At 35.0% G+C, this 72,089-nt stretch overlaps 1 protein-coding gene and 1 long non-coding RNA gene across 3 annotated transcripts; one reads left to right on the top strand and one right to left on the bottom strand.

The window, feature by feature from the left end:
- Nucleotides 1-23,732: 23,732 nt before the first annotated feature.
- Nucleotides 23,733-36,760, bottom strand: LOC116420504. The gene is made up of 3 exons (XR_004230841.1): nt 36,654-36,760; nt 26,808-26,851; nt 23,733-23,961 (listed from the first exon to the last, which is right to left on the bottom strand). It is a non-coding gene; the product is annotated as an uncharacterized LOC116420504 (long non-coding RNA).
- Nucleotides 36,761-36,918: 158 nt separating this feature from the next.
- On the top strand, nt 36,919-63,602 carry SEC11C (SEC11 homolog C, signal peptidase complex subunit). Of its 2 annotated transcripts, none has more exons than XM_012541478.3 (6): nt 36,919-37,143; nt 53,022-53,131; nt 57,889-58,038; nt 60,791-60,910; nt 62,917-62,974; nt 63,400-63,602. In XM_012541478.3, the coding sequence occupies exons 1-6, from the start codon at nt 37,102-37,104 to the stop codon at nt 63,451-63,453; spliced, it is 534 nt and encodes a 177-aa protein (XP_012396932.1). In that variant the 5' UTR covers nt 36,919-37,101; the 3' UTR covers nt 63,454-63,602. The 2 variants fall into 2 exon arrangements, with proteins under 2 accessions (XP_012396932.1, XP_031801763.1); XM_031945903.1 differs by lacking the exon at nt 36,919-37,143 and adding an exon at nt 55,114-55,257 and having other exon boundaries at nt 53,049-53,131.
- The last annotated feature ends 8,487 nt before the right edge of the window (nt 63,603-72,089 follow it).

The following is a 72,089-nucleotide window of genomic DNA, read 5'->3' as shown; positions in this document are numbered from 1 at the left end:
CTTCAAGTCCCTGGGGAATATCTAGGAAAAAATGCCCAGAGCCAAAACATGAAGTGTGTTGTTCAGAAAATAACAAAGAAGTCACTATCCAAGGATCACAGAGTATGTAGAAATGTAAAAATGTAGAGGCAGGGGTCTAGGTTATGAGAGATTTTGAATGCTAAACAGAAGATTTTGTATTTGATTCTAGAAGCATTAAGGAGCCATTGGAGTTTATTAGGGAGTGACATGATTTAAACTGGATTTTTGGAAAATCACTTTGGCTATCTAATAAAGAATAGAGTGAAAACAGAGAGAGACTTATTATAGGTCATTTTTATAGTCCAGTACAGGAAATGTGGCCTTGCACCAGAATAATGGCAATATCAGAAAAGAGAGGAATATTTAAGAGATGTTTGGAGGGTGAAATTATAGATTTTGGCAACAGATTGGATTTGGGAGGTGGAAATGGTGAAAAATCATGGAAACTGGAAAATGATACCAGGATTGTGAACCTGGGGCACAGGAAATATGGCAGTACCTTCCACAGTAATAAATTTGGAAGGAAATAGGTTAAAGGAGGTAAGATAGTAAGTGAAGTTTTGAACTTAACAGAACTATACAAACTGTTTAGAGTTTTGGGAAACAAAAATATTCCTTTTGCTTGAAGGAGGATAGTAGACTGTGAAGGAAATACTTCAGAGATTGGAAATACCAAAGTCATCTTTCATCAAAGATTAATACTAACCCTATTTCACCTTTGAAATCCACCTTCTAATGCCAGGGCTTCGTAAACTTTTTCCTCTAGTCACCCCTTTTCATCCAAGAAATTTTTACAGGATTCCAGGTTTATAGGTATGTAAAAGAAGTATACAAATCAAACATTTGTTGATATAAATCATAAAGATATTTATTTTTAAATAATTCTTTGAGATACATATAATTTTACCATTTGTTAAAGATAAAAGCTAATTTGGATGTTTGTTTATTTTTACATGAAGAATTAAATCTTGGTAGAATATTTGATATCTTTTATTATTGTCAAATTTTTTGTGACCTATACATTCAATTACATGACCCACAATTTAAGAAGCTTTTTTCTATGCAGTCTCCAGGTATCTAATAAGGAAAACCTGCTAGAATCCTAATGGGTTTTCCAGGTTTGTGGATAGACTTGGACACAGAGAAATAATGTTTTATAGAGAACAATAAAGATCTGGATTGGATTAGTGTTCATCTTGGTACTGGGTCTCTGGGTTAACAGCAGAATTCATGTTTAGTCATATTTTTTAAGCCTCTCCTGGCTTCTATGCAAATTTCTGCTTCTAGCCTATTGTTTGCATGGCCCTTTGCTGATGTCACTAAACAGCTCATTGAATACATGCTGACTGAAATAAAGGGTGGGAAGAGAAGAGGACAGCGTTTATACAGGCAAACAAAGGATGACAAAATGGGACTCAGCTTGGACTACCGAGTGAGTGGGAGGAATGTGTGCTGAGAACAAGCTGCCACCTCTTTGTGTTTTTAATTGGAGGGGCAGTTGTGCAATCTGAATCTTGAGAGAAATGACCTCTCCATTTGTTTGAACAGACCATTATACCAAAGGGATTGTGAACTTTCGGTTCTGGGCATCAAGCTGACAATAGCTTTGTGCATTCCACTTTCTGAATTGTACTGAAATAACTGAAGAAGAACTAATGAAAGAATATGTAGGCAGGAACTCAAGATCCTTGGACCGTGGAAGGTGTTTCATTCATATCGTGCATCATTTAGTACATGGTACCTCTATCCCTACATGATCTGGGCTTGGGGCAGTTAAGTTATAGAAGGGGCTTAAATGAAGATGGCTCCCTCAAACTGTCCTTATCCTGTTCCCTCTGTAACTCCCTTTCCAGCCTGAATCATTGGACGGATGTTGCCTCAGTCAAACTGAGACTTATTTGAAGACCTTAGGCATCTTGATCTGTATCTGGCCACTGGACCCAGATGGCTCTGGAGGGGAAACTGAGGCAGATGACCTTGCCCAGCCCTCCCTCACTGAAATCCAATTCACTTGCATATCATGGCATTATATCCTGATGTCATGATTCTTTTCGATATAATGGACAAGCAACAATGACCTTTTCCAGCCAGATACACACATATATCCCTTTCTGTCTCCATTCTCTAGGATTAGTCTCCTACCTCTAAATGAAGAAGGGAAAGGTTTTCTGACTGGGGTTTAAGGTAGTTTCAAAGTTTTCCTTTTGCTTGTTCTCCATTGTATGAGTTCCTGATCTTTTTCCTACTTAGACGCTGGTGTAGGCGTTTATTGCCTCTTGTCTGGACTATTGCAATAATCTCCCTCAAATCTCTGCCCATTATAAATCAATTTCTACTTACCTGTCAAAGTGATCTTCCTATCTAATCATGTCACTGCCTATTCAGAAAATTTCAGTGATTTCCTATTATCATCCAGATCAAATAGAAAATCTTCTGCCTAGTTTTTAAGCCCTTCATAACCTGGTCCCCTCCTACTTTTCAAATTTGCTTATACTTTACACTTCACCACAGTTCAGTAATATTGACCTTCTTGTTGTTACTGGCAATGACACTCCATTTCTTAACTATATCCTGCCTTTTTAATAACTGTTTCTTATTCCTGGAATCCTGCCATTTAGTTGTTTCAGTCTTGTCTGTTTCTTCGTAATCCCATTGGGGTTTCCTTGGCTAAGATACTCAAAAGGTTTGCCATTTTCTTCTCCAGATCATTTTACAGATGAGGAAATTAAGGCAAATAGGATTAAATGATTTGCCGAGGGTCACATAGCTAGTAGTTTCTAAGGTCATATTTGAAACTCAGGAAGTTTTCTCTGACTACAGTTTTCAAGGCTCTGTGCACCATAGTGTCATCTAGCTGCCCCTTCTGTCTTCCTTCAAAACTTAGCCCCAACCTTAATCTATGCAAGAGGACTTTTCCTGTCCCCCCACTGCTAGTGCTTTATCCCAGAAATTTCCCTTTATTTACACTGTATCTCTTATATATTTATATTACATTATATATTATAATATTCATTATGATAATGTTATGTTACATAATATATATTTACATGTTGCATATTAACATGTAATATATATATATACATATATATATATATATACACATAATTTTAGAAATACTATTTCCTTATATTCCTGAAAGGCAGGGATTGTATTTTTGCCTGATTAGTAATAGTAAGCAATTAATGCTTGTTGTCTTACTCAAGAATACCAACTCTATCTTGACCAATCAAGAGACTGTGCCCCTGGGTCTGGCTACCTCCTTCTCTGCCCATTTTTAAGTCCTTGGCTTGCCTCATGATCTGGTTTTTAGCTTCTTGTTCTGGCTCTCAAATCTACTGCTCCTTTCCAACAATTACAATTGTGCTCAGCTTTGAAAAGTAATACTTTTTGCTGAGGCTTAGAGATAATTTGGAAGGATACATTCATTGCATAATGTCTTGGGCCTGACATCTCAGACTGCCAAACTGATATTGGAAAATTAAGGTCAATTGATTTTTACCACAAATTCAACAAATATTTATTAAACACTAATTGCATACTACTACACACTGTGTTCAGTGCTATTAATGAGAAGTAAAAACTGAGTACTTGTCTTCAAGAAGCTAATATTTGTGAAGAAAAACTATATGACCACAAATAAGTGAATGTAAATATATATGAAAAGTATATTTAAGGTAATTTTGGGGAGTATATTAGCAATTATTAGAATTAGAAATGATTAGTAGGGAAAGAGAGAGAGAAGGAGAGAGGGAGAGGGGGTAGGTGGGAGGGAGAGAGCACAGATGATCTTGACCTGGATTTAATCAGAACTAATGTTAAATGATTTGAAAATTTGTGAAACGATTTTTAGTGAGGAGCATGATTATAATGCAAATCACTAGGGGAGAAGTTAATGTTGCTGATTCCAAAGTTGCAAGTCAAACTATTCAAAAGGTCCATGGCTGATACTGCTACATAAACACTTAATTTATAATTCACAGAAGATCAAGGAAACTTCAAAAAACCCAAAATTACCTTATATATATATATATATATATATACCTCCTGCTCAATTCAATTCAGTTCAACAAAAATTTGTTAATGCTTATTGTTTTCAGAGCATTGTTTTCAACTTTGAAGAGGGAGATACAAAGTAGACCAGATTTGGCTTCCTCCTGGATCATACAGTCTAGTACTTAGATATTCAAAAACAGGGAGGGGCTGGCTTTTCTATAGTCACTGACCTAAAAATAAAAACAAAACAAAACAAACAAACAAAACAAAACAAAAAACCAGTGGGTGATTCTCAATACTGAGGCTGTTTTAATACTGTAGCAGAACTGAAAAGTGAAAATTTGAAGCAGTAGTCTATTTGGTTTACATGGTACTAAAAGACTGAATTAAAAAAAAAGGAGGGGCTGAATCAACAGATTTCTTTGGCCAGCTTCAAGTAGTTAAGACTATCAATCCGTCTTATTTTCTCACTCTAATGCAGGCATACATTGGAGAAGTGATAATTGGGTTTCATATCATTGCAATAAAGCAAATATCACAGTAAATCTAGTCACACAAATTTTTTGGTTTCCCAGTGCATATAAAACTTGGTTATTTTATATTGTAGTCTATAAGTATACAATAATGTTATGTCTTTTAAAAAATCCAATATATATACCTTAATTTAAAAATACTTTATTACGAAAAATGATAATCATCACCTAAGCTTTCAATGAGTCATAAATTTTTTGCTGGTGGAGGGTCTCACCTTGATGTTGATAGCTGCTGAGTGATCCAGGTTGTTGGTATAGTTTGGGACTCATCTCAACCTGCCTTCCTCAAGAAGCTAGTATTTTTTAGCTTTTGTCTTAAAGTGAGAAAGTAACTACTCCTTTAATATGAACACCTAGAGGCCATTGTAGGATTATTAACTGGCCTAAAAACAATATTCTTGTGTCTCAGGAAATTGAGAAATCAGAGGAAAGGGAGAGAGACTGGAATGGCACGTAGGTGGAACACACACAACACTTATTGATCAAGTTCATCGTCTCATATGGGCACAGTTCCTGGTATCCCAAAACAATTAACAATAGTTGCATTAAAGATCACTGATCACAGATCACAACAACAAATATAATATTAATGAAAAAGCTTGAAAAATTGTGAGAATTATCAAAATGTGGTTAGAGATCCTATCTAAGCATTCACTTTTGGAAAAATGGCATTTAGAGATTTGCCCAACACAGATTGCCACAGACTTTCAACTTGTAAAAAATTGCAACCACTTCAAAGAATAATAAAGCAAAGTGCAATAAAATGAAGTATGCCTGTGCATAAACATCATAGTATAAAAGGGGACAAACTCATGAACCCAGACCCCAAACAAGTACAAACATCCTGATGGTCTGTAGCTGTTCTACTGACCTGGGGCAATGAAAAATCTATTGATTGAGTGTAAAGACAAAATTAGGACACATTCAGAAGTCCCTGGTCAATCTGGGTCTGTTCTTTTTGACTAACACCTTCTTACCTGACTGGATTTTGCTATAAGGGAAAGTCTTGGGTGTTCCCCATCTAAAGCCAATAAGTAACCCATGAATATGGTTTTGGTTCTTTCCTTGTGTTTGTTCTTTATTGTTATAGGTGAAGGAATTTAGAAACTACCACCTGGTCATCTTCAAAAGGTCAGGATAGTGAATCACCAGGTCTGGGAGAGGAATCTAGACTGGGTTTTTGCAGACAGCTGAGATATTAAGGGGGAAGAATAGTGATCTTTTAAGACCCAACCCAGGAGAGCAGAGACATGAACTCCTCCAGCAGCCATGCTGCATTTGGATGTGAACTTGTCATGCTGGATGCTTATAATAACTGCCATTCACTACACTAACCAAAGTGGTATAAGGGAGAATATGCCAGGCCCTCCAACTTGAAAAATAGAAATATTTTCACTTCTTTTCTTGCCTTATTTTCAAAGTAAAAATCCCTTTAAAACTAATTAATGTTATACAGTTAAATGGAAATAGAGAGCTAATTACTGGTAGTTATCAGTGGTGGTGGGGAAACAGACTAAAATGAGAGCTCAAACTAGAGAAGAAATACATTGAAACTCCTGAGGGGTGCCCCTAGAACCCTGACCTGGAGATGTAGCTGGCCTGACTCTGGAAGATTAAGTCCAGAGCCTGTTACTATGATATGCTTAAACAAATATCAGAGATCATCTCATCCATAAGGAGGGACAGAAAAGACCTTGTTTGAGTGAGTCTTGAAAGGAAGCAGGAATTCCAAGAAGCAAAGGGGAAATTATCACATGGGGACAATCAATGCAAAGACCTTTTCTGTAAAGAACAAAAAGAAGGCTAATTTGCCTGAACCAGAGTATATACCAGTGGGAGCAACATATAGTAAAGCTGGAAAAGTAGGATGGGATTAAGTTGTGAAAAGCTTTTTTTTTTTTTTAATTTTGATTAATTTTTTTTAAAGCACAGAAAATTAAAATTTTTCCCACTTCCAAATCGTCTTCCTTTTCTCCCCTGTGCCCCATATATTGAGAAGGTAAGAAAAACAAAACTCATTACAAATATCTATAATCACACATTAGTCATGTTTAAAAAAGAAAAAAAAAGGAGAAAAAAATATGCTTTAATCTGCACTCTAAAACCATTAGTTCTCTATCTCTTTATGGATTGCATTTTCATAATGAATCTTTTGAAATTAAAGTTGGTCATTGTATTAATTAGGGTTCCTAAATCTTTCACAATTGATTATCTTTATAATATTGGCACTACTGTATGGATTGGAATCTAGATCCTGTTCACTTTATTCTGTATCAGTTCATATAGGTCTTCTGAAGTGCTTCAAGTGTCAAAGAAAGGATTCTCTATGAGATCCTTGAGGCAATCAGGAACCATTAGAATTTACTGAGTAGAGAAATAATACAGCCAGAATTGGAGTTTAGGAAAATCACTTCAGTGACTATGTGGAAGATGGACTGTGGAAAGTAGGGATAGATACAGAGGATGGGGAAAGGGAAAAAAGAAATTTTACTTTTAAAAAGGTTAGAGGAAGAAATTTGAATCCAGGGACTCTGGTTTAGAGATACCATGCTCATAGCACTTTACCATATTACCTTCTTTCCTTAATTCAAATCCAAGTTTGAGTTACACAACAAATTTCTATTCAGGTGGGGAATAAACTAGATTGTAAACTTTGTGATGGCTGAGATTTAAAAAACAAGTTAGGAACTCTGATCTATGCAATGAACAACCACAATTCCGAAGGACTCATGATGAAACGCTACTTATTTCTGGATAGAGAGCTGATGGACTTGAAGAGCAAATTTGTGCACATTTTCTTTGCTTCTTTTTAGACATGACTAATATGGGAATTTGTTTTGCTTGACTATGGATATTTGTAAAAGTTTTTTTTTTTTTTTTGCCTTCTCAGTCAATGGGGTCTTCCCTGTTGACTTGTCTCTTGACAGGTGAATTGGAAAGAACTGAGAACTGCAAATAAAATAAAAAGTGAATTTTTAAAAAGTAGGCTAAGTTGCTTAGCCTCTCTGAACTTCAGTTTTCTCATCTATAATAATGGGATAATACTTTAGTTAACTTATACAGTTATCGTGAGGAAAGCACTTTGTAATTTATAAAACATTGTATAAATTTGAGCTGTCATAAATGTGAGCTTGGTTTATAGATGTGCAGTATACTCTGAAGATTTTTATATTTTCTGAAATGTTTATATTGATTTTGTTGCAATGTGAAATATAATGAATTATATAGCTATTTCAGCTTCTCCCTCCACAGTGTAAATCAGGGTCAGACAAAAGAGAATAAATGATAGTCATGATCAATAGACCATGCTAATAAAAATGCCATTAGAGCATTTGGCTGAGTATGGTAGAAACCCATCTTAACTTTCTGAACACTGTATATAAAACACTGCCTCCATGACAAAAGCCCCTCAATGAGTACTTTGAGTTGACTGGCCAAAGGTACAGATAAGCACAGAGAATCTAATATAGACACAGAAATGAAATGGGAAATCCAGAACTAAGGTGGCAATATAACAGTTGAAAGGGATAAGTGAGAAATGACTGAAATCAGGTTTAATATTACCTTCAATTTGTGTGAGTTTTGTGAGTTGAGGTAAATTGTTTCATATCCATGACACAGTGGAAAAAAACATTGTATTTGGAATTAAAGAACCTGGGTTCACCCCCAGCTCTAGCAATTATTTTCTGTGTGTCTTTGAGCAAAACATTTAAATTATCTGGGCACCAGATGCCTCATCTGTCAAAAAAGAGGATTAGACTTCAAGATCTGTAAGGTCCTTCCCATCTCTAATATTTGATTGTACATTCCAGATATTATAATTGTCAATCAGTCAACAAGCATTTTTGTTAAGCATCTTCAATCTGACAAATGAATAAGTGCATATTGTATATCATGGTAAATTTCCAGGTGCTAAAATGGATGCGAATTTAGTTAAGACACTGACTGACCTTGGATACTTATAGAATAATCTTGGCATAGGGCACATAAAAAAAAACCAACATAAAGCAATGCTTGGTGAGTATTGTCTTTAAGAAAGGGATAAGGACAGCTAGTTGGGGTAGTGGGTAGAGCTCTGGCCATGGAGTGGGGAAGACCTGAGTTCAAAAGTGATCTCAAATACTTACTAGCTGTGTGAAACTGCAAGTCAACCCTAAATGCATCCAAAATTTTTTTCTTTCTTAAAAAAGGGTAAAATAAGATGATTTGTAAGGTCCACGGACAAAATTGTTTATTAACAATCAGGGATTCCAGAGGGATGTTTGAATTGTTTTAAAAAATGCTTTGGGATTCAATAGGCAAAGACAGGATGAAAAAACAATTCAGGATTAAGGAAATGATAAACAAAGACATAAATTGGGGGGTAGCTGCCCTGTAATTAATTAATTCTTACTGCCAAACCCTCCATTATTCATGAGAAGGAAACATTCACACCATGATTGGGGGATCAGAGAGCAGTTTAGTTTGACTACAGCAGAGATCATGAAGAGAAGAAATAGATTAGATTGGAAAGTAGAGGGGTGTCAGATTGCTGTGGTGTTTGAATATCAGGGAGATAATTTTAACTTTACTTAGCAGGTAAGTTACCTCTTAGCAGGTAAGAGGGAACAAATGAAGATTTGGAAATAGAGAATTAACCTGATTAGATCTATGGATAAAAAGAAAAGAAGAGAATACATTTACAAACATTGCTTTTCTGAAGGGATTTCAAGACTGTAGATTTAGGGGAAGAGATCATGCTGGTCATCTAGTCTGACAATTTATTTCATAGATGATGAAAGTGAAGTTGAGAGAGATTAAATGGCTTGTTCAAAATCACAAAGGAAATAGTAACAGAGCCCTTATTTAAACCTCAGTCCTCTGCCTCAGATCCAATGCCCATTTTATAGTACATTTCTCATAGCTTCCTGCCCCATCTCTCTACCTATGTCTTTCTCTGTCTTTCTGTTTCTCTGTCTCTGTCTGTCACTCTGTTTCTGTTTCTGTCTCTTTCTTGCTCTGTCTGTTTCTCCTTGTGTGTCTCTCTATCTCTGTGTCTCTCTAGAACTGTTAAAATGGCAAAAAAAAAACCCATTTTCCAGGACCTGAAGCATAAAAAATAACTTATAGTAACCTAAGCTTCCTTGATTTTATGCTTTTTATTTTTATCATTTCATTAGATAGTGGCTCCTTTTAGAAAAATAAAAAATGAGATGAGGTGGGAGGTAGTGTAGCCTAGCTCTAGTAGACACTGTAAACAGCCAGACAAAAGGGATTTCATCCTAGGAACTAAACATATAAACGTAGCAGGGAGATCCTAAGGCCCTGGAAAAATTGCTGTCAATCCCAATTAGAAGTGGGGATGGAGACAGCAGCAGATGGGAGAATCCTAAATCAAGAAAATACTATAAAAGGGATTGGAGCTGGCTACCAAGATATAAAAAGAACTGAAAATTCCTCTTATGACTGAGGATCTTACAATATCCCAGTGTTGTCAATCCTGTTTGTTTAGATCTCAGGCAATGAGGCATAGTAGGAAAAACTTGGTTTCTATCCTTAGTTCTTCTCTCTTTACATAGTGACTCCAAATGTTTATCTCCAAATCTCCAAAGCTCTACATCTCTTTTTATTAAGGACATTGTGCCTTTCTACAAAGTCAAATTTATGATGAATGAGGATAATTTGAAGAAACTGATGAGGCTCAGCATGGAAAAGAGAAGATTGAAGGGAGAAATGATTGCTGTTTTCTAGTATTTCAAGAGAATCAGGTGAAAAAGATATTAAATTCATGTCCAAGGGGAAGAACTGAAATCAGTTAAAAAAATTTTTTTAATTAAATTTCATCTTATTTTTCAATTAACAAGCATTTCTCCCTGCCTACAAATATTCATGCTAGGAAAAAGAAAAAGGAAAAAAGACAAATTCTTAATTAAAAATATACATATACATATATACACTCATGGTCAAACAAAACAAATTTCTACATTGGCCATGTCCAAAAAATGCATCTCATTCTTTATATTTAATCCATCATCTTTCTACCAAAAAGTGAATACTATTCTTCATCATTCCACAATTTCTAGTTCTTTGGTACAATAAAAAGAACTGTTATAAATATTTTTGTACATATAGATACTTTTATCATGTTAAAAACCTTGTGGGGGAAAGTAGAGTGGACTCACTGAGTCAATGGGTATGCAAAGTTTAGTAATTTGGGATATGTTACCAAATTTCTTTTTAGAATGGATGAACCAATTCACAACTCTACCAACGGTGTACAAGTGCACTTGTCTTCCCATAGCTTCTCCAATAATTATTTCTTTTTTTGATCATTTTTGCCAATCTGATGAAGGTGAGATGAAATTTCAGATTTATTTTTATTTTTCACTTCTCTAATTGTTACTGATATAGAGTTCTTGATATGTAATGATAATAGAAGAAATCACTTGGAATTCTTCCTTTAAGAACTGCCTATCCATATTCTTTGATTATTACCTATAGGATCAATGAGAAGTTTAGCAAGTACTTCTGAGGATTTCAAAAGAAACAATATAATAAAGGAATTTGTTTTTATGCCACTGATACATTACTCATGTGGTCTTTAGGCACTAGCAGCAAAAGGAACATTTGAGAAAGATAAATGCATTGATTCTAGACACTGTTAGGTATACACTTATGAGTGTAGTAAAGATAATTTATATATGAAATCTAAGAATCTCTAAAATACACCCTGTTTAAAAGGTTCTGGAAAAAAATGATAGCAAAAATAGCTTCAAAAATGGGGCTTTTCTTAGTGTTTGCACAGTTATGTCACTATTAATCTCTTTGTCTCAGTTCCAGCATACAGTCTGCCCAATGGTGCTGAAAATGACTGGACTTCTCAGAGATAAGCAATGGCAGAACAGGTAGAGAGTAGTAATATGATACTTGTAGCAAGGTCTCTAAACAGCAACACAAACCTAGGGACAGAGATGATACTATTTTTTACATTAACACAAAAATCCAACCTATTAATTCTCTGTGGCAACAAGAAAGCTTTGCTCTTCAAATATTGAAAGAACATATAGATTTGTGTCTGTTCAGAGTACATATAACCTTTAATACTCTAAAAACAGAAGTCCCAAGATAGTCAAAATATACAGAATGAAGTCTGAGAGGTTGGTTACTCCATCAGAGCAGAACAAAGACTTTCCCCTCCCCCAGTGCAAAAGTTACATGAAACAGAGTAACTGTACTCAAGAAAATATTGCAGAATTATTCTTCTATGTAGTCCTTTTGTTTAAAAAATACTTCACATTATTCTTTAAAGCAACATAATATTTTTGGAGTATGAAAAAGAGTTATTTTTGAATATGAAAGTATTTATTAGGTGGTGGTGTTTTTTTTTAATTGGGGGAGGAGGTGGAGGAGAATCTGAATTGAATCCAAATTGTCCTCTTGCTTTTCATAACTGAGGACTGACATCCTCCACTTCACAGCTCCCATCTGCTTCTCCACCTGTTCCCTGGGTTTCTCTCCACCTGGTCTTTATGCTTTCACTCTCGAGTTTCCCACATAAAAATGTTTTGTTTTGTTTTTTTCATCTTCTCTGTTTTGTATCAACCACCCATCCCCACCCATTTCCTAAAATATTTTCTCTTTTCCTCCTTACCTTCCACTCATACTTTCCTATTAATGATCAGTCTTGGCTCAGACTATAAATCCCCTTCCCTAGCTGACCATTAAATCTATAAAAATGTACTGCAGTAGGTGCTTGGGCAGCTAGATGGCATAGTGAATAAAGTACTGGACTTGTAGTCAGGAACACCTGAGTTCAAATCTGGTCTCAGATTCTTCTTAGCTGTGTGACCCTGAGCAAGTCACTTAAACTGGTTTGCCTCAGTTTTCTCCTCTGTAAAATGAGCTAAAGGAGACAGCAATCACTTTAGTGTCTTTCCAAGCAAACCCCAAATGACAAAATTTGGACACAACTGAAAACAATTGAACAACAACAAAGGTAGGTGCTTATAAATGCTTGTTGGATGAATGAATTCAAAATCATAAGTATTTATTGAACTATGTACCCAGTCCTGTGCTGAACATTGTAGTACTTGTGTTAGTATATGTCATTCTCCCTCACTTAGAGCAATTTAGTTAAAGGTCACGAGAATTAAATGTATGAAGTAGATAATAACACAAGATGATGACTGTAAGACTAAGTGCTGAAAGAGCAGCCATATCTGTAGTTCTCTTTTTTCTCTCATTTTTGTTTTTGTAACCTCATAATTCTACTCAAGCCAAAAAGCCCCATTTAAAATAAGCAAGAGAAGCAAATAGATGGCAAAGTGGATAGAGCACCAACCCTGGAGTTATGAGTACTTGAGTTCAAATCTGATCTCAGATACTTAATACTTACTAGCTGAGTGACCCTAGATGAGTCATTTACAATTGTCTTGCTAAAAAAATAATAAAGATAATGTAAGCAGGAATAGGACCAGACAATCCTTGGGAAGCAGATACTATCTCAGAGAGAGATAAAGTATTTGGCCAGTGATTTTTCATATAGATTTTGCTCTTTTCCAGGTTGGAAAGGGACTAGCTTGGTTTGCTATAATTCCTAACATTCTCATGAAAGACCTGGCATTATGACAATTTAGCTGGTTTGATTAGGGAAGCTTTTCTAATTCTGTGACAGCTGACCAGAAGAATCACTATTTCCTATAAAAGTTTAACCAATGTAAAACAACTGCCATAACAAGAAAACCATAAAAGCCCAAGAACTATTTAAATTGGCAGATAATCATGTCTGATTCTTTGTGACTCCATTTTGCTTTTCATGGGAAAGATACTGGAGTCAGTTGCCATTTCTTTCCTCAGGAAACTGAGGCAAACAGGTTTAAATGACCTGCCCAGAGTCACACAGCTAAGTGTTTGAGGCCATATTTTAATGCAGGTTTTCCTGACTATAGGCCAGGTGCTCTATCCCCTGTGCCACTTATTGTCCCCAAATAATTGCTATCTTTGCTAATTAGAGAGATATGGCAGTCAAAGTCAACAGCAGTTCATTATAAAACTTCATTTGTGCAACTTTATAATGGAGGATATAGAATATAAGGAGTGTGACATAAGAAAATTGGGGATATAGTAGAAAGTTTGGCTTGAGACCCTATTAAGTCAGGTCACTCCCAAGGACACTTGAAGATAACACTGAAGGAGGCCAATTAATAGGAGAAAAGTGGAACAGAAACTTCTAGTTTTCTATAACAAATTATTTTATTTATCAGTGACAGAACAAACCACAAAGTAAGCCTAAAGGAAATCTGTTTTGAAGCCAAAAACATGTGCAAAGCATTGATGCTGTTTTCCCTGAAAGACCATAAAGTTTTTGAGGGCAAGGCCCATTTCTTAATGCACAATACCTGGCACATAGTAAGCACTTAACAAACGATTGTCAATTTATTGTTTGATTGAAGATTGGATTCTACAGAGGTAATTGAAAGGATATTGGTAACTGCCAACCCATAGGTCTACTTTCTCACTTCTATATGAGAATGTTCTAAATCCTCAATCAGAATATAAGAAGAGAAAACTTTTAGAAATAATATCAGCATATCTTTAGTCATAAAATTAACTGAAAGATTTAGAGACTATGAGATTTCATAATACTCTTGTCATTTATTAAAAAAAAAACCCATTAGATTCTAGAAAGCAAATGGAGACTTTTAGAATGTCTTACAAATAGGTGACTCAGAAATGCCGAGATCATTTGAGATTCCTTGATGGATAAAACAAATCCAAAAATTTTGCTTGATGATAATATGATTATCAATTTAAGGTAAATCATAAAAGAGGAAATGTTTGTTTCTTAAAGCTAATAATAGAACTATGTAGTTATAGGATTTTAAAGTTGAATAAGACCCTCAGAGGCTATCTAGTGCAACCTTGGATCTAAGCAAGAATCTCCTCCTTTTATAATATCCCTGAGAAGTTGTCACTGATCTCCAATGAGACAAACCCTCTGCCTTCATCATCCAGTTTCCTGGGAATTATTAAGGTCAACTAAATTTAGTTTGCACCTTACTAACAGACCTACTTTTCCTATATTGTTCATGAATTGATAACAAATTAAACTGGCCTAGTCTTGTTAGTCCATTTTACAGGGGCTATAATAGGTGTGGAGTGAAACAAAGTTATAGCTGGAGTGCTGCTGTCATATATATAGACCTTAGAACAGGAAAATCATTAGTATTATTAAAGATTGAATATAAGCTACAGATCAATCCATAACAAAAGAGACAGAAGCAGACACTACCAAGCTCCACAGCCCTTTATAAAATCCACTTGTATTGAATCATCCACCAGATTGAAGCCCTTCCATCATGGTTAAGCACTTACCCTTAGGGCAAAGAATATCCAAAAGGCAGTGGGAGCACAAAATACTCCCAAGTGAGGATCATTATACACCTTTTGGGTTTCTTCCTGCTTTGGGACATTTACAGACTGTTGGTTCTTGGGGCCAGTTGGCCCTCTGGTTGCTCACTAAGTCACCTTACTCAACACTCTAAACCACCACTCTAAATGCACTGACACTTTTGGCAAAAACACATTTTGGCAAATATAAAATTACTAATGTTCTGCTCTGCATCTGTTCCACACTCAATTCCCTAGTCTCTGAGTAAATGGACACCTTGGTGTATTCGTTCTCATGCATCCAACAGGACTCTTAAGTAAGGCTCCAGGGAAGCCTCCCATTATGAGGGGTAGGGTGGGATATATAATGACCTCCATTTCACTTTCATTTCTTCTTTTAATCATTACATTGTTTAAATTACATAAAATGATCCATACCTACATTAAGCAGTTTCACATACCTCCGAATCCCCACTCTAGATCCTTCTCCACTTCTATAAACTAACAAATTCTTATCTGAATTTGATCACAGTTCATCCTTCCATCTGCATTTCAAGCTTCTACTCAATATGTTTCTCCTAATTTAATCATAAAGGCCCTACTTTCTCCCTGTCTCTTTCTGAATCCCTTTCTCCAGAAGAAGCAGGAAAAGATTCATTCTGTTACCAGAAGGATGAAATGACCTGATTGTAAAGCAAAAAAGGACTGAGTCAGAGAGTTGGTTCATATACTGGCAAACACTGAGCTAAAGAATGGCTATGTATTAGAACTGCCTGACAGACTGCATGGGGGTGAGGCGGAGGAAAAGCAGTGATCTGCATCCTTGTGTTCTCTGAAGTAGAAATGCTGGTAGGAAAAGTGAAGATAAAAGGCTGAAAATCAAATCCTGTCTTATACAACATATTTGAACAATTCCTCCCCCACCACAATTCCTCTTAGTTCTATTTCAGGAACAGATTTTCCAGGGGAACATGGTGTGTGTGTGTGTGTGTGTGTGTGTGTGTGTGTGTGTGTGTGTGTTTGAGAGAGAGAGAGAGAGAGACAGAGAGAGAGACAGAGAGAGAGAGACAGAAAGAAACAAAAAAAGAAATGACAGAGACAGAAAGATAGAGAGAAATAAAGAGACAGAAAGTGTGAAACTCTTGTCATTCCCAACACAGTTTTTATCCAGTCATTCTATTTAGAAAATCTGCTATCGTTAATGCATATAACATTAATCTGAGACTTCACACATCTTTTTTTCTGTTTTCATTTTTTAAAAAAATGATAGCATTTGATTTAGCAGAGCAAAATTCAGCATTTAAAAAGCTCTTTCCCAACTGACTCCTGTGCATTTATCAAAATTATATAATATTCCTTGAAAGACATAATAAGAGATAACTTTGATGATCTGATGATTATTAATGTCATGTGAGGTATAAGACAGAGACACACTAAAGGTACTAGCCAGGTTATGGTCAAAAGCCAGAGTGATTTGGGTTTAAAGATATAGTCTACTGGCCAGGAATTTCCTGTAGAAGGTGAGGTCTTCCAAATATTCCTATTTGCAGATGGCATTGTATTGATCCCATCAAATATCATAACACTGCAGTTCCTCCTAAATGAGATTTATTCCAAAGAATTTGGACTAACTATCTCTGTAGAAAAAAACAAGTGCATGAAGACTATGGCTCAGACTATAATATGCTGTTGTTTTGATAATCAATAAGACTTCGTCAATGGACAGATTATTATGTTAGACAAATACTATATATGAAAAATAAGCCTCTAATTCTTCATAGGAGAGCAACCTGGAATGCCTTTGAGAAACTACAGCTCTTTTAATTTATCAAAGCCTTTCTATCGGAAGCCCATTTTAAAATATATTTTTCCAGTGATGCTATATAATTAAAGTCAGGGTTACCATAATTTCTGGTTAAAGTTAAGATCACCTAAAGGGCAAAGAGATGCATGTGAGCATGATCAATGACACATTGCAACAGTACATGTTAATTTGAGATGGATTTCTGTCTTCTCAGACCCATGACAGAAGTCATTTCTTGCCTTCAGAGAATGTAATATTTTATGACTTTCAGCTACAACAATATTACTGGGAAAAATAGATATAGAAAATGCATAAAATACTCAAATCATCCAAAAGCTCCCCGGAAAGGAATGACACTTGATATTATAGTAAGTTGTTCTTTCCCAGATAGTAGTCTACACTAATTCCTCAAGACTAATCATATCATTCTGTGGCTGGATTCCTCTTGGAAGCTAAGCATATTTTGGGGACTTCTAAACAAGTTCTCTTTCCATTAGACTTTCAGTGTCCAAACAACTGACTCATTATGCATCTGCTTGTCTGTACTAGATATACCGACTGATGACCAAACTCTATAGAGCACGCATGAAAATGCATGTTGAAATTTGGACTAGATACATTCTTTGTCTTCTTGCTCTTACCTATGTGGAGAGATAAGTTAAATTCCTTTAAGTGACCATAGGGATGCTTTTCTAGGGGTGCTGCTGCCACATTGTGTGGCTTGAAGCAATCGGTCTAAGGTCATATACCATTAGAAGCATTTGATGGATGTACCATCCACATGGAATCCCTCTATGACCTGGTCTTTGTTCAGGATCTCCTCCCTCACAATAGCACATATTTTTGGTGAATATACATCTCTCTATTTTATGCCTCACCAGGTGTTGATTTTCAGTTCACTGAATATGATTGTTATTTTTATATCTTTCAAGAAATCTTGAATAACTTTAAAATAAGGATATTACTGTCTGCAAAATGTTATTTTGCTCTACTGAATCAAATACTTTGTCATAATCAGCAAACCCTAAGCACAGGGATCTTTTCCAGTTAATTGTGAAATAATAAAGACAACAATTAATAATAATAATAATAACTACCATTTATATAGCACTTTAAAGTTTGTGAAACTCTTTATAAATGTTAACTCATTTTACCCTCAAGAGAACCCATAGAGAATGGGATAGGGAACCCAACATCACTTATTTTCATCTGAATTAGTCAAAGGAAGTTTCAACAAACATAGAAACACAGAATTTAGTGGGGGAAAAATTAAACCACATAATAAAACAGGGCTTGTAATACAGACTAGTCATAAGCAAATCCAACTCTAAATATGGAGACTGATTTGTCATGAGAGGATGCTATTATTATATCCATTTGAGAAGTGCTGTTATTCTATCCACTATACAGATAAGGGAACCAAGGTGCGCAGAGGTCACAGACTTCTGGGAAGGACTGCTCAGGGCTGTACTACCTAACAAATGTCTTAGTCTGAGTTTGAACTAGGGTCTTCCTCCTTCTACGTCAAGTGCTCTCTCTACTATATGATCCAGCTGACTCTAAAGATGTGGTTGATTATTAAATATTTTTTGTGAAAAACTTGCTTGTTCCTTACTTATGTCCTTCTTAAAGATGCTTTCTCATAAAAATTTTGTATAGATGGGAGAATAGGCATAGATGTTAATGATGTTATCTCAGTTATCTTAGGTGGTATTAAGGTTCCAACATTTAAATCAGGATGATGCACCTTTTTCTTTCTTCTTGTTTAAGTGGGGGTTAAGTAGCTTGCTCAGTCACACAGCTTGGAAGTGTTAAGTGTCTGAGGCTGGATTTGAACTCTGGTCCTCCTGCCTTCAGGGTCAATGTGCTATCTCCTGCACCATCCATCCAACTACCTCCATAATGTGACTTTTTCATTCAAAATGGTATTCAGGTCTAATTACTAAACTAACATAGAATCTTGTGCATATTATAGCAGGCAATTTATAAATGTTGTTGGATTGGATTGAATAATTGTCACTTTCTACTTCTAAAAAGGGTTTTTAGAGATCATTTAGTCTAATCATTCACTCAGGGCAGAATATTCTCCACATATGGTCATCTAATCTCTTATGTACCTGAACACAGTGACAAGAGGCTCACTATTTTTCAAAGGAGTCCATTCCATTGTGGGACAACTTGAGATTTTAGAAAATTCTCATTTATATTGAGTTGAAATTTTCCTTCTTGTAGCTTCCACTCATTCTACCCTCTGGAGCAATGCAGATTTTGCACTTGGATAGAAGACTTTACTGGTGAGATTTCCTCATTAGCTGTGTCAGTCCCAAATTACTCCCATAAAAACTGATGGCAGTGGAAAGCATTATTACCCCTGCGTCACCATTCAAGGATCTAAGGACTATTTGTTAGCTGTGCGCTGTGCTTGAGATAGGAATTATTCCTGTAAACTGAGAGAAAATAGGGAAACATCTGATAAGTGACTTGAAATGTGGTTGCCTCAGGCACAAAAGCCACAGACTAACTTTCAGGAAGGGAAATGAGTGAGAACTCTGAGAGCTGAATCAGAAGTACCCTGCTAATGATGCCAGACACCAGCATTCTGAGTTACTCTCTGTTTTCTTTATAATTTGCATCTGAGGAAGAATATGCTACAGAAAGGTTATACTCTTGAGTCCAGAAATGTAAGTAGATCCTTACAGAAGGACACAGCTGCACTAGCTATACATAGCTGTTAGGGATGTGAGAATCTCCTCTTGCTCTGAGCTATTATTTGGGAGTGCAGAAAAAACTTAAATAAAGGGCTCTTTGCCTTCCTGTGCAAAAGAATGAGTGAATGAATGAGTTTGAAAAAAAGCATTATTAAACACTTACCATGGGCAAAGCACTGGGCAAAGGAATACAAAGGAAAAAGTAAAATAGAACCTGCTTTCAGTCTAGTGAAGGAAACAATATAAATGGGAAATATCAGCTGCAGTGGGAAAAGTCCCATGGAAACAGCAACAAAACAGATGGTACTATCTCTTCTTGAATCATTTCCGATGGTGGGGAGGGGGAAACATTAGTTTAAGATGATGAACTAGATTACAGCTAAGGTGTTTCATGGCAAGGACTTTCTTTTCTGAATTTTACATAGCAATGGATATATTGCTGATAGGATCAGCTGCTGGGTTGCTTCCCAAGAAGATATATTCAGGATCCTGGGCTGCAGCTATTAAAGTCTGAGGCATGGATGGTTATGGTGGTACTTGAACTAGACTGACTTTCCTATACTATGGGTAGTGATTGGTTGGTATCAGGAGGTGATGCCATGCCCAGAGTTCCTGTGTGTGACTGATGACATTTAGTTAATAAGTGGTAATGGTGAAGAAAGCAAGTTCTTTTTTCATGATGATTTTTTCCCTAAATGATGGCTGTGGGGATGAATTGGAAGCAGAGTGGGTGGTTTGGAGAGCACTGACATTTCCAAGAGTCTTGGATTCAGGGTCCTATACTATCTCTATTAGAGTCCAAGAGGAGATGATGGTAAAGTAATGTTGAAAGTTTGACTTGCCTGGAATATGTTGCTTCTTGTGTCTTCCTCAGGGAGCCTTATTTTCACTTAAATAGGGGTGAGAAAGCATTAGGAGAACAGAGAAAATTGTCATCTCTACTGTCAACTCCACTACCTAACTGGGGTTAGATAGGCTTACAAGAGTATAAGAACTACATTGGTGAATATTCACCTCGTTGAAAGATTTGGTAAGCTTACTGTGTTCGTATATTTTTTGTCTCCCTAACTAAACTAATTATAGGCCCTTAAAAGTGAAGAGACCCAGTTTTCTTTCTCTATTTCACAATCCTTTATACCTTTATAGTTATTTATATCTGTCCAGAAATACTTCCTTGAAGATCAGCAAATTCTGAATTTACTGAACCTAAAGCTAACACTAAGACTAGCTATATGAGCAAATAGAAGAAGACATTGAATCCCATAAAGATGTATTATGGACCCAGAAATATTCAGGAGACAAACCTAGAAAAAGAAAGTAATTCCACAAAAAGAATGAAATATAACTTCTAAAGGGAAAAAATGTTTTAGCCACAAGGATTATAAGATTACCTGGGAAAAATGAAGCAAGAGATTAAAAATAGGATTATAAATGAAATAAGAACAGTGGAGGAACAAATTGTAAAGATCATAAGTAGCCTAGAGTAGAAGTAGAAAACCTTTCCTAAGTAACAAACTCCCTAAAAATAAGAATGGACTAAATAGAGTTTAAGTACTATGTGGGACAGGTGCTAGGCCCCTTTATCCAAACTGACTACTCTGGGGCAGCTTCATATACAAAGAGGAAGCATTTATTTGGACTTTGCAAGGAGAGGCCCAAGCACACCTGGACAGACATAGAGCCTCTCAGCTCCCATCTCCCAGCGTGTGCCTGGTCTAATGAGCCGAAGACAGCGAGTCTGGTTAAATAGCAAAAGACCCTTTTCATTGGATGGACTGAAAAACCATTGACCGATGGTTAGCAATGTTGTCTACTTTCTGTTGTGTCACTTCCTGTCATTTCCTGAAGCTTAGACCTAGGGTCTGACCTTTCCTGCCCTTCAGACCTCTGGGAATCACGGGATAGGCTTGCGGGCCTAAGGTCTGACCTACTCCATCTCATAGACTTTTTGAGAAATCTTCACCTGGTCCCATTCAGTCCTCCCTGTTTTTCACACATTTGAAGATTTCTCACATCAATCCTGATATATATATCTTCCACTAGGACATCCTTGTTACTTAGGCCTTCAGGCTCATCCTCTCTTCAGTTGTAACTGTAACCCTCTCTCTACCATTTAGAACCAATACCCGCACATCCGTGGAAACTTTCAGGAACCACTTTTGCTAAGAAATCATGGACTATTCTAGTGATCAAGTGCATAAGCAAGCGGGTGACAGGATACTGCTGCTTAAAGCTATGAGCAAGAATCAGAGACCCCGCTTCCACCCACTCCCACTATCTGTCTTGGAAACCCTGTCAAGGCAACAGATTGGCATCTGGCAGCCAGTGTGACACAGCACTATGCAGGCCTGGGGCCTCAGGGCCATTGTCACATCCTTCCCACCTTAAGCAGCTCAGACCCAGACTCATTTGGGACAAAGGGATGAAGGCCTCTTCTTCTGGAACTGCTTCAGGCTGACAAGGGGCGTGGAGCCGGCCCTGCCCTGTGAAGTCCAGACTGAAGAGGAGAGACTGGTATGTGACGTCAGCAGCATCCAGAGCTGAATGTCTGAATCAGGTATCAGGTAGGTTGGCCAAGTAGTTGGAATTTCATGACTTACAATCCAGAAGAAATGACTCTCACAAGTAGATTAAAAAAATGTAAGGACCAAATATGAGCAAAAGAAAAAGAATAAATAAAAGTGGAGTTAATGTGGAGGCTACTAGAAACAGATATAAATAACTTCCCAGACTTCCCAGGGGAAGGCTGGGGAATGAGGCTATCAAATCAAAAATGTCTCTCATCCAAACAGCTTTTCCTAGGATAAAGACCAAAGAATGTTTTCCCCAAATTCCTGCTTTAGTTTCCTCAAAAGAGCAGGGGCAATGGGTGGAACACTGTGCCCTTCAGTGAATATGGTATCCTTTAGCAAAAACTCTAGAGCTCTTAGTCTTACAAGGGAGTGCTTTTACCCAACTAGTACAGGTGTTAACAAAACCAAAAGCAGTTTGAAGCCCCTGAAAGGAGGCATATGTACAGACCTTTTTTTTTTTTTTTTTTTAACAGTCCTTTCAGAATTTACTTGCCTGGGAACTAAATGAGGGAATGCAGGAGTCATTAGTTGGAGAAGTAAAGGTACTATGGTCAGGGCCAAACAGGCAACAGAACAGGCATCTGAATATGTAAGCCTGTTTCCCTTGGCCTGAAGTGAACTCCCCTTTCTTTAGGAAACAACAGAAACCTCTCTAGGTCCATGGACAACTTGAAGTAATTGTTTCCCTGCATACTTAATAGGGAATTATTTGGCTGTCAAAAATCCCCTTTCTTTCTATATAGCTACCATGATCATGTAAAACATGAAAAATATATTCAAAGTCAATATAGACACTTATTCCCATTTCTTTGCCCAATTCTAAAGCTCTGATATGGCAAAAATGTTCAGAAGCATTTGTGGGGAGCAGGGTGCAGAATCTCCAACCACTGACACAGGATGAGCTTAGGAGCTTTCTCAATTAGAAGGGCTATAGCAGCTAGCTCTAAGGTAGATACCAAGTTTCTATAAATAAGCAAAGGCTTGCCAATTATTAACTATTTTGTCTTATGATCCTAAGCTATTCCACTGATTAACTACTCTATTTCTTAGCCAGTACCAAATGGTTTTAATGACCATTGATTTATAATATTGTTTTAGGTCTGGTACAGCTATACCACCTTCATTGGCATTTTTAAAAAATTAATCCCCTTGAAATTCTTGACCTTTTGTTCTTCCAGATAAACTTTGTTATAATTTTTCTAGGTCTATAAAATAATTTCTTGGGAGTTTGATTGGTATGACACTAAATAAGTAGTTTAGTTTAGGTAGTATTGACATCTTTATTACATTGGCTCAGTCTACCCATGAGCACTTGATATTTTCCCAACAGATTAGATCTGATTATTTGTGTGAAAAGTGTTTTGTAATTGTGTTCATATACTAGCTGACTTTTCCTTGGCAGACAGATTCCCAAATATTTTATACTATCAGAACTCAAAAGAATATCAGTTATAGTTCTAAGAGATTTTATCTCTAATAGCAAATTTCACCAATCAGAGGCTTCAGGTCTATATAAAAAAAATCTTACAAATCATTGTGTATTTCCTATCAAATGCACCTGCAAAGCACAGTCAAAACTAGTACAGGTGATGCAGTCAGGGAACCAAATGATGCAGTTAGGAAGCCAAATGATGTGATTAGTGGCGGTGTAGAGAATAGTGGGAACCCCGCTTTGGTCGGTGCAGGTCCAACGTGAAAGAATTCACAAATCTGAAATATTAGATTGGCAAAAGGAAGTTTATTGTTGGCACTGCAGAAGCCAGTTTTTGCTAGGAAGACTGACTTCCTAGTGACAAAGTCCTGGCAGAAAGATAAAGGTCCTAGCTGAGAAATCTTGGCAGAGAGATAAACAGAGGTATTAACATTGAGAAGAGAATGTCTTCACAGAGGACAGGAGTCCCAACAGGCAGTTATGCAAGGAGAGAGGTTCCTTGATAAGGCATGGTCCTGCTTTTGGGCCGCTGCAAAGAAATGAGACCAAAATTGCCCTTTAATAGGAAATCTGATTTGATCTTATCTGATGAAATTAGTTTAACTGGAAACCAGAAGTGGATAGCAAAATGACTTAGAAGGTGGAATACAATATGTTATTTACAAGAAACACATTTGAACATAAAGATTGACACAGTGAAAAAATGAAGGGGTGAAGGCAGAATTAATTGTTTCAGACAAACTTAAAGAAGCAGAGGTAGCAATCATGAATTAGACAAAACAACATTAAGAAATGATTAAAAGAGATCAATAGGAAAACTAAGTGATGCTTAAAAGCAATATAAGCAGTCAAATTTTATCAACACTATATCATCTATGCATTTAAAGGAAAAATTAATCTAACTACAGAAAGAAATAGCAAAACTATAAAAGTATATATATATATATCCTTTGCAAACTCCTCTCAGTCTCACACAAATCTATGGGAAAACAGTAAAGAAGATGAGGACTTGAATTTAATTTTAGAAAAAGCAGTGATGAAAAATGTATTACTGAATGAGAATAGAAAGGAGTATACATATTACTTCATTTTTATAACACCTTTGAAAATTGTCTGTTCTGGGATATAAAATCTTCATAAACATGAAAAAGTAATATATTAAATTTACTATGACACAATAAAATTTACAATCACTAGAAAGGCCTTTGAAGGAAGGATTAAAATTTAAATGCAACTAAATAATTTAATTCTAAAGAATTGTTGAATCAAAGAAAAAAATAAAGTTATATTTATAAAAGGAAATGGCAACAGTGAAACAATACATTAGAAATTTGTGAATGAAGCCAGAGCAATCTTAGGGAAAAACTTATGGTTCTAAACATTTGCATAATCCAAAGGGAGAAAGAAAAGATCAATAAGTTAGCCATACAAATAAAGCAATTAGAAAAGAAACAATTCAAAATAATAATCAGATATCAAAAGTAGAAATTCTGAAAATCAAAAAAGAGATGAACAAAATTGAAAACAAAAGAAGTAAATTAAAATGATAAAACTGGGAATTTTTTTACAAGAAAGATAAAATGTTAGCTCAATTGATTTTAAAAGACAGGAAAATCAAATTACAAATAAAGTTAAAAATTTAAAAGAATTCATGAAAAATAAAGAAAATTATTGGGTTATTATATGCCAACAAAACTGATAGTTGAAATTAAATAAATGAATATTTACAGAAAATAAAATGTTCAGATGAATAGAATGAGAAATAATTTAAATAGCCTAATGTTAGGGGGGTAGGGAAGAGAGAAAAGGAAACAAACCATAAATAAACTTCTAAAGAAAAAAAATCAGGATTAAATGAATTTCCAAATGAATTTTATCAAACATTCAAAGAAAAATCAATTTTAATATTATATATTCTGTATGCAAAATTATTAAAAGAGATAATCCTACTAAGTTGCTTCTATGAAACTAGTATGGTTTTGATACCTAAGCAAAGGATAGACTAAATTGAGGTGAAAAAAATTGTAGCCAATATCTCTACTGAATAGCAGTGCAAAATTACTGAATATAAAATTAACAACAAGGATATAGCAATTCACTAAAAAAATTCTATACTGAACAGTTGAGTATATACCAGGAATGTAGTGTTAGTTCAATATTAGGAAAACTGTATACTTAATAGACAATATTAATAACAAAAAATCCAAATTACATAATTATATAAATTAAGAAAAAACTTTTGAGAAAATATAACACTTATTATCGTTTTTAAAAAACAGTTAAAAATAGTAGAAATAAATAGGTCTTTCCTTAATATGGGTAAGAGTATCTCTCTAAAATGAAGAGATAATGAAATATATAAAGAAGAAATGCTAGAGGCTAGTAGTAAGAACAGTAGTAAGAACAAATGTCTATTATTAGGACTATTATTGTTATAATGCCAGAAATGTTAGTTGTACTAGCAATGGCAATAATACAAGAAAAAGAAGATACCCCTAAACTATTCTTTTGCAGAGATAGGAAGTCCATGGATATGGAATATTGCATACATTGTTAGAATTTTTCAATGTGTTGATTGATTTTGCTAATTTCACCCCTCTTCATCCTCTTTTTTTTTCCTTTAAGAAATTTAATTGTTATATGAAATGGCTTTCTAGAAAGAAAAGGAATACTGGGAGACATTGCAGTGATAAAGAAAACAAAAGATATGAATAAAATTTATTTTAAAAATTCTTTGTTATATGGGATGCGTCTCTGGAAGAGTTCCACACTCTGGAAGAAGTGAAGTATTTAAGCTGTGTAAAGATAAGAAAATCAATAAAAAAATTATTTTAAAATAGTATGTCATAAATGCATCATGAAAGTTTCAAAGCTGACCTACTTGTTCTCATCTCTGGATTTAAAAAGAAATGTTTCAATTATTCTTCTCTCTCTCTCTCTCTCTCTTTGGTTTCACAGTCACTAACAATCTTTTCCCTTTTGTGTGGAATTAACCGAGTGAAGACACTCTCATGGGAATATAGTCTTAAACTGTATCTTAAGTTTCACTTGAGGCTTTATAATAACAAATAGTAGGATAGCCAAAAAGTTGCAAGTGTTTGTCCCTCCTGTTTCCCACTACCTCTTAATAACATTCAAGCGCCTCTTTTAAAGGCAAGTCTGGGTTAGATTTCCAATTGGAATGTAAACTAGTACTCCTCCAAACAATGGCCGAAATGATTTGTTGGGGTCAGGCTTCTGAATGAATTCAGGGTATTTAACCTTGTATTTTGTGGATTTTACTTTGTGCTCCTTTTATTGACAAATACCTTGTCAGAAAAAAAACAACTCTATTTCAAACAAATATTATCAAGCAAAATACACTCACATATTTACCTTATCAGAAAATGTCACAATCTTCACTTTAATCCATCATCTTCCTGTCAAGATAGATCTTGCTTCATTATTTGTTCATTGTATTGATAAGAGTTTTTAAGATTTTCAAATTTTTTTCCCCATTTACAATATTATAATCAGTATATAAGTTGTTCTACTCACTTCATTCATGAACAGTTCAAATAAATCTTCTCTGAATCCATTAAATTATTATGGAGAGGGGCAGCTAGGTGGTACAGTGAACAGAGCACCAGCCCTGAAGTCAGGAGGCCCTGTGTTCAAATGTGACCTCAGATACTTAATGCTTCCTAGCTGTGTGACCCTAGGCAATTCACTTAACCCCAATTGCCTATCCCCCCAAAATTATTATAGAACAACATATTTTATCATAGTCAAATCCCATAATGTCTTCAGCCATTCCCTAACAGATAGTTACTCTTAGTTTTTAATTCTTTGAAACAACAAAAAAAAGTGCTAGTTTTTGTATCTGTGGGATTTTTTCCTCTTTAATCCATTTGGTGTATAGCTTGGTAGTGGTAATTCTGTATAAAACATTATAATATGCACAGTTTAGTGACTTTTCTTTCTGGAATGGATGGAATAATTCACATTTCTACCAACTGCATATCAATGTGCTTGTTTTTTTCACAGCCCCATCAACAGCTGTCATTTTCCTTTTTGTCATTTTTGCCAATATAGTAAGTATGAAGTGGCACCTTAGTGATATTTTCATTGGATTTTTCTTATTGTTAGTGTTTCAAACATTTTTCCATATGGTTATGGATAGTTTATATTTCTTCCCTCGAAAGCTGCCTATTCCTTTTCTTTGACAGCTCTTTTTCTTACATTTTTTAATTAGCTCCCTATATTTACTGGATATCAGATCTTTATAAAACAAAATTGTTACAAAGATTTCCAACCCCCAGGTAACTGTTTCCTTTCTAATTTTAGTTGCATCAATGTTGTTTGTGTATAAAATCCTATTCATAGGGGAAACTCTCATAATAATCTCCACCTTCAACACAATTGGAGATTTTGGCCTGGGACATAATTACCACCCATTATTTATTAGTCTCTCAATTCATCTGGAGATTAATCCCTAGCCCCAAACTATAGGGCTAATAATAATACTATTTAATTCTATTTAAATAGTAATAAAAGACAAGATTTTGTACCCAAACCTTAGCTAAATTCCTATTTGGAACTAGCCCTCTGGGAAGTTGTTTCTCAGTATAATAAACCCATTTTTTGGCAAAAACCTTGCCTATAGATCGGAACTGCAAATTCTTTTGCAAAAACCTGTGATACCAGACTGGGGACTCCATTGCTGTTAGGGTATCTCTCATCTCTCATCTCTCACACCTCAACATGTCCATTTGAAATTTATTATTGAACATGTATGATGTATTGGTATAAGTCTAATTTATCCTGGACTGTTTTTTTTTAAATTATAGTTCTTTATTTACAAGATATATATATATGCATGGGTAATTTTTCAGCATTGACAATTGCAAAATCTTTTGTTCCAACTTTTCCCCTCCTTTCTCCCATCCCTTCCCCCAGATGGCAAGTTGACCAATATATGTTAAATATGTTGAAATATAAGTTAAATTCAATATATGTATACATGTCCAAACAGTTATTTTGCTGTACAAAAAGAATTGGATGTTGAAATAGTGTACAATTAGCCTGTGAAGGAAATCAAAAATGCAGGCGGACAGAAATAGAGGGATTGGAAATTCTATGTAGTGGTTCATAGTCATCTCCCAGAGTTCTTTTGCTGGGTGTAGCTGATTCAGTTCATTATAGTTCTATTGGAACTGATTTGGTTCATCTCATTGTTGAAGAGAGCCACGTCCATCAGAATTGATTATCATATAGTATTGTTGTTGAAATATATAATGATCTCCTGGTCCTGCTCATTTCACTCAGCATCAGTTCATGTAAATCTCTCCAGGCTTTTCTGAAATCATTCCTGGACTGCTTTTTATGTTTCATCATTTTTTGTCAAATAGTGAGAAGTTGTGGTTTGTTAGTTTAACAAATGTCATTCTACTATGTTTTGTATTTTTGGTGCTGAATTTTGTATACATAATCTGTCCCATTGATCACAGTTTCTATTTTTTAATCAGTACCAAACTGTTTTTTGATGATTATTTCTTTGTAGTATAATTTGAGACTTGCTATTACTAAGCCTCTTTCTTTTAAAATTTTTTTTCCTTTTCAATTTTTGATCATTTGCTAATTTTTTTAGTTCTATAAAGAAACTGATAGTTTGATTGTTATAGTACAGACAAAAAATTAAAATAGTATTGTCATTTGCATTATATTGGTATAATCCAACCATGAGCAGTTATTGTCTTTCTAGTTATTTAGGTCTTTTTTGTGTGTCTTTTCAATGTTTTGTAGTTGTATTTATATAGTTCATTCATTGGTAAATGAATTTGCAAATTTTTCTTTTATTCTTCAGTTGTTTTAAATAGAATTTCTATCTCTTTCTAATTGTGCTTTTTGGTTACACCAGAAAAGCGATGATTCATGTGAGTTTATTTTTTACTCTGCTACTTTGCTTAAGTTATTGTTTCAATTATTTTTTTTCATTAAATCTCTCAGATTTTCTAAGTAGAACATCATATCTTAAAAAAAGTTTACATTTCTCTGCCTATGCTTAGTCCCTCAATTTCTTTTTTTCTTGTATTATTGCCATTGCTAATACAACTAACATTTCTGGTATTATAACAATAATAGTCCTAATAATAGACATTTGTCCTTACTATTGATCTTACTTTAAAAGCCTCTAGCATTTCTTCCTTATATATTTTATTATCTCTTCATTTATTCATTATGATTAGCAAATTAGTCTTAAAATCTTAGATGGTCAAGGCAATAATAAAAAATACATATAATAATAATAATAAGTACCTCTTTCTTTGTGGAGGTAGGGGAGATAGAGTTGAATATTACAGTTGATGTCTGATTGGTTTTTTTTAAAATTCAATTTTATTCTATTTTCAGGTCCAAATCATCTACTATACTCCCCTCTCTTCCTGTCTTAGGAAAATAAGAAAAGCAAAATCCATTACAAACATGTATGACCAAACAAAACAAATTCCTCCATTAGTCATGTTGGAAAAAAAAAGTCTCAATCTGTTCTCAGTCAATCCCTTCTTTGTCTGGAAGTGGATAATATCTGGTTTGTTTGTTGAATTGCTTTTTTTCTCTTTTAAAATCTTTATTACAAGGGATGGCTTACTTGGTAGGGGAAGAGGGAGGGATGTATCCAGAAATGAGGGTGCCATTAAAATATATTTTTTTAAAAGAACACTAATAGCTGGCATTTTATAGTACTCCACAGTTTACAAAGCACTTTATTTCATGTGATCTTCACAACAATCCTTGTGAGGTAAGCAGGACAAGATTTATCTTCAATTAATAGAGGAAATAATAACATGGGGATTCACAGAGATAAAATGTCTTGCCCAAAGTCACACAGCCAGTAATAGGCAGAGCTGGGAGCCAAACTCAGATCTTTTCAAATAGAGCATTCTTTCTCCAATGTTACAGTTGCCTGTAAGGTAATGGACATGCTATAGGCAACTCAGAATTAAATAGTCCTCACACAGAGTGAATGCTCCATTGACTGTGGTCAAGAAGCTTAAAGATCTCTGCATAATGGAAGCAAATTAATTTGGTGAAAAAGATAGGGCATATTTACTGTGCCATATTACTAATAAGAGCAAAATGATCAGATTATAGGATTACTGAGGAAACTGTAAAATAGGCAAGAGAGATGAATAATGGAGGCTCAGTTCTCAAAGTTTTATTCTGTGTATTTCTTGTCTGCTTATTGCATGACAAAGATTTTTTATTAGCTTCCAAGATAGAACTGAACAATCGACAAAAGTTTGCTTAAAAGAAGTATAGAGAATTGACAAAGAATACAAATAAAGGTAAGGGAAGTCCTAGGCATTTTTTGAAACACAAGAAGCCACTTTTTAGTGAGTGAGAGGAGATTGCCCAAACCAATATCCTTCCGTGGGGAATGGTGAGCCCAGGGCAAATCAAACTATGTATTTAAATTTACCTCCAAACCCTTTTCTCCTAAGGATTAATTCAATTAAAATCAGATTAAAAGGAACATCCAAAATGTCTGTTGAAAAGAAAATTCACAGAAATGCCATCTGACAAGCAGATGCTAAATTAAGGAGAGGGTATTTTCTCTATTTAACAGGAACAGAATAATGTCTGGGAACCCAGACTTTTCCTGCAGACACCCTTCAAAAACACCAGCATTTCACATTTTATTTAAAAATTTGTGATGCTAATGTATTATTGGAGGAATTATGAACCAATCCAGCCATTCTGGAAAGCACTTTGGAACTATTCCCAAATGGCTTTAAAATTGTGCATACCCTCTCATGTAGGAATAACATTATTGGGTCTATATTCCAATGAGATCATAAAAATGACCTACATTGGGAAAAGGACCTACATGTGCAAAAATGTTTGTAGCAGCTCTTTTTTATGGTGGCAAGGAATTGGAAATTGAGTGGATACCTATCAATTATGGAATGGTTGATAAGTTGTGGTATTTTAATGTAAAGGAATACTATATGTTGTATAAGAAATGATAACAGGCTGATTACAGGAAAGCCTGGAAAGAATTACATGAACTGATGCTGAGTGAAGTGAACAGAACCAGAACACTGTACTAACAGCAACACTGTGCAATGAACAATATGGATAGACTTAATTTTTCTTAGCAATATAGCAATCCAACACAATTCCTGTAGACTTGAAAGGGAAAATGCTGTCCACTTCAGAGGAAGAACTATGGAGACTGAATGCAAATCAAAACAAATTATACCCTCCCCTTTTTTTTCTTTCTAGTGGTTTTTCCCTTTTGATCTGATTTTAAAATAATACTAGTTGTTTTTATTTTTCAAAATATGTGCAAAGATAGTTTTCAACATTCACTCTTACAAAATCTTGTGTAAAGAATTGCACATATTTAACCTATATCAGACTGCATGCTGTCTTAGGGATGGGAAAGGGAAAGGAGGAAGAAAAATTTGAAAAACAAGGTTTTGCAAAAATGAATGTTGAAAATTATCTTTACATGTATTTAGAAAAAAATGCTATTTTAAAAAAGAAAGCAAATTCCAAAAAAAGTAATAAAGAATTATGGAATGATTAGAGAAAACTATCTTTATCTGTAATTAGAAAAAACACTATTAAGCAAAAACAAAACAAAACAACACCTTTTCAATGGCCTGATTTGGTGGATTTTTTAAATGTTTGATTTCTGTCAGCTCCTACAGGAGCTATACAGGATTATAAAGCTATAGTCCTGAAAACCTCTGCTTTTTTTCATGTAGCAGACTTTCTGGGTTCTAGTGACATGCTTCTACTTTCTGCTTTGCTCTCTTTTGGAAGCAAATATATGTCTACAGCTTGCTATGCTTAGAATCTTCACTTTTGCCTATTACCTCAGGGATAACAAACTAAGCACATTCTCATGAGCAGTTACCCATCGCTCCTTGTTAAAACATCTGAGCTAACCTAATGGAAAGAGTGAAGATGGAACCTGGAGTCTCAGTGAGAGATGTGGTAACAATGTGGCAAATTCTAAGAGAAGCTTTTTGGAAAACTGGGTCATTGATGCATTGTTGGTGGAGTTGTGAACGAATCCAACCATTTTGGAGAGTAGTTTGGAACTATGCTCAAAAAGTTATCAAACTATGCATACCCTTTGATCCAGCAGTGTTACCACTGGGATTATATCCCAAAGAGATTATAAAGAAGGGAAAGGGACCTGTATGTGCACGAATGTTTGTGGCAGCCCTTTTTGTAGTGGCTAGAAACTGGAAACTGAATGGATGTCCATCAGTTGGAGAATGGCCGAATAAATTGTGGTATATGAATATTATGGAATATTACTGTTCTGTAAGAAATGACCAACAGGATGATTTCAGAAAGGCCTGGAGAGACTTACACAAACTGATGCTGAGTGAAATGAGCAGGACCAGGAGATCATCATATACTTCAACAACAATACTATATGATGACCAGTTCTGATGGACCAGGCCATCCTCAGCAACGAGATCAACCAAATCATTTCCAATGGAGCAGTAATGAACTGAACCAGCTATGCCCAGAGAAAGAACTCTGGGTGATGACTAAAAACCATTACATTGAATTCCCAATCCCTATATTTATGCACACCTGCATTTTTGATTTCCTTCACAAGCTAATTGTACAATATTTCAGAGTCTGATTCTTTTTGTACAGCAAAAATAACGTTTTGGTCATGTATACTTATTGTGTATCTAATTTATATTTTAATATATTTAACATTTACTGGTCATCCTGCCATCTAGGGGAGGTGGTGGGGGGGTAAGAGGTAAAAAATTGGAACAAGAGGTTTGGCAATTGTTAATTCTGTAAAGTTACCCATGGATTTATCCTGTAAATAAAAGGCTATTAAATAAAAAATAAATAAATAAAGAGGTTCTTAGATGACAAAAAAAAAAAAAAAAAAAAAGGAAGATCATCAAAACAATTTTCCCAGTCACTAAGGCTCACAACCCAGATGTCATCTTCAACTCATCACTCGATCTCACCCTACATCCAATCTTCTGCCAAAGCTTGTCAATTTTGCCTTCATAATATCTCTCATATACAATCACCCTTCTTTCTTGTGACACTGACACTTCTCATCACCTCTCACCTGGACTAATGAAATTGCCCTCTGGTGGTCTCTCCCTGCAAATCTCTCTTCACTCCAGTCTATTTTCCACTCAACTGTTAATGTGACCTTAAAGCATATCATCCCACATCCTGTGTCAATAAACTCCAGCAGTTACCTCTCAGATATAAAATCAAATATCAAATATAAAAATCCTTTGCATTCAGAGCCCTTCTTAATCTGATTTCTCCCTTCCTAGTCTACTTACATATTAATCTTTTCTATCATGTACTTTGTGATACAGTGACATTGAATTCCTACTATTCTTAGAATAAGACATTCCACCTACTGACTGGGCATTTTCTTGAGTCCCCATGTCTGGAATGTTCTCCCTTCCTCCTCTTTGCCTCCTTGATTCCTTCAAGTGCTAGCAAAAATTGCACTTTCTATAAAAATTGCACTTTCTTTCCAGGTCCTCTGATTCTTTTTGTTATTTCAAATTTATCCTGTACACAATTTGTTTGTACATAGTTGTTTGTATGTTCTCTCCTCCTTTAGACTATAAGCAACTTGAGACCAAAGTCTATTATTTTTCTTCATATTCCAAGCCTTAAGCACAGTGCTTGGCATGTATTGTTGCTAAGTTGTTTCAATTGTGCCTGCCTTTTCATAACCCCCTACCCCATTAGAATTTTCTTGGCAAAGATACTGGAATGGTTTGCCATTTCCTTCTCCAGTTCATTTGACAGATGAGGAAACTGAGGCAAACGGGGTCAAGTAACTTGCCAAAGGTCACCCAGCTAGCAAATGCTTGAGGCTATGTTTGAACTCAGGTCTTCCTGATTTCAGTGCCACTGTTGCCACCTATCTGCCCTTGGTGCATAGTAGGCATTTAATGTTTACTGACTATTCATCACACATAATTTGAATAAAACTGTGCCCTTGGTCTTCCTGGTTTCTTCCTAGATTGCATATATATCTTTTCTGTACTTTTTCTAGTCCTGTTTGAGTTATTAGTACTTGTCTCACTGGGACCTGAATTGGGGCAGGCTTTAGTTTGGAAACTTAGTTTGAAAATGTCAGTTACTGTTCCAGTTTGGCATAAAATCCTTTTTCTGGTTGTCCCTGCTCCCCTGGCTCAAAACATATGAAATTTATCTTTAAATATACCAACTAGAAGAGCTTGTCATTTTCAGCACTGACTGGCTTATCTGATAATTTTGTGGACCCCATTTGAGTTCCAGCAACAAAATTTAACCCTGTAAAAACACCAATCCAATATAATTCCTGTCATATTGGTTCTCTGATCCTAATGGACTAATATCAACCAACACTTTAGAAAGGGATTCCTAACCTGTAGTTAGTGAACTTGGTTTTAAAAATATTTTGATAAATTTTAAAATATGGTTCTCTTTGTAATTCAATGTATTATTTTATTTTATGCATTTAAAACTATTTTGAGAAGTGGTTTACAACTAGACTTCCAAAAAAGATTAAGAATACTTCTTTTAGGAAAAAGAGTAATAAGGGAAGGGTACAAGAAAGGGGAAGGAATTCAAAGGGAGGAGAGAGGGATACTAAAGAGGGAGAGCTGGGTGACGCAAGTGGGACCAATAAGTTTAATACTAAGGAAGTGGGGAAGGAGGGCAAGAAAAAGAAAAGCATAACCTGGGGATATTAGGATGGCAGGAAATACAGAATTAGTCATTTTAACTGTAAATGTGAATGGGATGAACTCCCCCATAAAGAGGAGGTAGGTAGCAGACTGGATCAAAAGTCAGAACCCTACAATATGTTGTTTACAGGAAACACATTTAAAACAGGGAGATACATACAGAGTAAAGGTAAAAGGCTGGAGCAGAATCTATTATGCTTCAGGCGAAGTCAAAAAAGCAAGGGTAGTAGTCATCCTTATCTCAGATCAAGTAAAAGTAAAAATTGATCTAATTAAAAGAGATAAGGAAGGAAACTATATCTTGCTAAAAGGTACTATAGACAATGAAATAATGTCAGTATTAAACATATATGCACCAAGTGGTATAGCATCTAACTTCCTAAAGGAGAAGTTAAGAGAGGAGAAGAAATAGACAGCAAAACTATAAAAGCGGGAGACCTCAATCTTGCACTCTCAGATTTAGATAAATCAAGTCACAAAACAAATAAGAAAGAAATTAAAGCGGTAAATAGAATATTAGAAAGAATACTTCTTTTAGAAACAAGCTGTATCCTCATCCTATATTTATTTCATTTTAATCCCATACTATTTTAGTTTCCTTCCCCTCTGGGTACTCTCCAATTTGTCAACATCTTTCCTAAAATATGATGTCCAGAAATAAACAATTTTTATTGTTGTGTTAGTATATATACATATATATATGTAATATATATATATATATATATATATATATATATTCTTGGCTCTGTTTGCCTCACTCTGCTGTAGTGCAAATAATTTTTCCATGCTTCGTTGTATTCAAGTTGGTCATTTCTTATTTCTTATTCCATTACATTAGCTAACACAACTGGCTTAATCTTGCCCCAATTTATAGCTTCTACTTTGTTTCCAGTATTTATTTTCACAAAAAGTACTACTATACCTATTTTGATAGATATGTGAGCCCCCTCCTTTTTTTTAAATCAATGACCTCCATGGGATATATGTCTAGCAGTAGAATCTCTGGATGAAAATTCCAAATTGTTCTTTCTCTTTCTCCTCCTCCTCTTCTTCTTGTCCTTTCTTCCTTCCTTCATTGGGAACATTTTTTTTTCCCAGACCGCTGTAAATACCGTGCATAATGCCTTTTGTCCTAACTACTGGAGAACTGTTTTTGGTCTTTTTAGTTATCCTAACAGAAAGTACATTCTGAATTTCATATTAAAACGAGAGTTTTGTCTATACGACTCCTTCCAATTCCAATTCTATGATTCTGGATGCTCCCACACCAACCCTTAGTGGAGCATCATCACCCAATCTAAACTATCACCACGTGCCCCGCCCACCCACGCCACGCCTCCTTAGGCCACGCCTCCCCATGCCCTCCACCACCCAATGGCCAAGGTACACGGCGCAGCCCATCCAATAGGTTTTTAGTTGTCTTCGAGATGCCTGGATGGAATGTTGAGAAATTCTATTCCACCCGGTTATCCTTTCATTATACCTAATTATCCTGGAGACGTCCAGAACCCGCAGCCTCTAGCCACAGTTTGCTGACAGCACACTAATAGCCAATTGCTTCTTAAAGCCCTCTCCGTCTCCTTCTTCTCACCGGCTCAGGGTCCTAGCTGGAGGATGCTCTCACGCCAGAAGCATTTCGGGAGTAGTAGTTTTCTGTCCCCTACGGCCGTTCCGGGGTCCACAGCAAAGGACTACAGCTCCCAGCCACCCAAGCGGGCCGCCTATCAATGGGTCCCACCTGTCCCGCGGATTCTCCGTAGCGCGGTCTAGACAAGGCAGCGAGGAAGCAGGAAGGGAGGGAGAAGGGGGCGCCAGGCAGGTGTTTCGACGTTGCTCGGGTAACAGCCCCTTACCCGGAGCCCTGCTGCTCGGCCCCCTTCTTCCTCCCTGTTGTACGCGGTGTCCTGCGGGACCGGCTTTGGGAAGCCGCCATGGACATCTTCGGGGACTTAAGGAAGATGAACAAACGCCAGGTAATCGGAGGCCCGGGGCAGGGCGAGGGGCGAGGGGCGCGAGGCTGGGGGTGCGGCCCGGGCTTAGGGGTGTTGGCGCCCCGGAGGATGAGCGGGCTCCTTGTGAGCCGGAGCCGGGGGATGACGGGCAGAGACCCCACGGGGAGCCGAAGGAAAACGCCGCCCGCCTTATGTTACCTGAGGGGGTGAGACTTGTAGCCTCGGGTGGGGGAGGGGGGTGCAGTCCGAGATCCGGTGAGTTTCCCCTTCTGGTACCTTCTCTCTAACCGGCGTGCTTATGGACATTTGTTAGCGCCCGCTGCGCGTGAGCTCTGGATTATACAAATGTAGAACCGCCCTGCCCCTAGGTAGCTTACACTACCGAAACGTAAAGACTTATGCCGGGGGCTGCGCTGTGTGCCGAGCACCTTGCTGGGCGCTGGGCTGGGGTGTGAAGCCTGTCAGGGAAAGCGCCCCGGGGGGGGGGGGGGGGGGGGGGGGGGAGGGTCTGTCTTCAAACCCTAGATAAAGGCGACCGGGTGAGGGACTGGGAAACTGGAACACCAGAAGGATCCTCGGATGTTTGGTCTATAAAACGGACAGCTCAGCAGTGAGGATGTGACAGGCTGTCTATCTTCTTCCTATGTCTATTTCTAGGGCTATTACAGCCTTGTCCGCGCTTGTGCCGCCAACATTGATGCCCGGTTGTGTGAATTCTTGCTACCTAGTTTCACTTGGGCCTTCACTCCCACATTCTTTTATCTCATAAAATAGCTTTTGAAATGTTTTCCTTCTGTTCCTGTTTCCATCCACCCCGACCTGCCCCAAGCTTTAAAGTCACTTGCTGTAATTAGAGCATCACAGCTATGTCATGAACTTCTTCCTTCTCCATCTCAGTGATTCTCTGAATTTTTATTTTTTTTAATTTATTATCCAACTGAATTTGAGTCACTTGTGTATGTGATACCACATACAAAAACAGAATACACTGTTTTTGAGTGCCTATTTAATAAGACAAAAAATGAGTCAAGAAAATCTCTAAGTTCAAATCTAGCCTCGGATAACCTTTAAGTTTTGTGACTCTGGGCATGTCACTTCACTCCTGTCTGCTTTATTTCCATCAGTTGTAAAGTGAGGATAATAATAGCACCTACTTCAAAGGGTTCTTGTGAGAATTGAATTAGATAATTGTTATAAATCACCTAGCGGTGTCTGGCACCATAATAAGTGCTATGAAATGCTAGGTATTTTTATAACCTGCTTTTATTATTAGAGATAACTTCTTTTGGCTTCCCATTCGATTGAAATCATTCTATCAAATGGTACTTGGTTGTTAACAAATCTGGTAGTCTTTTCTCCTGCAGCATTTGAAACATAAATGTCAAATGCTTGTATTCTGGTAAGTGTATTTACCACTGTCCTTGGTTTCTTACCTCTGAACCTTTTTTTTCTGTCGGCTGATTTCTTTTCCTCTTTTTAGCACCACATGTAGGTACTTCCTAGGTTCCTGTCTTTTATCCTCTTCTCTTTATGTAGGTGACTTCAAATGTATATCTTAAGCCTTAATCTTTCTCCCAAGCTCTAGTTCTCATTCTAAGAAGGATTTTGTACTTTACACATTGAATGAGCATCACTTAAAGAAACCAATGATATTTAACCCAAAAAAGGGAAAATTTGAAGAAGAACATGATTTCTGGCCTTCTTTATTTGAAGAATCTTGTGTGGAAGAGGGAGACTTATTCTGCTGGGATCAAGGGAAAGAAAAACAGTTTTTTATAAATAAATTTATTTTTTAATTAAGCATTTTTTATTTCTCCCACTCTCTCCCCTACACACACATCCACACACATAGAAGAGAAAAGAAAAGCAAATTCCTTACAACAGTGCATAATCAAGTAAAACAAATTCCCATATTGGCTACATTCAAAAATGTATCATTCTTCATATTGTCAGTCATTTCTCCGTCAGGAGGTAAATAGTATTCCTCATCAGTTCTTTGAAATTATGGTTGATCATTTTGTTTATCAGAGTTCTTAAATTTTTCAAAATTGTTTATTAAGAGTCCAAATTTTTTTCCAGGTTCTGTTCATTTTATTCTTCATTAGTTCATCCAAGTCTTCCCAAGTTTCTCTGAAACTTATTTCCTTCATTTCTTATAGCACAGTAAATTCCATTACATTCTTGTCACAATTTGTTCTGCCATTCTCCATTTGAAGGATACTCCCTTCCTTCTTAGTTTTTTTCATAAAAGAGCTGATGTAAATGGTTTCAAACGCCTGTTTGTGTGTGTGTGTATGTGTGTATGTATAAAAGACCTTTTTTTGATATCTGTGGATACAGGCCAAGTAGTGGTATTGCTGGGCCAGATAGAAGGCATTACTTAGTAACTTTTCAGGCATCCTTCCAAATTGCTTTCCAGAATGGCTGGACCAATTCTTAGCTTCAACAACAATAACTCATTATGTTTGTTTTCCAGTGTTTGTTGTCAATGTTCCCATTATATTTGTTGTCCCTTCCAACATTTGTCTTTTTTTTTTTTTTTTTTTTTTTGGTTAACTTCCCCAAATTGATGGATGTGAGCATAAATTTACTTTCATTTTAATTTCTCCAGTTATTAATGACTTGGAACATTTTCTCATGTAGGATTTTGCTAAACTTTCTTCCCTTGAGAACTGTCTGTTCATATTTTTTGACCATTTATCATTTGAATAATAGTTATAATTATCGTAAATTTTAATCAGTTTCTTTTTTACCTTGAAAATGAGAGCTTTATCAGAGAAACTTACTAGAAAGGTGGTTTTCCCCCCAATTAACTTTATCTTCTAAACTTTATCTGCATTGGATTTGTTTATGCAAAAACTTAAATTTTATGTATTCATAATTGAATGTTTTATTTTTGTAAACTTCTCAATGTCATGATTAGTCATGAACCTTTTATCCATAGATCAAAAGGTCATTTCTTTCTTGTTCCTCTGATTTGTTTGTATTGTGATCTTTTATATCTAAATCACATATGCATTTGGAACTTGTCTTGGTAAATAGTATTAGGTGTTGATATATGCTGTCCAATTTTCCTAGCATTTTTTTTTTTTTTTTGTCATATAGTGAGTTCTTTTTTTAGTAGTTGCAATCTCTGGGTTTTATTGAACACTAAGTTGTTTGTGTTATTTAGGTTCACTTGTGTTCCTAATGTGCTTCACTGATCAAGCACTAATTTTTTTTAAAATTTCATAGCTTTTTATATTTATTATAATCCAGGGTCCTTACATTATAATAGTGTAAGCTGCCTAGGAGTAGGGCAGTTCTACATTTGTATATTCCAGAGCTCACACGCAGTGGGCGCTAATAAATGTCCATAGGCAAGCTGGTTAGAGAGAAGGTACCACAAGGAGAAATTCACCGGATCACGGACTGCACCCCCTCTCCCCCACCCGAGGCTACAAGTCTCACCCCCTCAGGTAACATAAGGTGGGCTGCGTTTTCCTTCTGCTCCCCGTCGGGTCTCTGCCCATCACCCCTGGCACCATTCACAAGGAGCCCACGCATCCTCTGGGGCACCAACACCCCTAATACATAAGATATGTATTTATATACATGTCTTATATGTATGGGTAATTTTACAGCAGTGACAATTGCCAAACCTTTTGTTTCAATTTTTCCCCTCCTCCCCACCCCCTCCCCTAGATGGCAGGATGACCCACAGATGTTAAATATTTTAGAGTATAAATTAGATACACAATAAGTATACATGACCAAACAGTCATTTTGCTGTACAAAAAGAATTGGACTCTGAAATATTGTACAATTAGCCTGTGAAGGAAATCCAAAATGCAGGTGGGCATGAATATAGGGATTGGGAATTCAATGTAATGGTTCTTAGTCATCTCCCAGAGTTCTTTCACTGGGCATAGCTGGTTCAGTTCATTACTGCTCCATTGGAACTGATTTGGTTGATCTCCTTGCTGAAGATGGCCAGATCCATCAGAATTGATCATCATATAGTATTGTTGTTGACGTATATAACGATCTCCTGGCCCTGCTCATTTCACTTAGCATCAGTCTGTGTAAGTCTCTCCAGGCATTTCTGAAATCATCCTGCTGGTCATTTCTTACAGAACAATAATATTCCATAATATTCATATACCACAATTTATTCAGCCATTCTCCAACTGATGGGCATCCACTCAGTTTCCAGTTTCTAGCCATTACAAAGAGGGCTGCCACAAACATTCTTGCACGTATAAGTCCCTTTCCCTTCTTTATGAGCTCTTTGGAATATAAGCCCAATAGTAACACTGCTGGATCAAAGGGTTTGCACAGTTTGATAACTTTTTGAGGATAGTTCCAAATTGTTCTCCAGAATGGTTGAATGTATTCACAATTCCACCAACAATGTATTAGTGTCCCTGGTTTCCCACATCCCCTCCAACATTCCGCATTATCTTTCCCTGTCATTCTAGCCAGTCTGACAGGTGTGTAGTGGTATCTCAGAGTTGTCTTAATTTGCATTTTTCTGATTAATAATGACTTGGAGCATCTTTTCATATGGCTAGAAATGGTTTCAATTTCTTCGTCTGAAATTGTCTGTTCATATCCTTTGACCATTTATCAATTGGAGAATGTCAAAGCACTATTTTTTAACAATATAGAAGTGTTTCTCTGATTACTGTTTTGTTGTGAAATGTGGTATTGTTGGGTCACTTTATGACTGATCACTGTTTGATCTTTCTTTCAATCCATACTTTTTACCTCAGCTTCTTAAACTGGTTTTAAGGTCTTGTAACTGAATGTAGAGATTGCAATGTTTGGTTTGTATGCTTGTTTTGTATACTATATCCAGAATCACATAAAAATTTCTCTGTGAAAAGAGGTCAAGATTGGAAAAAGTTTAAGAAGCAGTGCTTTACATTGATGCCCAAGTAGTCTTTCTGTTGCACTATTATGATCTATGTTAGTCACAAATCTCATCAAATTTCCCCATGATAATGATTCAGATATTTAAAGATAACACAGCTGTCTTGTTGGCCCTGCCTTCCTATTCGCCTCAATCAGCCAAGCCTTCAACCTAAATTTCAGATTAACCCTTATTTTACTCTGCTCTGCATTCATGCTGGATGTTCTGATCTTCCTTCTTTTTTTCTTTCTTTACTTCCTTCCCACCCCCACCACCTTCTCTTCTTTCCTTCTTTCTATACAGAGAATCATACCCTTATTTGCTAGTGATTTGCCCAAAGTAATATACATTTTGATTGCTGAAACCTCACCAGATATCTTGGGATTTATGGACTAGATTTCCTTTTTTTAAGACACTGTCTTAAACCCAAGTCATTCTCTTTGATTGGCCAACAGTAGATCCTAACTCAAGCTTCACTTGGTCATTGTTTAGGTTTTGATGGTTTGGAGTGAATGTAAATAGCAGTTGTTTCTGCTTTGGCCAGAAACTCTGGGTCTTCTCTTCCAGATTGATTTTTTTTTTTTTTTTGGACTAGATAAAAGAGGTCATTTTGGGGGCTTCATTTCCTTCCTATCCTTAGTCATTGAATGGGCGTTTGCCACAAATAAACTGGGACCTGAAAAAGATTGGACCCAAATGACTCCCGAGGAGAGAGTAAAGCTGGTGACTTTGCACAGCTGTTCTTCACTTGAATCCAATTCACTTTCAAGTCATCATGTCACCTTCTTGAAGTCTTTGGTCTTCTTCTAGAACGAACAGTGACAACAACAAACAACAACAATCTGGTCATCTTTAACTACTTTTATACTCCCCTTTCTCATCCTTCTTCTTTTCTCCACTTATTTAGGGAAGTCATATCCCATTCCTGTAATTGGAATGTATATCATCTTCCTGCCCACTTATTGGAGTGCCTACTATTTTATATCTTCTATGAAACTTTCTGTTAAATCATCTCTTCTTTCCTTAAATTTAAAATTATTTCTTCCTCTTAAATTCTTTTAAAGCATTTTTGTCTGGGTATCTCCTTTGCCTTTATTATATTTTACTTTGTATCATGTTTGTATATGTCCAGTTTCTCCTTTTAGGTTGAAACTATCTTAAGGGCAAGAACTACAGGGGTTTGCCTCCCCATATTTCTATCTTCAGTGTCTCACTTGTGTACCAAGGCTTGCATATTTTATGTAAAAGTTGAATAAACACCTGTACATTTAATAGGTTGAATTTAATTGAATCGACCTAGTTCAGCCTTTCATGGTTTTTAAAATCTGAACTACTTATAGAAGAGATTTCTATATTGAGAGGGAAGTTGTGCTATGACTTTGAAGGTCCCCCTTACCTTTGAAATTCTATGATCTTGACTGTATCCATGGTGTGAAAATTAATCACAGATCAGGAATAAGAATTGTTCTCTTCCTTACTTGCCCTTGGTTCTACAGTTAGCTTTGGGTTGTAAGGGCCTGGTCTAATGATAAGTGAGAACTGAATGCAATCTTCTGAGAATGCCTAAATTTTTAGGCTGAAAATCCATGTCATGAGCTTGTTAAATCATATTCAATCCAACTGTCCTTTATTAATTGCTACTACATGTACTAGGTGTGGGGGATAGAAATAGAAAATGAAAAGTAGCCTTTGGAGGAAGTAGGGAATGATACAATATTTAAGCAGCTAAGTATATATATGGCAATTTGAGAAAGGAGAAAGTACAAATTGGGCTTCAGAAAGCTTTTCATAGTATCTTCATGGTACATTAAGGAGTCTTAAGAATTCAAAGAGGTAGAAATGAGGAGGAAATATATGTGTGTGTGTGTGTGTGTATATATATATATATATATATATATATATATATATATATATTTCAGACATGGATAAACCAGAAGGAATGCTAAGTTTGGGAAACAAGTAGGCCAAGTTTACTTGGCCATTGAGTATGAGAAATAAACCTGAAAAGGTAGGCTGTAAATGTTTTGTGAAGTGCTTTAAGCATTAATCTGAAGCATTTGTATTTTATCCTGTAGACAATAAGGAGTTTAGGAGAATGACATGGTCAGATTTATTTCTAGAGAAGTTTATTTTGATAACTGTTTTGAAATGGATTTTATAGGGGAAAGATTGGAAGTCCTGCAACTGACTACTGCAATGTAGGTAAGAGGAGACTCAATGTGGCCTGAACTAATAGGGTGGCTATGGATGAGTGATTCAAGAAAGATTATGGAAGTAGAACTGGCAGTATTTGGCAACTGAATGAATATGGGGGATGAAAGAGAGGGAGAAGTCAAGGGTGACTCCAAAGTTGTAAACTTAGATGATTGAAACCATGGTGCTGCCTTCACCAGAAATAAGGAAATTTGGAAGAAGAATAGATTTAGAGAGTTCCATTTTAAAACACTGGTATTTTAAACATTAAATTACTACTTTATGTTGAGTAGTATTTGTAGGACCCTTATAAACCACTACTCCATGTTGTGGCACATTAAAAAAAATAAGCTAGTCCTTTTTTTTCTTTTTTTATAAGGAGACATTGATGAGAGTGTTAAATTTTGAGTTTTTGACCATTAGCTCAGGTAATTCAATTTGATTTAAACAAAATATAACATTCTGTTTGGATCAAAGTAAAAAAAAAAAAAAACTCAGGGAATTTATTTAGCAAAATGAACAATTTATAGAGCTTAAAGTCCACTTGACTGATGTGCTTATCTATGACAGCTCTTCCCCCTTCCCTCTCACCAGTTCTAGGCTATGCTTCAGCATATACACATATGCCCTTAAGATAGTTTCAACCTAAAAGGAGAAACTGGACATATACAAGTCCACCAGGAATTGATGAGTTCTGTCAAGGCTCTTGAACCTTGAGTTTTATACCATTTTTTACTCAAAAAAATAAATGGAATTGAAACCCAATACAATTGTAGCTATGTAGAATGAGCAGATACTAGAGCTCTTTGAATACATGAAAAATGAGTAAGCTTGGTATGCATAATTCCTGTAGGGTACTGTGGTCATACTTAAGAAATCATTAGGCATTCTAGCTATTTGTCCCTGTCTTTACCTTCATCTCTACTCTTTTCCCATCCCCCAAGGGACCTAGTCTTATCAGATTGCTTCCTTCCAGTTTTTGGCAAGTGCAATCACTGAGGCTACTTTCAAGTGTATTATGTTAAATAATATAACAAACAACAGCAAAAATCATAATAACACTACTAACAAACTCACAATGAACTCACAGACTAATGAAATATTGGTAGAGGCATGGTATTTGTTGTGTTCCAGCAACAGTTACCACCGAGAAAGAATCTGAAGCTAACTATTTTAGTCACTGATGTATTGTTTTATTCCTAAGAGTATTTGCTATACTAGACATTCAAGGCAGGTGGGGATCTACCTTGTCAGAGCTTTGTCAAAGAAAACTCAGTTGAAGTTCAATGGACTTTTGAGAGCTTGTTCTGGTAGGGGAATACAGCTATATTTATGGACCCTTGACTAGAGAATGATTTGCTGCTTCTTAGTTTTGCAGCCTTGTAATTATATTTTGAATAGTAATTAGACACCTATGGGTAAAGCAAAATTTAGTCTATAGATAAAAATGATCATTGATAAATTGCTGGCTGCTTCCCTAGTCAGGAGAAAAAAATACAATCCCATACATTTCCCTATACTTGGAGTCATACTGTCCTTATCCCAAGTTCCTTCAGGGGGTCACAATCTGATAAGCTGCCTTAGTGCATGTAAGGCTAGGATGATAAATGATGGCAGAATATAATTTGTTCTTTGACCTTGTGTACTACATTTACTTCATTAATTCAAGAATGTGAGTACTTTTCTGTGTAAGCAAATTTTATCTGTATGTATATAGGTTTGTATACATAACATATTTTTGTGTGTATATTTATTTCTACACACAGACATATATACATATATATATGCTGTAGTAAATAATTTAATGAGTTGCTCTGGTTTCCCAAAATTCATCATTTGGTGGTCAGATCTTAGAAGATGAGTGTCTCAGTGAACCCATCTAGAATGCTCATTGGATATCAGACTCACATTTTCTTGCTGAGTGTATGCGTTTTTAGTTTGGTAGTTCTAGCTAGCACTCACGTTTCATTGGCATAGAATTTAAGGAACACCTTTATATCATGATGGTTATCAGAGAACTTCAGTGGAAGCATCACATTTATCCAAGTAGAATGGCAGAATTTGTCTTAAGAAATGTTGTCATAGATTTTATGGAATATGTTTTGGCAGCTGTATGTTTCAAGGTATGTGTATCTGCTTGGCTGCTATGACAGCTGTAGCTAAATTTAATAGAGAACACTTCTGAAAAAACAAATGATTCTTCTACTCTTTGATATTACCAACAGAAAAACTCCCCCAGGAACTTAGGGTTGTATTGTTAAATATGTCATTATGGTAATACTGGATAGTTAAAAAAATAAATCCTCCAAAATGAAGTATTGAGAGTTGCAGCCTGTCAGGAGGGCCTGACCTTCTGGAATGTCTTTTCCCCAACTAATCCTCCCAGCTTATTCTCTCACTTCATATTAGCCAGTTTTGCTGTTTGTTTGTGCTACTTCTCCTGATTAAAAATTGTAAAAACATTACTTTCTTAAGAATATCAGCTTCTACTGTCTATTGATACTTGTTCTTTGGATACATTCTCCTGATTGAAAGTCCTTTTTTTTCTGTTGTCTTATAAAATCTACTAAATAATGCTTGTTTAACCTGGGACTATTTTCTCTGTTGTAAAGGAACCATTCTTTTCTCGGAAAACAAGAAAGTCACTTGAGCTTAGGCATCTGAAAAAGTAAATCTGGTAAATCAGTTGTTGTCATTTTTTTTACTCTTCAGTTGACATTACCTGTAGACTGAATTTTTTGTTTAAAATATTCAAACACTTGTCATCTTTATTATTAAGTTTATTCCTGCCACTTAATTCTGCTTTGATCTTGGAAGAACTATGTACAAAATAGTAACCAAAGAAATAAGTAGATAAACAGAATGCTAAGTTTCAGATCAACATCTTGGTCTCAGATTATTTTGCTCAAAGAAAATAATTTTTAATTGATTTTATTTTTCCCTCAAGATTTCAAGCTGAAAAAAAAATAGGGAAAAAAATAAATTCTTTGTATGATGCTTTTGCCAAATAAGAAGCTAAAAATAAGAATCTGCTTCCAAGCTACTTTCCACACAGCTGCCAAATTGATAGGCCTAAAACACAGATCTAACCATGTCATTGCCTTGCTTAAAAATTTCCAATGACTTCTTGTTGCCTCTTAGATAAAATAAACAAGCTTTGGCCTGGCATCTAAAACCCTTAACAATATAACTGTCACCTACATTTCCAGTCATATTTCATATTATTTTCTCCTCAAGTAGTCTCCACTGAAGTCAAATTGACTTTATAGTTGTTCCTCAGGTAAAACATTCTGTTTCCTGTCTTCATGAATTTGAAATTGGGCCTTCCTGATTTTTCTTTTCTTTTTTTCCAGTTATTATCTTCCTCCCTCTTAACATTTTTTTGTATCTCTTTACTTACATATTCATCCTCCTAATACAATGTAAGTTTGATGAGAACTAGGACTATATAATTTTTGACCTTTTTTCTCCATTACCTAGCACAGTATCTAATGAGTAACCATAATAGAAGACATCTAATAAATGTTGCATTCCATTTTTTGAGCTAAATCACTGTGGACACAAAGGACTTGGAAATCTTGTCTCAGAAATGGCAAACTTTTAAAAGTGCCCTGGAGCATTTTCCAATTAAATCTACTTATATCTGGATGAGATGGGTATCCCTGTACCAGTACATCTGGCAGTCCATCTGTAGACCCTCCACCAGGACAGATGGCAATCCATCTATGCCTTTTTATCTTTCTTGTCATACATGTCCATGTTATTCCATGAATTCTTCAGAGAATCTGCCTACCAACTCATATCATGTTTTCCTTTGGAGCTAGCCATATGTTGTCTCATTCTCATTGCCATAGCAGTTCATCTCCTTTCTGATCAATCTTTTAAGAATTTTTACTTCATTCAACAAATATTAAGTACTGTGTATAAAACTGTGTGCTAGGGATACAAATGTTAAACAAAACTGTTCCAGGGAACTTATTTTCCAATAGGTAAGATCAGATAAATAAAAACGCAGACAAGTAAAATGAATAAAAAACATTTATTTAGCAGTAGGCCAAACAACACTGTGTCAATATATGGAAATACATATAGAAAAAAACTAGAAAATTCTTTCCATCAAGGAATTTGTACTCTAATTGGAGGAGATAACACATAAAAGAACTGAAAGCTACAAGGCAAATAGAAAGGTCCAGAAATACTAAGAGTGCTATGGAGGAGAAATGGGCAAGGCCAGGGATATTTAGGGTTATATAAGTATGTTGGATCACAATGCCAAGGAATTGTATGGCAAAGAAGCAAGGCGGATGATAGGGCACAGAGGACTTTGAGACATTGGTAAAACAGGTGGCACAGCTTGGTGGCCTGGAAGGAATAGAGTTGACTTATCCAAGTGTTGTGAGCAGTTGAAAAGCAAGCAGGAAGGGTGCTCCCACTGGTGGTGGATCTTCTTACAGCTCAATAGTTGTATATGGATTCATTTATTCATAAGTATGAGGCAAATGAGGAAACTGAGATAAATGGGATAAAGTGACTTGCTGAGAGTCACACAGCTAGTCTTCTTGATTTCATACTTGGCACTTTATCCATTGTACCACCTAGCTGCTCCCTAAACAGAACTAAGGAATTGAGGACCACTTGTTGAGAGAGACATCGGGGAAGGTTTTATGGAAGGGGTTGTTTGGCTTTGAAGAAAGAAAAAGATTTTGATAATTACAGATTGGGGAGTAGACTATTCTGTTGTGGGAATATCATGCTCAAAAGTCAAAAAGGGCAGGACCGGTCAAGGGAGTGAGAAGTAGTACATTTGGGTTGAATGGAACATAGAGTGGGCACAGGGGATCTTAATCTTATCTGACTGAAGAATGCCTTTCATCCAGACTGATCTACACTGTATGGACAGCTAATAGAGTTGATTCATCATTACATGTATCTTGGAAGATGAGCTGGGCCCAAAGTTGAATAAGAAGACTAAAGTAGGCAGGATTGCATTTTAGAAAATTGCTCAGTGCTTTCAATGAACAACAAAAACCTGTCCTTTTAACACCAAGCCTTTTTATAGTGATTACATATGGCTGTAATTTATGGAACACATCGCACTGAAAAATCAAAATTGTAGGTTACCTAAAGGGCAGTGGGAAAATGTTCATTGGGCCTAAATGGGCTATAATATATGACCAGTGATTATTTGGTTACAAGAAACAGTGTAAAAGATAAGGAAGTAGGCCAGTCCTAACCGAGGAATTATATATGGAAGGGCAATTCTAATGCTGTCCTGGTATCTAAGATTAAAATTCCCACAGCAGGGAAGGGTTCTTCACCCTTCTTGGATCATACCCAACTTTGATAGTTGGGTAAAACCCGTGGATACAATGTTTTCTTTTCTTTTCAATATTTTACCTTTCCAAATACATGTAAAGATAGTTTTTTTTTTTTTTTGGGGGGGGGGTGCTTTGATTAATAGCATGGTCTTTATTTATTTATTTATTTATTTATTTTGATACTGCCTGCAGTAAGATAGGTCTTTATGGGACATGTGGCTAGAAATAGTAAAAAATAGTTTTTAGCATTCATTTTTGTAAAACTTTGTATTCCAAATTTTCCCCCTCCCTAAAACAGCAAGCAATCTGATAAGTTAAGTATGTGCTGTCCTTTTAAACATATTTCCATGTTTGTCTTGTTGTGCAAGAAAAATCAGACCAAAAGGAAAAAAAAAACAACCTTGAGAAAAACAGAAAAGTTAAAATATTGTACTTCAGTACATAGACAGCCTTAGTTCTCTCTCTCTGAAAATGATTGGCATTTTCCATTCCAAGTCTATTAGAATTGCCCTGAATCGCTGTATATAATGTTTTTTAAATGTATAAAATAAGACACATAGAATTACAAAGGAAATTAGTTGTACTAGAAATAGTTATCAAAGTGATTTTCTTCTAATAGTCCATAGATCCCAGGTTAAGAATCCCTGCTTTAGAAAAAGGCCTATAATACATTTATTGGATCCTTTATGAAAACTTAGTGGAGAAGAGGAGGGAACAGGATTGGAAGAGGAAAGATGTGGTGAGGAGTCGAACAAGATAAATCTTGATGATTTTTTAATTTTACTGTTTTAAGGACTACCCAATTTAATGAGGTTATAGATTAATTGAAATATCCCTTGTACCAAATGTAGTGCCTTACACATGATGGACACCTAATGTTTGTTAAATTAAACTAATCCAACCATTTCTTCCTTTTTTAATTAAAAAAAAAAACTAAGGAAATTTTGGTTCAAAAGAGGATTAAATATTTTAACACTCACATCACATAGTTAAGTGACTTTAAGCAAGTTAATTTGTTTGGATTATATACCACTTTTTAATATAAAGCATGGATCTATCTTTTAAATTATTCAAAGGAGCTTAGTTATTGAATATTGATCTTGTTATGATATGGTGTAACCTATAATATGTTATTCTCCCCATTCCCTAAGGCATTATTATTTATAAGGTTTGGTGTATTTAAAGTATTACAATTTTTTACATTTATGAAGGTATTATAGCCCTAAGTAGAAGTAACTTCTAGTCACAAATATGTCGTGTCTTAAATTTTGCTGCAAGTGAAATTAAAAATCTCATTTTATCCAAGGCTAAAGTGATTGTTATTATTAGGATGGGAATTATGATTCATAAATGTTTTTAAAGTAGATAAAAGCCATGTCAGATCATCAGGATGTACATTTTATTTCTTAAGCCTTGTGTGTCCCTAAAGAAGAACTGTTTTCTGCAACAACAACAACAACAAAGTTTTAAGTAAAACAAATTTTAAATTTGTTATAACAATTGCATTATAAGTCAAGTGATTTGACTTCTAATCCTTGCTCTGATACTGTTTAGTCAAGATACCTCAGGCAAGTTCCGTAATCTCCCTCTGAGTCTTTTACATATAAATTAAAGGATTGAATGAGATCATTTTCCAAGTCCCATTTTAAGCCTCAAATTCTCTGATCTGTATCTTCCTTTATCAATTATAGGAAATGTTTAAATGAATTAAATCCAAATTAATGAAAAGCAAGGTTTAGCTCACAATTTTTTTATACAGTATGTTTGGTGAAGCAAAAGTACATGCTATTTTCTTTATTTGGATACTCTTTAATTTTAATTTGTGAAATGACCATACTCTAGGAGAAAGGGGCAAAAGTGAAGCTGGTGTTCATATTTAATTAAACATTTTTTCTCCAATTATTAAAATAGTTTTTTTAAACATAAAGTCAGACTCTTGAATATGACAGTCAACAGTAAACATTTTATGGATATTTAAATTTGGATTCTATAAGAGTCTGTTTTCTTTCCTATGCCAAACGTTATTGAAATCATAAAAATTTGAAAACTTATAGGAATCTTAGTATAAATTGCATGAAGCCAATGAGCTGGGCCCAGACCTTACTAGGAGGAAAGCCAGGGAAATCATGTTTGGGAAATTGCAGAGTGCTTTCTATGGATCCCAAACCATTCCTTGCTGCAGAAATCCCATCTTTTAATACTGGAATTCTTCTGATGTTAATTCTCAGAACTTTAGGCCTAGCTCTTGATACAAAGAAAAGAAAAATGAAACAGCTCTTGTCTTTGAGAAGCTTATATTCTGCTGATTGGGAAGAATATATACACAGATTATACAGAATTTACACAGAATAGTCTATACAAAGTTAGTTGAGGAGAACTGACGGCTGGGGACATAAGAAGATAGGGAAGGCTTCAAATAGTAGTTGATATGAACTTGAAGAAAGATAAAGATTGGAAGAGGCTGAGATGAGGTCATGAGAACATTCTGATTTGGGGGGAAGTATGGTGAAATGGAAGATGATATGCTAAGTTTTGGGAAATAATAATCTAGTTTGAGCAGGTTATGTAATAGGTAGAATGTTGAGCCTGGAGTTAGGAAGATTAGGATTCAAATCCTAGTTTAGACACATTAACTATCTTACCCAAGACAAATCATTTCACCTCTATTTCCTTCAGTTTCCTCAATGTAAAGATGGGAAGAATAATGACACCTACTTTGAAAGATTATGTGCTTAGCATAGTACCAGACATAGTATAGTAGACAATATATATCTTATTCTTATTCCCCTTTCTCACATGCTTTTGTTCTCCCAAAAAAAAATCTGAAAAAGGGAATAATATGAAATAAGGCTGAGTCGATTCAGTAACTGTGGAGGATTTTAAATGTCCAGAGAGTTTGTATTTTTTACTTGTAGCAAGCAGTTGGAATTACTGAAGGCTTTTGATCAAGGACTCCAAGAAGACAGCTCAGAGAACTAAAAGGGACTTGGATGATGGATTACTTTGTAGACTTGTCTAAGCGAAGAATTCCCACTCTTTGACCTTATAAGGATCAGTCATCTCACTATCTTCCAAATGTTTGGTCTTTACACTAAAGTTACCCATCATCTATTATGGAAATAGAAGGAACTAAGAGTACATCTTCTCTTATTTTTCTCCTCCTCTGGTTCAATATCAGAAAAAAAGATATTTCCAATTTGTCCCAAAACTTACCCTTTATCCTCCACTCCAGTCTCTTTCAGGACCATGCCCTATAGGCATTCATTTTCAGATGTTTCCCTATTTACTGTATTCCTAAAAGCTTCATTTGACACTTTCAAACTGTTAGCTACCCGTTTTCTGTTAGACTTTTATTTAGGGCTTATACTTTTTGCTTACAGTTGCACACCATCCACTTACTTTTCAAAATCTTTAGAGTTTTCTTCCAGTACCATTCTTTACTGAATCCAGCTTTTGTCCTTTTTGTTATGTTTTGTTTTTAAATTTTTCCACAGCTGTATTACCAGGTTTTAAACTTTGCCATGATTGTATCATCTGCTCTTATGATTTGGAAAGGCTTGATAGTTGTCACTGGGAGCGAAAGCCCTATCGTTGTGGTTCTGAGGTATGTCTTGCATATAATTTTTCTTATTCAGTCATATTAATGTATTGTTAATGTTTTTATGTTTTATGGTAGTGTAAATGTAAATAGTTGAATAAGAAGTTTTCCAAATTATATCAACTTGAATAATTTCATATGTTTAATTGAATGAAACTATTCAAAGTCCTTTCTGATAGTACTATTTGGAACCTCTTTAGAAAATATTTCAGGTTTTCTTATCTAGCTTTTAATGAAAAGTTTTATAGTTAAGATTAGATAGATATACGTGTTGATCAAGGTCTTACCATGCTTTCAAGTCTTTGTTTAGTCTTTTAAAAAATGCACCAGATGGAGCAGCTAGTTGGTGCAGTGGATAGAGCACCAGCCCTGAAGTAAGGAGAACCTGAGTTCAAATCTGGCCTCAGACACTTAACACTTCCTAGCTATGTGACTTAAGTCACTTAATCCCAATTGTCACAGCAAAAAAAAAAAAAAAAAAAAAAAGTACCAGATATAAGGACAAGGAATACAGACAGAAAGAAATACATATAAGCACAATAGCTTTTGAAAAATTGAATTTGTTATTTATTTAAAAGGAAACTATATGAAATAAAGATTCATGATTTTATCTATAACCCACTTTCTGTTCTGTATTGTATGGAAATTGCCTTTAAATGTTTTTGTTGTTCATTAAATTCAGATAAAAAGTTTAAAATCAATTGATACTTTGAATTGGCAGTGTTTTTTTTACACAGTAAATAAGGTAACAATTTTTTAACATTCACATTTTTTTAAAAAAAGTTCTGATGTTTCCAGCCAAGTTTCCTTTGCATTAAGAGAATACATTTTAATGATATCCTTTCAAATTTCTTTAAATACATTGTTCACAAATATACTTTTTTGATTTTTTAAAAAGTACTTTATGTACTAAGAACTTTTGCTAAATTAATACTGATTATGTTCATCTAGTCATATATGATAAACAATTAAGTAATCCATTGAAATTAAATGAAATCATATAAATATCACCATGTTTCAGAACTATGAAATGTTGTAGTATCCCTATTCTGAATGTGTCAGTGATATTATTACTTTATCTTAGGTTTTATGATCAAGCTTATTCTGGCTTTTTGCAGAGGCCACATTTAAGGCTCCATCTCTATGAATATGGAAAAATTACAGGAATTTTGAAACCATGAAAGGAAACTTGAGTAAGAGTTGGAAGGGATTTGGGGATCATCTGGGCCAGAGTTGTCAGACTATGGCTGCAGGATCAAGTCTAGTCCTGCAGACCATACATAAAAACAGAGTAAGGCTGAGTTTGGTCTGCTGGCCATGGGCCAAAGTTTGCCCTCCCCAGCTCAATGCTTTCATTTTACAAATGAAAAACTGAAGCTTAGAGACTTGCCCAAGGTTATGTGAGTAGTTAGAAGCAAGACCCAAACTAGAACTTGGGTTTTCTGATGGCCACTCAGATGATCAAGGGAAGAGTAGAGAAACTCCTGGAATGGGAGGGAGGGGAAGAAGAAAGGGGAAGAAGGAGGAGATAAAAGTATTATTTTTAAAAAGTTGTGTCATGGTGTTCTAAAGTCACTTTGCTAGCTTAGTGATACAAACATAATAATTAATAATCATTTAATACTTTTAAGGTTTAGAAAGTACTTTGTGTTATATATAACTTGATTTTCTAATTAAATTATGTTTCCTAAGTCACATATAGCAATATTCAGGTTGAAGTATTCAAATGATGGTTATAAATTTCTTATTGAATTTTCTTTTAAATATTTTTGGTTAAACCTGTATAAGCTCAGTTGTTATTTTTTTGATACTTTGAACAGATGAAACTGACAGTATAGTCAAACACAGAAAAAGTACTGAGGTTTCTGAAATTAATTTCTCCCACAATGTCCAGGAGATACAGAAAGAACTGATTTTCAAAAAAAAACTATCTTAGAAAGTAAAGGAAAAAATCCCCAAACTTACTGAATTCAATATCTGTCACATAGTATTTAGTGACAACTGAGAGAAGATGACAGTTAGATAATCAGCAGTTTGTGCCTGCTTCCTTTGCTTGAGACACGAATGCATCTAGCACTTGTAATGGAGAGTTTGTACAGAACTGCGGGGCACAAGAATCACAACAGTCTGTGGTAGGTAAAATTACATAGACACTTTAAATCTTATTTAGATTTTAAAATTTACTTTGGATTTTTTTTTTAAACCATGAAAACCTGGGTAGCAATGTAAAAACAATTTATATTAAATATTCTCAAAGAAACCATAATTTCAATTAAAAAAAAATTCAGGAGGAAATATTTTCCAAGGCCTTTATAATTAGACCTTTTGCTAATTTAGTTAACTTTAAACATGTCACATTTTACAAATACTGGAATTATTACTGCAGTGAGCATTTCTATTTTTATTTAAGAAAAATGATTTGTGAAGGATACCTAGTGATTGTAATTTTCCTGGGTTTCTTGTGTTGATGCTGTTCTCTCCTCTCTTTTAGGAAGTATCAGGGAGGAGAATTCTTGAATTCTGTTCAGAAAATTTTAACTCATTGTTAAAAGTCCAAATTGATTAGAGTGGTGTTCAAGGCTGCTTATTGTTCCAATTTAGACAGGTTTTTCAGTCTTTTATTCTTTTACTCCCCTTCACAAATGATTTATTTCATTTCTACCAATTATTCACAGCCCCCTAGGAGAATTCATTATTACTTACCTTCGTGACTTTTTTTTTTGCTTTATTCCCCCACTTGACCTGGCATGGGCTCTTTGTTTCTGACCTGGTTTGAGTCCCAATTCTGCCACTTAATAACTACTACCTGACCTTTGGTAAGTCACTTAATATTTCTGAGCCTCCATTTTCCCATCTGTAAAATGAGAAAAATTGTATTTACAGAGGCTTATCGTGAGGAACTCATTTTCTCAGTATTAGGACGTATAAATATAAGCTGTTATCTGATAGCTAGCTACTTTTTCATCAAGACCTGGCCTAAGCTCATCTATCCCAATGCTTCCCACTTTGATTGTCCATTGCACTCACTGTCCTAGTTATCCATGTGGCACTTTAATAGTACAATGAACATAATGCTTTCTTTTTATGTATATCGTAGCTTCTAACTAGATTATAAATTCTTTGACGAGAGGGAGTTTGCAGGGAATATATTGGAAAGAGTCGTAAGGTTTATAAAAAAGATTCCATGTCAGTCTTCAAAACAGTTTGCTTTAAAACCAGGTAGTTTGCTATAAGCCGTCTTCTTAAACTGTGGTTGGTGACTCCATATGGTGTTCTATAACTGAGAGGTCACATTTATCAGTAAATGTTTGATTTGTATACCTACTTTAAATATTTATAAACCCAGGGTCACATGCAAACTTCTTAGGTAATAAGGGATCACGGGTAGAAAAGCTTAAGAAGCCTTGTGCTATGTATAGCATGAGTCAGTTTTCATTGTCACCACTCAGTGATTTCTGCAATAAAATGGTGATTCCACTCCATGGCCTTCCTTTATAGTTGCACCCTAGACTTTTCCCCTCAATAGCCAGCCAACAAACATTTATCAACCACATCCTATGTTCCAAGCATTGTACAAGGTAGTGAGAATACAGAGAAGAATAAAATAAGCCCTGTCTTCAAGAAGCTTTTGAGGGGAGATAATATGTATATAAACATATAGAATACATATTAAATAAATACAAGGTGGTTTTGGGAGGGAGGTCACCAGGAATGGGAAAGGATCAAGAAAAGCTACTTGTAGAAGATGACCCCCTCATGTCAGCTTTTTGAGCAGTATAGATTATTTCACTTAAGTTAGGGAGTCTTGGAGTAAAAATTAAAGCTATAATTTAGAGAATTTTTATAAATCCAGGATTTTATAATTTTCAGTTGTCAAATTATAAAACTCAATTATATTTTGATGTTTTTAGCTCTAATTACCAAGATTGAGATATAGAAGGAGAGAATGTCACATGATAGCTTCAACTTTTACTTCCAAAATCAGTTCATATTTTAGAAATGGGTCAATCCTTTCAAGCTTTGTGTTAACAAGAACTCTAGAATTGGGAGCTGGGAAACTTGGGTTCTAATTTTAGCTCTGCCACTGCTTGACCTTGAATAAGTCAGCTTCTCTGGCCTCTTTGAGGGGAAAAACTTTTCATTTTTGGTCTCTGTAACCCCATCCGCTATAGTGCTTGGCACATAGTGGGTACTTAATGTTAATTAGTAATTGTTAATTTATTGATTGGATCTACTTTCTCATCAGTTAAATATAGGGAATGATCCCATTCAGCTAAAACATTTTGATTCTAAATTAATTAAAATTTACTGGAAAGAGACAGAGTTTTTAAAGTTAAATATGGGAGATTCTACCATCAGGATTTAGAAGTCTCTTTTTGAACTTGATCTGCCACAGAGCTTCTATCTTCCTAGGAATCAAGGAGGAGCCAATATCTAAAGCAAGACTTTTTTTACATTCAGGAAGCAGGAAGAACCAATGATCTTTTCTATGCTGAACTCTTAGAATTCTTTTTTTTACATTTAATTTTATACTGAATTTATCCCTTTTTTTTTGAGGGGGAGGGGAGATGTTGAAGGTTAAACCTTTTAATGAAGAGAAACATGTACTTGGTAGCATTATTGATTTGTAGATTATCTGTGGCTGTGTTTGAAAGTTATTTCAACCTAAATTGGCACATTTGTATTATTTTGAATAAATTTCAATGTTGTTCATTTTTAGATCATAATATAAACCCTGTAATTATTTTGTTTTTTCTTTTTAGTGGCAGTATGGAGCCAGCATTTCATAGAGGAGACCTTCTGTTTTTAACAAATTTCCGGGAAGATCCTATTAGAGCTGGTGAAATAGTTGTTTTTAAAGTTGAAGGAAGAGATATTCCTATAGTTCACAGAGTCATCAAAGTTCATGAAAAGTAATGAAAATTTTAATTCTTCTTTTGTGCTTACTTGTTTCTTGGTTCATAATTGGAGAGTTAGCAAAATTCACTGGAAAGACTGCTAAATTAGGAATCACAAGATTTAGTTTGTGACTCTGCTCCTGCTGCCAGGTCTTGACTTCTTGACTGTGGGCAAGTCACTGTAGCCTTTATGAACCTGTTTCCTCATCTTTTAAGACTGAGATGACAGTAATTCACAGTAATGTTGGGGAAATTAAATGATGAGATTATTCATGAGAAAGCAATTTGAAAACAAGTGATGATGAATATTTTATTTCACATATAATATGAATATTTATTAGACATCTCAGCGTCTTTTTAGAATGGGTTCCATTTGTAGAACTTCTCTCCTAACAAACTGGTTTTATGCACTAGTTGTTACCTTTTTTTTGGCATCATTGTTTTTACCCTGTTGTATTCTGTGATGAGAGAAGTAGCACATTAATTCAATATTTAGAATCAGGAATATATATATATATATATATATATATATATATATATATGTATAGTACCCCCAAAATAAAATAATTCTTCTCATACCTAGTTTATTCCCTTGCTTTGAGTCCCTATCAGTTAATTGGAGTTGCCTCATTTTGAAATTCTGTTGTCCTTCAGCAAATATGCCTGCTTTCCCTTTAAATTCTTCTAAATAGAAATGGTTTTTAAGAATTAGAAGCATTGATTTCTAATTTACATATTAATTTCTAATTAGAGATCTCATTTCTGATTAACAATACTTTACCTATTTTGATTATTAATTTTTCTAAAATCATCAAAATGGATGATTTTAATTTGCTTCTTAAGAACTGTATGATTAAGCACGAATCCAGAATATTATGAAGATAATGGAGTAAATCTTACATATATATATATATATAAATCCCAAGTTTTCAGTTTCACATCTACCAGTTACTCCCAGATGTCTTGAACTATTCATAATATTCTACCTTGAATGACTGCTCCTTAAAAAACTTGATCTATTCTAAGCCTACATTTATAGTTAAAATATGCTCTTGTGAGATGTTTGTGAAATACTTTTTAATTTACCAAAGGAAGAAATTTATTTAGAAATCTGCTCATGGCCTTGATTGATTTTTATTATAATTTTGTTTTGTTTTTTAATTACTAGAAAGTGAAAAATTGTTCACAATCAACTCCAACAATTTACATTTGTGTGCTTTATTGTTGTGGAATTTGGGAAGGGTTTTTTGGGTTTTTTTACAATGTAGATTCCTGTAGTTCAAATCAATTTATTGCTATTTGATCGAATTTTAAATTCTTAGGGGGATTGTAATGTTATCTAATTGTGGCATTTTTTCATTTGTTTTATTTTTTAAAAGACATATAGTTATTTAATTAAGTTAATTTAATTTTGTGTCTAGACTATCTTAATATCTTTTTAGAATGCTTAGAATTGTTCCTATTTGTAGAACTTTGCTCTAAACATGCTGGTTTTATGCTATTAATTGTTTATGCTATTAATAACTAATAAGTATTAATACTATTAGTATTAGTGATCTTTCCCAAGATCCTGATTTTATACTCCATTGTAGTCTGTGATGAGGGAAATAACACATAATACAATGTCATTTAAAAGAAGAGAATTGAGAAGTACTCAGATCTGTTTGACTTTTCAGAAGCTGTATGCCCAAAATTTGGCAGAATGTATTTCACATTTATGTGATGCTTAAAATGAAATTGTTTTCTTGTTTTTTATTTGGTTAGAGATTTACTTCTGAACCACACTGTTCCTCTGTTGTCAAGGATTGCTTAGGTGTTTTAGGACTCTACCAAACTGTCATCTGGTTTCTCCTTCAAATTGAGCCTTATGTAATTACTGATTACTTGTCAATGGAATGAGCAAGTGATAGGTGTATGAGTGTGTGGAAGAGGAGTGAAGTACTTAAAGGCCAACAAGTAATGTTAAATCAGTATCTAATGCAACTGATTTGAATTTTAAGTTGTTAGTGTAAGAATCACTAACCATTTGCTGGGATTTAAACATGCTATCAACTTAATCTGAAATTCTCTTATAATATTCAGTTTCATAAGACTTCATATGTTTGACTAATAACATAGGAATTTATGGAACTTCATTTAGATTTAAAAATGGGTTGAGGATATTAGGCTCCATTATTTTCCTTATTGCAAAATGTCATGTCAGTTAATTTTAACTAGTAGTAATTACAGATAACTCTTCATTTTAAGAGACTTTTCCCCCCTGAATTGTAATATTCTTTTGTTTTTAAACATTCTCAAAGCATTTCAGAACTTGACTGCCATATTTTCAGTTGAATCTTGTTTGTGAGGAGTTGACTTGGATTTGAGTTCTAGCTGTACCACCTTATATTAGCTGGGTGACTTTGGGCAAGTTACAACTTACGGAGGCTCCATTTTATTCATCTGTAAAGCAAAAAAGAATAATATTTGCATCATTTCATTGGGCTGGGAAGAAAGCGCTTTACAAATTGATTAGACACTCTTTTAGACGTAAGTAGTATTTATGACAGATTAATTTTTTTTTTTTAAGTTTTACATACAGTCAGGATCCCCACAAATGTGAGGTATGTCTCATGTGTACTACTCAAAATTTTCCTCATGAGCACTCTTCCAGTGCTTTTTGGATCATTCTATGGAATGACTTTTAAGTGTACATCTAAATTCATTTTTGAAATTTTTTGAAAAATACTGAAATTTATTTACAAGTTGTTTGTCTTTTGCCTTTCAGAGATAATGGAAATGTCAAATTTCTCACTAAAGGAGATAATAATGAAGTTGATGATAGAGGTCTGTACAAAGAAGGTCAAAACTGGCTAGAAAAGAAGGATGTTGTAGGAAGAGCAAGAGGGTAAGGAACTTGTTTTTATACTTTGTGGTTTCAGTGACGCAGAAAATGATTTGGCCACAGTGAGATTGAATTTTTGAGTATAACAGATGATCCAGTTTGTGCCATAATGATAAAATAAAACTTTTCAGAACTTTTCAAGGACTAATACTAATCAATTTTCTGTGCCACGGTTTGAATTCTTTTTCAGTTGCACTCTAAAGTTATTTTATTCTTGATGTTTACAGAAATGTCATTACTTAGGGGAAATTTTCAGCAGTTTACTATGTGGGGAAAGGGAACTAGGCAATACCCTTTTACTTGAAGGAAAATCACTGGGTTTTCTCTATTCTTTTTTGAGATTCTAATTTACAGAGAGGCCACATAGTTAAGTGGCTTCAGAATTGGCTTCAGCATCAGGAAGACATAGGTTCAAGTTCCATTCTAACTTGCGCTGATTGTATGGTCCTGGGAAAATCTCTTAACCCACCAATACTCCAAGATTCTACACTACATAAGTGTCAGTTTATATTGGTAGAGAAATTGCCTTCTCAAGAATTTTCTGTGCCAATGAAATCATAAATTCAGTCCAAAAAAAAATTTCCCCAAGCAATCTCTATGTTATTAAGGAAGAAGACAAACTAATTACAAGGTAGTTGTAGAGTCTCAGATGAACCTGAATGTCATCCTCTTGATCCCTTTGCTAACAATCAAGACCACATTAGCCATCTCAACCAAAAGAGAATATATCCTAGATTTTTAAACAGACCTCCAGAGAAAACTCTTCCCTTACTTCCTTTGGCAGGCTTTCTGTACTTAAGTTTCAATATAAGAAAATTATCACACAATTGTATATTGAATTTCTTTTTTCTATAATTATGACCAATATATTCTCAATTGAAACAAGCAAATGATGGGACTGGTTGTTTACTTGTGGCTTACTTTAATCATTAATTTTTTTTTTTTTTGATTGTTTCACTATCCCCTAACATTTCTCCTGGAGGATGCACAGGTAGAGTAGGTGGGACTTCTTTTGCATGTTTTTAGAACTTCCACTGACATATTTGAATAGAAAAAGAAGTACTGTTCCATAGAGTTAAGAGAAAACTAGTCAGAATCCATAGAGCAGTCTGTCCGTGAGAAACCTCAGAATAAGCTGATGTTCCTAGAATCCAAGGCAATTAACAACAGCTAGATATTGTATATAAAATTAGATATTGTAGATAATGTAGATATTGTATATATTGTATATAAAAGGTATCTCAGAACACATGACTGAGGGGTTCCAACCCAGCCACCTCCATCTGTGCTGGCACCCATTGTTGGACTTGTTAGCTTAACTGAAACCTAAAGGTTATCTATTGGTTTTACTTAATCTGTTCCCTATTTGTTCAAATGGTTGAGAATTGAGTGATTTCTTAGGAATATTGAAGATTTGCTAATTTTTTCCTTCTCTCTCCCAAAACAATTTATATTTACTTATTTTCTATTTATCCCTTTTACTCCCATTCCCCAATGTTTTTGTCATTGTATCCTCAGTACCTAGCATAATCTTAGACACAGAAACTCTTAAGTGCTTTCTGAATAAATAAAAGAATTTTCTGGCAACATAAGTTTTCTATTCCTTATGTCAGCATAGTCATGAGTTAGTTTGATTTCAGACTTTCAGATCTTATGTTGGTAACTCTTGATCCATGAACTTTAAAGCATATCTAAAATGACAAGAGTATTTGTCAGTTAAACCAATAAAGTGCTTTTTCCCCCTAATTCTTTGTCTGTCTCAGATGCTGTACTGATAGCAGTATTTCTGTAGAAAAGTTAACTGATTCTCTATTAAAGATACTGCAAATGAAATTTGTAAAAAACTTTCTTTTAAGTACTTTGTATTTATTTTGTACTTTCTGTACTTAAGCAGTCTTTGTCATTTTCCCCCATATTCAGTAATATTGTCTAAGAAACATTTAGCTCCTAAGTGAATCTGGTGCCCACATTCTGTGAGTAATTTTATTGTTTTTATTTTTCAACTTTAGGTTTTTACCATATGTTGGGATGGTTACTATAATCATGAATGATTATCCAAAATTCAAGGTAAGAACAACTTTTTTGAGAGGGAACTAGTCAATTGTATACTTTAAATAGCTGAAAGATAACTTCATTTACAAACCATTTGGTGGCTATGAAGGGAAATTATCATTTGGAAATTTTTTATTTTTTATTTTTGGTTCATAGTGTATTATGAAATGATCTATTAAAAAGCAAACACACTGATTTAAGAACAAAGGATTTATTTACAACTAATTTTTAAACACTGGTTATTTAAAGTCTTATTCTAGCTACATGTTTATAGGTCTTTTATTCTAACATGCATAACATCTGATTCCTATTTGAGGCATAAAACATGGGGAAGAGGTAGTCATTTACTTTTATTCCTTAGACCATTACTGAACAGTTTTTCTGAATATATTTATAGGCTTTAAAGCTAGGACTATAATTTCCATTGTGTTTCTTTACAGTATGCTCTTTTGGCTGTAATGGGTGCATATGTGTTGCTGAAACGTGAATCCTAAAATGAGAAGCAATTCCTGGGACTGGACGGAAATGAATTCTATTGAAAAAAGAAAAATTAATATATTTGAAATTTCACTTTCTATATAAAAGAAAACAGTGTGCAGATTTTTTTTGTCTTGTCCAAATAAATGGTTCATCAGTAAACGTTTTCTTGTGTTGATTCTCAAATTTTAATCTATCCAATTTATGTAATAAGTCTGTGCCACCTAAGGATTTACATCACTTAAAATATCAAGTGGGCCCTTTATAAAACTGGAACATTGGTGGGAGAAAATATCGGCAGAATGTGTTAATTGTTTGAAATAAGTATATCTTTTAGGAAAACAAAATATTGATCTTAATGAAACACAGCACTTTTCTAAAGAGAAAAAAACAAGCCTAAACCTATTAAAAAATGTAGCTTGTTAAATACATATTTTTGTAACTGACAACTAAAAACAATGGAAAGTGACCTCTGGCAAGAGAAGATGCAGTTTGTTTCATTGTTTTTGTCATATGGTATGACATAGGCAATTTTTTAAAGTTTACCTTATCCCTCCTATAATATGTAATCTGCCCTCCATATCAGAATTAAACCAGTGGCATATTGCACACCTCTGAGGTTACTTTCCTTGAGTTAGTTCCCAATTTGATAAGAGACCAGCAGGAGTGATCCATGGGAGTCAACTTGTCCTTTAAGCTTTTATCTGGCCCTGAAATAGGCTATTGCAATAATAATGGGCCTCATCCTGTTGAAATCAGCAAAACTGAAAGAAAAAAAATGTACTGAGTACTTAAAAGCGTGATTATTCTTCTGTGCCCTTTAATAAATTGTTTTCCTCACAAACTAAGAAAAATCCATTTTTCTTTCCCTAGCAGTTAAAATTGAAGGTACCATGTTAGATCATAATTTTAGATTTTATCCAATCTTCCTGGGGTTCTGTGATTGGTTAAGATAATTTTTTGAAAAAAACCTACAGAAATGTCTGGTCTGGCGTAGTCTGACAACAATTCCGCTATGGTTCAAGTGTGTGACATTAATACTCATCCATTTGGACGATGGAGCCTTTCTCTTCCACTAGCAGTCGGGAACCCTAAGTTTCTGTTGACGAGTTTGTTAATAGCGTAACACATTTCTCATCATCACATAAAATAGTTTGTTATATATTAGATAGTTTTGGCTGGTTAGAAATTGAGGCCTTTTTTTGCTGCTTAGAATCCATTTACCTTTGGTGGAGAGGCAATGGTAAATAGAATACAGAAGTGCAACAGGACTTTTTGGAACATCTTTTACCCAGTACCTTAAGTTATCCAAAACACTGGCATAAAAGAAAGGAAATTAAAAAGCTCCTTGAGAGTCAAAAATAGGTGTCACAAAATTCATGATCTAGAGCTTGTAGGCTTCAGAGAGCTCAAAATGAGAGCTTAAGGATTCTCCTATTTGCTTTTACTTTTGTATGTAATTTCAAGCAAGCTTTAATGCCTTGTTTCCTAGCAAAGCCATATGAAACAGTGTGGTAGTTACAAATGGCTTACCCTGTCACCACCCTCCCTCACTGAGAACCAAGAAGTGATGATAGCCTGACCTGGAAGATAGAAAAATAAAGATAGAAAAAAAACCAAAAACAGTATGGTGGGGAGAGAATGGGAAGAGGGAGGGGGAGAAAGTATGCAGACTCAACAGTTGCATATATTTCAATATCCATGAAAATTACTGCATTGCAATACAATGTAGTAATAATTTATACTCAAAACAATAACCCAAAGTCAAAAAAATTTTGAATTATCTTCAGTGTCCTTTAAGAAAATAGAAAAATAAGTTGTATATTTTATTTTTCCCTTGTGTTTTGATATTTAATTTTTTAACATTACCCATATGTCCCCTTGTATGCCTCCCTCTGCCTTCTGAATTCAGCACTTCCTGTTGAGCAAATCTTTTAAAAAACAACAGAAAAATAAAACTTAATGATTGACTTAATTTTGCACTGTAACATTGTACAAATTGTTCTAATTTTGCTCATTAGTCTAATGTCAATTCAAGGAGGTCTTACTAATTTCGTTTGAAACTCCATTTCATCATATAGCACAATAATATTTCATTATGTTAATAAACTACAATTTGTTTAGCTGTTGCCCAGAAGAACACTCATTAACGTTATATTTTTAGACTACTGTGAAAAGATTTACAATAAATATTTTTATACTTATAAATCTTTTTTCTTTTTTATAAATTTTTATTTCTTTGGGAATTGTAATAGTACCAATATAGCTAGGTCAAAGATTATGCAGAATTTAGTGATTTGGGGGAGTATTCAACATTTCTAGAATGACTAGAACAATTCACAGCTGTACTTTGTGTACCTGTTTTCCTAAAGCTTCAACAACATTTGTTATTTTCCTCTTTGTTAATCAGTTCTGATTTGTATTTCTCTTTATTGTTAATTTGAAGCTTTTTTTTTTATGTGATTGTTGATAACAGATTTTTATTTTTCCTTAAAAACTGCCTGCTTTCTATTCCTTAACCATTTTCTATTGGGAAATTGTTCCTTGTCTTATAAATTTGAATTAATTATCTATGTTGGTTATGAGCTTTATTACAACACTTAATGCTTTTCTAATTTAACTTTCCCTTTTTATTTCAGCTTCATTAAATCTGTTCAAAAACTAACTTTTGTAAAATCAAATTTAATTATTTGGTATGATCTTATTACTTGTTTTGTCTTGAATTCTTCCTCTCTCTTCATAAATCCAAAAAGTAATTTCTTTCTTGATCCTCTCATTTGTTTATGACTGGACTTTTTATATTTAGGTCATATATCTGTTAGGAGCATATCTTTGAATATAATATGAGGTGCTATTCTAAAACTCAATCAGTTGATAGAGCAGTGTCACCTGCACCTTTTTTGGTCAAATAATGAGTCCTATTCCCAGTAAGTGGGTGGTCTTGATTTATCAAATATTATGCTATGTTTATTTGCTTCTTTATATTGTGTACCTTATCTATTGTACTAATTAACTTTTTAGTTAGTTTAAAGTAATTGCTGCTTTATGGTAGTTTGATGTTTGCTACTAAAAGACACCCCACCCCCCCCGCCGCCCAATTTTTTATTATTTCCCTTGTGAATTGATATTTTATTTCTCCTTATGAATTTCATTACCATTTTTTTCTAGCTCTCTAAAATATTCTTTTGGTAGTTTGGTTCAGTACTGAATAAATAAATTAAATGTGATAGTATTGCCATTTTTGTTATATTGGCTCAACCTACGTTTGAGCAGTGAATGTTTCTGTAGTTATTTGGGTCTGTTTCTTCAAGTGGTACATTGTAGGTCATATATCAATGTGTTAAAATAGGTTTTGATAATTATAAGAAAAAGCTTTATCTAGAAAGTTCAACTTATGTGAATTTTGATGACAGAATAAATGAAGCATTCATTAGTATTTAGAAGGAAAATCTCATTTAATGGGAAGGTAATATGAGAAAATCTCAAAGTTCAAAGGGGGCCTCAAGAACAATTTCATCTAACCTATACCTACATTATACCCAGTGAGTGGTCAGCTAACCTCCATCTGATCTCTGCCAAAAGTATTGATTGCCTCCTGAAGCCATCTATTCCACATTTGGATAACTTGGTGTTAGGAAGTTGTTTTCCTTTATCCTTTAAATTTTTAGGAAGCAAATCACACCCATTGTATGATTTAGCCTTTTCTGCTCTTCTCTTCCTTGTATACACAATCATTTTCATTTATCTTGTAGTGATAGATTTGTCATTAACTCTCCTTTGGGGAAGACTCAGAATATTTTCTCTTAACTGTCCCCCACGCCTAGAATGTTCTCCCTCTATATCACTTCCTTCTGGCTTCCTTCAAATTCCAGCTAAAGCTTTCCTCAGTCCTGTCTTCTTTCTGTGGTTATTATCAGTTTATCCTGCATTTCTCTTATGTGTCCATAGTTGTTTATGTGTTGTCACCCCTACTATACTGAACTTGCAAATGGAGATTGTTTCCTTGCCTTTCTTTAACATCCCCAGTGCTTAGCACAGTGCCTGATACATAGTAGGCTCCTAACAGATGCTTATTGATTGAATGACTGAAATGGGCTACTGGTAAGTGATAGCAATATATTTTTTAAAAGCATCAATAGAACTTTAAAAAATGACACACAAGGATAACCTGTGAAAAAAACCTATTGAGTGAGGCAGCATGATAGAAAGGGAAGAACACTATTAGAGTTAGGAGCCCTGTCTACTTCTAACACTAGCTTTGCAGTCTTGGGAGAGACATTTCTTGAAACTCTGAATCTTTGTCTGTAAAATAAAAATAGTAATTCTTAAACTGGGCAGCTGGGTCTATAATCAGGAAGACCTGAATTCAAATTTGACCTCAGATACCTCTGTTTGCCTCAGTTATCTCATCTGTAAAGTAAGTTGGAGAGGAAATGGCAAACCACTCCTGAAAGCCTCAAAGAAAATCTTAAATGGGGTCACAAAGAGTCGGATGTGATTGAAATGACTGAACAACAATATTTACACTGTTTACCGTTTACCTCATACCATTGTGAGAAAAGTACTTTATAAATCTTTATGTACTCTAGAAATTAGAGCTCCTATTAAATAACCAGGCCTCTGAATCAACCTGGATGATTTTGAATGAATTCTCATGGTGGATTTGTTCAAAAAGGATCTCTAATTTTTTTGTCCCAGTGGGAAGCATTCAAGATAGGCAGATCAAGTTCCTGGTACAGCTATATAAGTGAAGATTGATGCTTTGGAAAGGCACCTTCCAACAATAGAAACTGTTATCTTCCTCACCCTTCCCCATGGAAACACTGCATTTATTACATTTAATTAAATACTAAAATAATAACCACACTTGGCCCCAACAGAAAGCTCTGAGAAAGCATCGTTCTTTGTAGAGGTGAAATAGTATAGAAGTGAAAGTGTTGAACTGTTTGCTTGTTTTTTCCTTTTAAAAATTCTTTGTTTTAAGAGATGTCTTTTGGGGAAGGAGAGGGAGATCTACATTAGAAAATGTAGGTGATATAAAGGTAGAAAATATGAAAAAGTTTATTTTTTCAAAAACTTAATCTAAGCACATAAGTATGTTTTTCAGAGAAGCCAGAGGGGTCATGTATTGGATAAATGAACCCTTGGTTCCTTTTAGATCAAAGAATAGGGAATATAAGGAGAAAATAGCTTGGCAGAAAAAATATATGTTGAATATCTATTGCTAATTCAGTCTTTACTACTATTGTAAAATGGATTTGGGAAGCCTACTTTTCTAATCTCTAGTATCCAACTCAAGCACATTTGTCCTGACCCTTTCACTTTTGTCAGTGCAATAATTTATTTATCAATCTCCCTGCTTTTAGTCTCCTCTTTTAGTACTTTTTCCCTCTACAATATCTCTTTATATCCCCTCCTCTCCTCATCCATAAACTGCCCTCAACAATTCTGAACACTATTGCAGTAGTCTTCTAATTGGTCTTCCTGCCTCAAACCTCTCCCCACTTCAATCTTGCCATGTAGCTGCCACAGTAATTATCTAAGGTGTTAGTCTAAGCATATCTGCTCACTGTTCTATAAACTCCAGTGGTTCCCTATTAGCTCCACTATCAATATAAAGTACTTTATTTGGCAATTAAAGCTCCTTATCTGCCTCCTTCTTAAATTTTCAGTGGTCCTATGTTTTGCTCCCTTCCACACACTCTCAACCCAGTTATATTGCCTTACTAGTTGTTCCTAAGCAGCAAAGCACAGCCTGCAATAGTCTGCCTTCTTAGGGCTGCTTCTTGCTTCTTAATTTCCCTAGATTCTTTCAAGATGAAGGAAAGAGAAAAGAAAGAGAGGAAGGAAAAGAGGAAGACTATTTGAAGCATTGGACCAGGTGTCAGATCTAACCTGGCTAATTGGCTATATGATTAATTACTTAACCATTCTGAATTCACTTACCTATAAAATGAACATAATATTTGCTTTAGCCACTTTCCAGGATTGCTGTGAGGATGGAGTTTCCACACACATGATATTACCCACACACATATGTTTTGAAAATCATAAAATGACAAAGTTACATTGTAATTATTACCAATCATTGAGATTACAAATGACATTTATACAGTACTTTAAAAGGTTTACAAACATTTTGTAGATATTATCTTTCTTGATCCTCACAACTGTGAGGTAGATATTCCAAATATTATAAATGAAGAAAACTAAGGCATTTCCTGTATTTTTTACACCAATCAAACCTGTCTATTAGCTCTTCTCTATACAACTAGATGGTTGTGGATAGAGTACTGGGTCTAGAGTTAGGAAGGCAAGTTCAAATTTGAACTTTTATTAGCTGTATGATCTTGGGCAAGGTATATAACTTCTCTCTATCTCAATTTTCTCAGTTGTCATGTGGGGACAATAATAACATTTGTACCAGCCTTTCTGTGAGGATTAAATGATAGAATAATTTTGGTTTTTTGCAAGGCAAAGTTAAGTGACTCATCCTGGGTCTCACAGCTAGTAAGTGTTAAGTTTCTGGGGCCAGATTTGAATTTGGATCTTCATACCTCCAGGACCTATGCTCTATCCACTGAGCCATCTAGCTGCCCCTAGTATGTATGTGTATATATATATATATATATATATATATATATATATATATATATAATTCCTGGCACATCGTAGGCACTTAGTAAGGTTTTTTTTTCTTTTTTCCTTTCTAGAAAAATTTTTAAAAATATTTTGCCTGCTGCCTTTACCTCTTATCTGGAATGCAAGTCTCTGACTTACAAAATTCCTAGCTTTCTTCAAAGCACAATTCAAGTACCATTGGGACCTGTCCTATTCCTTCCCTGTTTCTTTGTATCTCTGTCTCTTTCTCTCATTCAGCTACTTTGTAGGATTTCCCACATATTTTGTATCTATTTCTATACATTGTATCCCCCACATAGACGCTCTCTGAAGGAAAGGGCTGCTTGGTGTTTTCCCCCTCTATTTCCAGAACCTAGAACAGTATCTTGTACCTAGCAAGCACTTAATGTTCATTTAATGAAATTGAATTTTACAGGTTAGAAAATACAAGCAAGTTAAGCTTAGAGATGGAATTCAAATATATGGGCAAATTATCTTTATGAGCAAAGATACATTTAAACAATCATCAGATCAGAGCTCAATTGTACTGTTTTGTTTCTAATAAACAGTTTCAAAAATTCAAGAGAAAGGTAAAGGATTCCCTGCAATCACCAATTTTTTTTTTTTTTTTTTTTTTTAGCAAAATTGGCCATCTTATCTCTAAAGCAGATTGACAATGGTATACTTCTGAAACTAAACAATGTAGAAACAGAATGATCCTGTTCACTACTTCTGCCACCCCCTTTTGAGGGCAATAGGATGAATGAAGTTTTTGTGTTATTGCTTTCAATGCCATGAAATGGAAGCAAGGATGGAATTAGGAAAATTTGGTCTTGAATGGGATAAGGAGAAGGTTCTTCAGAACTATGACAGTTAGAAAATAAACTTCAGATTGTCTTGGTTCTCTTGTGCTTCTAGAAGTTGACTTTTTCTTGAAATAAGTAGGTTATAGATTTGAATTTGCAGACCTTAAGTTATTCAGAGATTTTTGTAGGGAAGAAAATGTAGTTACTATAGATAATGTGGGGCAATTGTCTTCTGTTTTCCCTTAGGATCAGAACAAGAGGTGTTTTGTTGCTTATTTTATAGAACAGGATTTAGACAAAATATTTGGAAGAACTTTCTCTTGCTAGAAATGCAGGTACTATACTTTGTTGACAAGGGAGTTTCTGGAATCTCTGTCATCAGTTAAATTTAAAAAAATAAGATGGGACATAATCTTTCTGGGATGGCTTGGATGTGGCCTTGCCTGGAAATTGGTGGGAGATAGATGGGCAGGAGCGTAGGCACCTGCTCTGCAAAAGGTGACCTGTCCTTCCACCATGGCGTCACACCCACTAACTAGTGGACATTGGATATGGAAGAGTTGTGATCTATCTCTCTTACAATTTGTGATCACTCCAGGAGCGGAAAGAAGAGAAACGATTTGTAATGAGACTAATTAAATTGGATGCTTGTGTTGTTACTGTCTTCTCCTCCATCTGGTGAATGTCAGCCCAGCCAAGCTTCTAATGAAAGTAGATGAGGGAGGAGAGCAGGCTGGGTGGGTGGGGGGGATTTTTTTGGGGGGGAGGCTTACAGGTTTTCAGTCTTCATATTCTTTTAGTTTCTGTCTTAAGATCTGCCATGCATCAAAATTGGAAAGAAAATTTATTCCCCCCCCCCCTTCTCTATCACCAACCTCTTCTTTTTGAGGTCCGGGTCTTAGCTCCTAGCTTCAAAAGTCCATACCTTCCTGTGGTTCATTGGCTGTGGTTCCATGTCACCATGGTGCTCATCTTGGTCCATCCTTGGACACACTCATTCATTCTTTTTGCCTATCCACTCAATAAAATGTCTCAAAATTCCATTTCCTTAGAACTCTACTTCTTGCTAATGAAATAAAGTAATATGTACTAGTAAATTGGTGGGTTTTCTTATTCTACCACCCCCCCCAAAAAAATCTTGCTTTTTCCCCATCTCTAAGCCTTTGCTCATGCTGTTCTCTCTCCCATTAGCTTTTATGTTTTTTATGTGTCTGTAAATCTTTAAA

Source organism: Sarcophilus harrisii, chromosome 1, assembly GCF_902635505.1.
Source record: "Sarcophilus harrisii chromosome 1, mSarHar1.11, whole genome shotgun sequence".
Taxonomy (NCBI): domain Eukaryota; kingdom Metazoa; phylum Chordata; class Mammalia; order Dasyuromorphia; family Dasyuridae; genus Sarcophilus; species Sarcophilus harrisii.
Note: the sequence above shows the minus strand (reverse complement) of the source record. Positions and strands in the feature narration are given on the sequence as shown.

What these genes read in the sequence shown, in the direction of transcription:
- SEC11C (XM_012541478.3), top strand. Translation starts at nt 37,102, where the DNA reads ATGGACATCTTCGGGGACTTAAGGAAGATGAACAAACGCCAG. An exon ending in GGAAGATGAACAAACGCCAG is followed by an intron (nt 37,144 to 53,021) that starts GTAATCGGAGGC and finishes ATTTTTCCACAG; the next exon opens with CTGTATTACCAGGTTTTAAA. An exon ending in CCTATCGTTGTGGTTCTGAG is followed by an intron (nt 53,132 to 57,888) that starts GTATGTCTTGCA and finishes TTTTCTTTTTAG; the next exon opens with TGGCAGTATGGAGCCAGCAT.